The sequence below is a fragment of the Peromyscus maniculatus genome, chromosome 4, assembly GCF_049852395.1.
Source record: "Peromyscus maniculatus bairdii isolate BWxNUB_F1_BW_parent chromosome 4, HU_Pman_BW_mat_3.1, whole genome shotgun sequence".
In the NCBI taxonomy this organism is placed as follows: Eukaryota; Metazoa; Chordata; class Mammalia; order Rodentia; family Cricetidae; genus Peromyscus; species Peromyscus maniculatus.
In genome coordinates, this window is record NC_134855.1 from 149,394,642 (window position 1) to 149,466,730 (window position 72,089).

The following is a 72,089-nucleotide window of genomic DNA, read 5'->3' on the forward strand; positions in this document are numbered from 1 at the left end:
ATGGTTGTCTGTTGGGTATTAACTATTGTGTATCTTCCAGTGATTTTGTGTGGGGTTGGACATGATTCTAATGGAAGTCTTTACTGAAGTCCAAAAGTAAACAATAAGAACTACAAAATCCATAGTGTGATACTGGCCTGAAATATAGAAATAAATATACTAGGTTTTAAATAAATGATTGAATAAGCAAACATGGTGGTCTGAATGACGGTGGCCTTCATAGGCTCATCTATTCAAATACTTGGTTTCCAGTTGGTGGAACTGTTTGGGAAGGTTTAGAAGGTGTAGCCTTTTTGGGAATGATGTGTCACTGGGGGCAGGCTTTGATATTTCAAGAGACTCAAACCATTCCCAATATGTCTCTCTCTCTCTCTCTCTTTCTCTGTCTCTACCTTGCAGATAAAGATGTGAGCTCTCAGCTATTCCTACCACCATACCTTTGCTCCACCATCATGGACTCTGATGAACTGAGATTATAAGCCAATTAAATGCTTTCTTTTATTCGTTGCTTTGGTGATAGTGTTTTTTCACAGCAGGAGTAATAACTAAAAGAGTAAATAAATGTGGAAGCCTATGCAGCTGTCCTACCCAGATGAATTCTCGATAATATGTGTAGATACAAAATCCTCAAAGAGTTGGACTACAACTACCCCTTCTTAGGGGAAGAGTGTTCATTGACACTTTTTTCTGATGAGTACATTAAGGAAAAGAAGTAAAGAGTATCTGTAGAGTGAACAAGCCTGACAAATGCTACCTCAGCTGAATGACCTAGATAATGAGTGAGAGTAGACATCTTGATGATAGTAGAAACAAATAGACGCACTGTGGTGAAAATCTGGTTTCCTCTTGATTTCTTCTCCATCAACACCATGACTCATCAGGATAAAAACAACAATCCCACTGAGGAACATTCTACAAATCACTTAATGATATTCCTCAAAAATGTCACAGTCATTGTCTTAGTTAGGGTTTCTATTGCTGTGAAAAGACGCCATGACCATAGCAACTCCTTATAAAGGAAAACATTTCATTGGGGTGCTTTACTGTTTCAGAAGTTTAGTCCATAATCATCATGGTGTGAGATGGTGGCCTGCAGGTAGACATGGTGCCGGAGAAGTAGCTGAGAATCCTACATCTTGACTCATAGGCAACAGGAAATGGTCTGTTTCACTGGGCAAGGCTTAAGCATATATGAGACCTCAAAGACCGCCTCCACAGTGGCACACTTCCTCCGACAAGACCACACGTATTCCAACAAGGTCACACATCCTAATAATGCCTCTTTTTGGGGAGCGTTTTCTTTCAAACCACCACATTATCTCTGTCAAGAAGTACCTAGAAGACATAATAGAGACAAGGTGACTAAGTGTGACATAGGAGTCCTGAGGCATAAAGAGGACCTGAGTCAAAAGAGGGCAGCAATCTGATGCCTTCCTCTATGGCTCTCCAAGTCTCTCAGTGAATTGGTAGCTCACCAGTTGTCTAGACTGACTGGTCAACGAGCGTCTACAACTCTGCTGAGATTACAGGCACCTGCTGCCATGCCTGCTTTTCGTTTGGCCTGGGGGATCTGAACTCAGATCTCAGGCTTGCACAGGAAGTGCCTTATCAGCTGAACCATCTCCCCAGCCCTATGGAGGTCATTTTTGAAGGTCAACAATCATAAACTTTTGTAGAAAGTGCTGAGTAAGTGGTGAGACTCTACATCAGAATAATCACTGTCAACTTTTATTTTACACTACCAGGAATCAAACCCAATGACTTCTGCATGAGAGGCAAGTGCTCTATCACAGGGGGATGCCCGCAGCTCCACTGTTGTCTGTTTAGCCTGTGCAAAGAAGAGTCCCTCTTGAAAATGGAGACCTGGGTGTCAGCATGTGACTTCCTTTTGTCGCTGAAAGAAAGCTTTGCTTGGGGGAGAGTCGCACCCAGGAGGGAGGTCCCTACCTCCTGGAAACTGTTCTCCGGTGTCCACCAGACACTTGTGCTGTCCCCTGTTCCATCTCCTGCTCCTCTTCTTCAGGGGCAATTGACTTAAGTTCCCTGTAGAAATGGCCCTTCGCTTCTGTGGTTCCTGGAGTTGTTTTGACGATCTGGTAAGATGGGTAATGTAAACCTCTTTAAACAGTGGCAAGCTCACGATTACATTAGAAATGCTAATTCTCAGAGTTCTCATTTTTCCTTAACAACATAGTTCAAGTGATGCTTAAAATAATAAATTTACCATTGTTAAATCATCCTTTAATTGTTACAGAATTTAGAGTATTGTCATTTTTGATCAATACATAAAGCTTTAGTTAATATCCTTTACGTATGTGTGTGCTGCTCTGATAACTTCCTATGGATAAATTACCAGAAGTGAGTGATTTATTATTTTTTGTTGTATATTCAGAGGATGTGAATGATTGTAAGACTCTTGCAGCATATCTCAAACTTGTCTTCAGATAAAGAATAAACCATTTTATACTTTCAATCATCATATGAGACATCAGCTTTTAGTAGTGTGTGCTCTGCCTTAGTCATTTTAATTTTTCTTCTATACCAAGCCATTCTGTATAGGAGGAATTTCCTTATTTTGGGGGCAGAGGGTTAGAACTCCCACAGTCACCCAGCTCCGTGTTGCCTTGAAGCCAAGATATCGCCACCCTGCCCCAGTGTGACACCCACGTTTGTCTAGAACCCAAGTGGAAAGCAGACTTCAGGGATGCCTCCCTGGTAGCTGTGGGGCTCAGAAACTAAGATCCAGTCCCTGAAGCTGTGTGAGCATGGGGTTAACCCTTACAGCATCGGGAGGTCCATGAGCCATGTACACTAAGCCAGCCCTGGGCCACCTCTGCATGTCACCTGAAGCAGTCTACACAGCTCCTTGTTCCAGGTTTGCCTGCATCTTTCCCACAAAGGCTGTGCGTGACCCAGTAATATGATAATAAATTACCTTCTTGCTCTAATCAACCCAAATATGTCAGCATGGTTTGCAGAGAGACCCCTAATGCTTACATAGGCTGTCTCCCTATCCCTCTCTGTCCATCTGCTGGGTGGAAATGTGACACTCCTTTGTTTCAATGGTTGTTACTGAGTGTCAGAATCTCTTCACACGTGCCCTGATTGACTGAATCTTCCTCGTTCCTTCCCTCTCAGTAGGAGATGCTCTTGTTTCCCTACAGAAGATGAGTCAGGGACTCTCAGCAAAGAAAGAGGACGAGAGAGGAAGGTCATGGTGCTTGGGATGAAATGTCACTGCCCTACTTTTTGTCCACTATACCGTCCTTTTCACCCACATCATAGGTGACGTTTTATGTGTAAGTTGCATGTGCTACACTATTTCCTAAAGACTTCCCATGCATGGTTGACCTAAACTACAAAAATCCAAGAGACAGCCCAGAAATGAAGGAGAAAAGTAATCTAAAACAAGGTTATGAACTCACCAGAGGGCACCTCTTTAGGAAGAGGTGGAATTGGGATGATGACCCTGGCTGGCTAATTCCAGAGACATAGCTTATACATTATTTCTATATTGAATCAACATTTCTAAATACTGTAAAACCCTAATTACAATGATCATATACATAGATGTGCAAAATTGTTAATGAAGCCTTACCAACAACTGTCTGTTACAGGGCATGGTTGTTTTAGGGCAGTGGTCCTCAACCTTCCGAATGCTGCAACCCTTTAATACCTCATGTTGTGGTGACCTCCAACAATAAAATTATTTCATTACTACTTCATAACTGTAATGTTGCTACTGTTATGAAGCATCATGTAAATATCTGGTATGCAGGATATCTGATATGTGACCCCCCCAAGGGGTCACAACCTACAGGTTGAGAACCACTGTTGTAAGGTGTCTGTGAGCCTAGCATGTCACAGTCTCTATTTCAGTCAAGTTCAAGGTTTCCTGGAGATTCCTGCCGTAACTTATTAAAATGAGGCAGTGGGGGCAAGCTGAGGAAGGGGCCGTTCATTCGTGGTGGGTTTCATTGACTAACACCGGTGCTGGCTTCTGCTCCATTCCTGCTTCTCAGAGTGCTAATGGCGAGATTCGGTCCCCACAACCCTATTACTGGTGGCAGTGGAATATAATCAGGCAGAACCTGCAGGATAAGTCAAAAGATTAAATTAAGTTGGGATTTGAATCCCCACTAAACAAGAATCAAACAAAGATTAGATTTCTGGACCCCGGTCTCAGAATGGCTTTCAAGGGCTTGTCTCAAACAACAACAAACATAGATCATTATTCACTTCGACCATGACCGAGGCCATGTTAAAGGAAATGCAGGCGGAGAGAGATGAGGGAGCCAAGGACCAACCCACGATGGAGTTGAGTTCTGCATCCCGGGAGTGCTCTGGATTCCCAGAGCTTGTTTCTTTCCTGACCTACTCAGGAGAAGGCTGACATCAAATTCAAACCCAGAAACATGGAAACTATAGGTCTGAGAGATCCACCACTCTACTCTTGGCTTGTCTGCATTCAAGTTCAGATAGCACAAGGCGTGTTTGGGTTTGGAAAAGTCATTAACATTTTTTTTTTAAATAAAGCTTCCATTTGGGTAAGGGTTGTGGGAAGAATTTTGCTTCCTTGGGTTTTTCTTGATCTAATTTCTCTTTTTGTTGATGGTCTTCTGCTCTAAAATAAAAATACATATTGTTGTCAAATTGCCTGCAGTTGACTATTTTCCCATTGTAACAGCAGCTCTTAATTTGGTGATTTCTCTGAACACAAAGATTATTTTTTTTTTTAAAAAAATGTATTTTTCAAAATCTCATATCATTTCTACCCCCACTTCCAACTCCTCTTGTTCCCCCCCACACTCAGCTCTGTCTCTCTCTCTCTCTCACGTTCATGACCACTATTTCTTTAATTATCATTGTTACATATGTACATATATAAATGTATACAAGCAACATTCCGAGTCCATTCAGAGTTGCACATGTGTATGGTTTTAGAGCTGACCACTTATCATCAGTTAGGGGGTTCATCCCTAAGGGAGACTTTCTCTCTCTAAGCAGTCATTAGAGGTCATTGTCTGTAGCTCTTCACCTAAGGATGAGGCCTTCTGAGATTTCCCCCATCCATGTCGGCATGTTAACTGGTGTTGTTATTGTCTGGGTCTTGTTTAGGGGACCACATTGTTGAAATTTCTTGGGTACCACCTCTCTGTCCTATCCAGAGACGCACTCTGCAGCAGACTTCATGGTCTTCTCTTTCTTGAGCCTTTCTGGCCCTCTTCCGAGACGCTCCCTCAGCCGCAGTATTCGAGCCACCATGTCATAAGTGTGGCACTCGGGGCTGGCCCCTTGTAGTCACTTGTGCTCTGCAGTTTGGCCAGCTGTGAATTTCTGTAATGGTCTCTGTCGGCTGCAAAAAGAAGTGTCTTTTAGGAGGATCGAGAGCTTTCTTAACCCAGTGTAATTTCTAGCTGCATGCTAAATACTTATCCTTCCACCCAAGGGCTGATTCTTGACAATAAATCACAATCCGGGTGGTTCCCACAAGAGTCAGACTTTGTAAAGAAAATGGTCAAAATGGACAAAAAAAATATGTAAATGCGTTGTTCAGAATGCATTATTCACAACAGGAAAAACGGAACAATTTAAATTTTCAATAGCCAGGCAAATACGCATTGGTGGTGGTTCTTCCCTTTGGAATGTTTCTTTAGGCTTCTCTGTTTCTCCTGTGGTGGCTTGAGGAGTCACATGCTTCATGGACATATATTCATGCCATGTCAGTGTCTCTTCTCTGGGGATTTCATTCTTCTTGTAGTCCTCAATATGAGGTTGAATTATTTTGCAAGGGTGGGTAAAATAGAGCCATAGTGAGGCAAAGACACCAAGTGTCGACTCAGCCAACATACCGATTTCTCTCTATTAACAAACTTCAGCAGCATAGAGAATCTGCTGACATCTGCTTATCTGTTCTAGAATGTGTGGATCGGTGGTCGTTATAATTGAAAGGACACCTAAAATGTATGGCTCACAGTACATGTTGAGCAGTCCCCTCAAAACATTCTCTGTCACATCATCCTCAAAACAACGAATAAGGCAGATTCACCTCTCAGTTGAGGGTCTGAGAGTTGATATAGAGGGCTGGAAGGCGATCGTCACATGATCAGACTCTCACTGCTCATTAGTGGAGAAGTTTGGGGTTCATACCCTAATGGTTTGATGTTCTCATGTTCCTAATGACTACCTAGTGCTAAATCCATTTTAAAGTAGACAGTCCCATTCTCTGTCCTTATGCCAAGGGCATTGACAATTGACAAGAAAAATTTCTCCCTTTGGTAGAAGTTTGCATCCATTCTATTTGTGGTGATTGTTCTGTGCTTTTGTCTGTTTGGTGTCATCACTATTTTGACTCTTCATTGTGTGTGTCCACTCCTGTGTGTGAGCATGTGTGCATTCCTATGCTGTAGTGTGCACGTGGAACTCAGAGGACAAGCTCAGCTGCCAGTCCTTATCTGCCATCTTGCTTCAGTCAGGGTCTCTTTATTGTTTACTACTGCATATGCCAGACTAGTTGGCCCGACAGCTTCTGGGGATGCTCTTGTCTCAGCCTCCGTCTCTCTGTAGGAGAGCTGGGATTACAGGTGAGCCCCACCACATCCACCTGTAAGTGGATGCTGTATATGGGTCCGAGATCAAGTCTTCATGCTTGCACAGAAGCGTTTTACCCACTGAACCATCTCTGGGTAAAGCCATCTCCAGCCTTCCCTCTGCTCTTCATTTAAGGTACCATCACTTCTCTTCAATCTCAGGGTTAGCAATGGCCAGTCAAGTTTCTGCATCTCTCCTTGGCCCAACAGAAGTGCGCAGGATCCCAGCTAGACCAAAGGATTCCATCTCCCAGCAGGAGCTGGCTCTCCTCCGTGGCCCTGGTTCCTGTGCTGTTTGCTAACTGGTCCTCTAGTTTCCCCTTCTTTGTATGCCGTGTTATACATCCTGCCTGTCAGCTGGCTTCTCCCCCACCCCCTTCTTTCTTTACTCGGGCACAATGGACTTGTGTTGTGAGCATCTCAAGACTTTTCATTGGCTCACCTGCTAAGGGAGATGTATTGAAGGACAAAGATTCCTTCTGCTTAGGGGTTCTTTCTTTGTGCTCCCCAAATTAAAAATAATGGTGAAAGCTGACTTCTGGGTGCTTTTTGTATGTAGTCATTGTGCAAAGTGCCACGTGTGCATTCTTTGCAGATGAGGGAACTGGTGGAGGGAACGAGCAGGCTATAAAGCAGAGATGGATGGTGTCCACAGAACTCCAAACAAACTGAGCCAGGTCCCCAGTGTCTCATCCTCAGGAGAGGTTTAAGTCACTGATGTCTCTGACTCAAAACAAAGCCTGGTCAAAGGATCAGTCATGAGATACTTGTCATCGGCCAAGCATTCTGCTATAGATGTGTTCCTTTAGCGCTTAAGCCTATGCACAGGTATGTATTACAACATCTGCCAGGAACACGCTTTCCTGGGCCTTCTGGTCCCCTCTTTGCCCATCACCACTCCTGTCCTGCCTCGGCTGGAACGAGACTGCTCAGAAAGAGCAATCTGACAAGCTCATCTAAGTGTTCCCTGACTCCAGCCACCGATTATCCCTTAATTTTCCTCCAGGCTCTCCTAAGTGCCAGAAATTATATTCCTGTGGTTTCTTGTGCATTATGTCACCCTGTTAGAATGCAAATTCCCATGACCCTCTTGTTCACCTCAGTATTTCCCGCACATGTAACTGTTTCTGACATAGCGCAGACGCTCACATTTGCTTAACACATAAATAGAAGAATACATTTTTACTAGCTTATAACTCGTATGCACACACCTCTTGATTGCCGCCTGTGTGACAATCATTTGGTGGCTTCTCTGAGTACAGTTCTGTTCTTTCATCTGGAAAATGGGGGCAGATACATCCCTTCCTCTGAGGCAGCTTTTAGACTTCCATGAAGCAGTATGCACGGAGTGCTGAAGGTGTCTCTAATTGGAGACAGGGTTCTGCTGGAGGGGAGGGGAGAAGGGAATCCCCACTTCCGTTTTGTCTTTATTCATCAACGATTTAAACAGCCTCCCCTTCACTCCACTTGTGCGCACAAAAATACAAAATTGTACAGTCATGGATTGCAAAGGAGGATTTAAAAAAATACTAGAAATTTAATAGATTTGGAAACTGGGGAGAATATATAAAATTAGATCTTCAACATCCTGTATTGATGTAAATTTACAATGTTAGGATTCTTTGGCTTGAAGTTGGATTCCATATCAAACAAACTAACGCACAAAAATACACTCATTTCACAGAAACAGCCAGGACAGTCTGGCAGGGCCGATCCGTCAGCTCAGAGACGTTGGCAGCCTGTGTCTCTCCAGCTCCCAGCTCTGCTTCCCTGAGGTGACGTCACACAGAGCTGGTCACTTCTCTTCACACACTTCCTCTCTGACATCAGATTCTCAGCCTTTCAGCTAAAAGTGTCTATGAACTGAGAGCACACGCTCTTCCTTGTCCCCAGCAAGAGTTTCTAGATTGCCTGGCTGGCCTGGCTGGCCTGGCTTTGGCACATGGTCCTTGGCAATCAAAGCAGCCGTAGAAATAAGTGCTTCTGGTGGGCCAGGACTAGAGGATGTGTTGGGGCCGGAAGTCAAGAGTAGATTCCACCATTTGGCCTGAGAGTGGGGGAGAACTAGCTTCTGCGGGAACTAGGGGTTTTATTACCAAAAGGGAAACCGGGGAAGGTGGGCAACAAGAGACGTTCAACTATTCCCTGGGCTTCAGGAGCACGGTGATGATCTGACAGAGGTTCTGGAGGTGAAAGAGAGGAGGGGTGCAGAGATGGCTCAGCTGGCAACGTTCCTGGCACACAAGCCGGGGGACCTCAGCACCTATGGCAGATGGGAATGAAAGCATGCGTCTGCGTTCCTAACACTGGACAGACAGAGACAGGAGGCCGTCTGGAGTCTGATGCCTGGCCAGTCTAGGTGAATCAGTCACTAGCAAGTTCAATGATAGACACTGTGGTCTACAAAGCCTGTGAAGAAGACACTGGACAGCAACCTCTGACCTCCTCATGCATTTGTAAGCATGTGCATATGTGCCTCCAAACACACACACACACACACACACACACACACACACACACACACACACACGTTTATGATTTTTTTTTTAAAGAACTGATAGGGCCATGCAATGACCCCATAGCTTGTGCGAGATTCCTCACCTAGAAACAGGGTGACTAGCCTTTCGTTTTGGTAAAACTGGGAACATTGCAGATACAGTGGGATGAGTCAGAAGCCCTGTGAAGGTGTTGAGGGGACCACAGCTCATTGCTGGTGCTGTCTTCTTTCTATGTCCCATTCATGCCAACAGTCCACCAAGTTTCACTGAGCACTCCAAAGTCCTCAGCTAAGCTAGACACTGACCATTCCCAGATAAAATGCAAAGTATTGATGGCCAAAGGCAAATAATTAGACAGGAATAGAGCAGTCTGAGTCCTGAAGCAGTGGGTCCATTGGATGGTGCAAGAACATTGGGGGAAGGCCTTCTCTTGAGGGTAGGGCTTGTGTGAGAGATTAGCTGTCAGAATATCCCCAGAGAAGGCAACCTCTGATGTCAGTATTGGAACAGAAACTGGAAAAAGACTTACTGTTCCTGATTGCAAGTAAATAAATTTTCCATCCAACAGGATGAAAAAACATGAGTCATGTTTTGTGAAATTGAGAAAGGCACCTGCTTCTCCCCAGGAGTGACTCCTCCTGCCTGTCAGCTTACAATACACATTAAGAATAGAATAGAGACGTGCAGAAGTATAGACAAGCCCAATCGAAGTATGTGTGAACATTTGGGTCTGAGATGACTGGCTGGTGTCCGTCTGTTGATATTTGAGTTCTCCTAGAAGAGGATAAATGTCTCTGAAAGCTTGCTTCCATTGGCCTCTGATGCTGAGACTCTCACCATCCCCACTGAGTGCAGTGCTGGACTGCCCACACCATACAGTCCACTGTGGTCCACTGTGGCTAAGAGCTCCTGTGATAGTGACGTCTCACCAAAAGCAGATGAAGGATGGCTCTTAAGACAAGCCTCAAATATCAATTTATCCTCTAAACAAACATATGAATACACACACACACACACACACACACACACACACAGAGAGAGAGAGAGAGAGAGAGAGAGAGAGAGAGAGAGAGAGAGAGAGAGAGAGAGAGAGAGAGACATACAACACACATGTGGTAAGAACAACCATTCTAAACATCTTCTGTTTCAAAGAGATTGTATATGAAGGAAGGTTTGCATCAGGGAGAAATCCAACGCATTTCGATTCATAAATAGAATTGGTGTGGGAGTTGATTGTTTTCTCTCCTGAGGGATAAACATTTTAATTTAATAACAGTCAGAAAGTGTCTAAGTGTGCTTGAGGGAAAGAAAAATGTGGTATTCCTGGGGGTGGAGCAGATCCTTTTCTCTTGCTGAATAATTGGAAAGAGGCATTTCAGAGCAGTGCTACTCAAAAATACTAACCAAAATATCCCAAGTGTCAAAATCAATAACAAAATAACTGTAGTGGAACATTTGTATGGCTCACACTAATATGTGGCAGGCAGTTTCCATATATCATTTGATCAATTCCTCATGTCAAGAGGGTCTCTGCTTTACAGGTAGGTAAACTGAGGCTAACAGAAGTTGACTAGTTCAAAAGTAAGGTATAGAGAAGACATTCAAGTCTAAGTCTGTATGGTTGACCTTGAAGTTTATTTTAATATTAATCATTTTAATATCAGGCTAACAGAGCAAGCTAGGTAGGCCACAGATTTGTATGAAGACAGGACTTGAAAAGGAAAGAACCAAAATAGAAAAATAAATTTATACAGTATTTATTAAGAGAATACTGCCACAGCTGAGGCAACAGACAGTGAGGTGGCCAAGCCAAGAAAATAAAATTATATGTGTGAAAAAGAAAAGGAAAACATACACACAAAGGGAGTCATCACATAAATAGAATTTGGTCATGTTTGTGCTCATGTGTTGCTGGGCCTCTGGGGAGGAGGCTGGCTATTCTTCATGCACACACATGAAGCAACAGGGCATTGGCCATTTCTGCCTTCATCTTCCTTGCTTTGGCCACAGCTAATGATGCCCTGCTTTGTTAGTTACACTTCTGGTCACTGGGGCAACACACCCGATGGAAGGAGCGGCATTTATTTTGGTCACAAAAGTTTATACCTTCAGGAGAAGGAAGGCATGGGAAGAGCAGGTAGCTTGCAGAGGTAGCTACTCACAGGAGACTGACCCGGAAGCAGCTCAGACAGGAAGCAGAGACCTGGCTCCCATAATTCTTCCTCTGTCAATCATGCTTCTTGCCACAGAGGCTTCACAACCCCCTCCAAGCAGCTCCAGCAGCTTGGCATCCTGTGTTCAAGCTCATGGGCCTGTAAGGGATGTCACACATTAGACCCTAACACCTACAAAGGTGGTTTTCACAAGCCTTTTGGACTCAACCAGTGTATAAAGACCTTAGTCTGCACTCATAATAATAGCTAATGCTTAAAGAATGCTTACTCCAACCTGGATACATCAACTAATTAAATTCCTTAGAGTGTCTCCATGAAGAAAGCACTCTTCTTACTGTCTCTGGTTTGTTTGTTTGTTTTTAAGAAAAGGAAACTGAGGCACAAAGAGGTGTAACTTACTTAGGTAAGTCATCCAGCCTCAGAGGCCAGGTACCTAAGCACCAGGCTATACTGCTAGATCATGATTCTTTTACTATAAAGGACCAGATAGTAAACACCCAGGCTTTGCAGATCATAATGAGTGAGTTACAACTTTTAATTTCCATTGTGTAACTACAACTACCTAGACTATAAAGAAATGGATGAGTAGGACATATCAATAAAACTTTATTTATAAAGTTATTATTTATTTATAAATAAATCACTTATATATTTATTTGTTTGTTTATAAACAGACCTCAGGCTAGACTTACCACAATTGGTCTAGACCAGTTTATAAAGTATATGCTGCATGATCTTCTTGTTTTCTTACATAGATAATCATAGACATAATTGTGTGTGTGTGTGTGTGTGTGTGTGTGTGTGTGTGTGTGTGTGTGTGTGTTTACACCTGTGTGCATTCACATGTAGAGGTCAGAAGTCACCCACCACCAGGTCTCTTTCTCAATCATTCTCCATCTTATTTGTAATGTAGAGTCTCTCATTGAGCTTGGAGCTCATTGACAGGCTGGACTGGCTGGACACTGAGCACTGGAGGAGAGCACAGGCACTCCTGTCTTCTTGAAGCAGGGGGCTCACAGGTTCACACCACCACAATCAGCTTTTTTCTTTCTTTCTTTTTTTTTTTTTTTTTGGTTCTGGACTCAGGTCCTCATCTTATGTAGCAAATACTTTACTCACTGAGTTATCTCCCTGGCCCAATTCTACACATCATAATTGTGAACTTCCATGCACGCTTCCTGGCTTTCTGGCATTCCTTCTCCCCAGCTTGACACGTCTCTGAGTTAGGCTGGAGACAACGTTGACATTCTTGCAGAACGCTGCTGACATTTCTAGGTCTAGACACCATTCCCACCCCATCTCCTTTTTCCTTGTCCTCACCACAACCCTGGTAGGTAAGTATCAGTGTCAAGGTCAGGGAAGTAAAGAAACTTGGTCATATTGCAACAGTGTGAGAGTTGAGCAGAGACGAAAACACGACTCCTAATACCTGGACTAGCCAGCTTTCTGTACCTGTAACATATTCCTCAGCAAGTCAATTTACAAAGGCTTAATAAGAAAAAAAATGTCTTATTTGAACATTTTGGTCCATAGTTGGCCCTTGGATTTGGGGCCTGGAATGAGATAACACATAATGTTGGGGGACACATGCCTGAGGTAAAGCACCCACCTCATGACCAGAGATGAAAGAGAGAAAGAGGAGGCCTGGGATGCCTCTGATGACATGAAAGTCTCCAGATTCTCTGTAGCTCTTAGTAGTCTCACTTCTTGGCAACAGTCCCACACTGTAGACGAGCCAGCACCACAGAGTCCTCTGGGAAACATAGTCAGAGCGATGGCAGACTCTCACCTTCATCACTTGTGATGTTTTCTCACAATATGACTTCTAGATCACGTGTATCTAGATCTGGTGGAGGGAACAATCAAAGGTAATTTTCAGCAAGCACCCTAAGTGATTTTATCTGTACTGAAGGTGAGGAACACAGCAGGATCAGTAGCCACTTCTGTGTGGATTGGAGCTTTGTCTGGAGCCTTTCCAACTCTTGGGGTTATCAGTCTTCCCACTTTTCCCTCTTTATTCATTACCTGAACTCTCAGTTGTTTTCCTCATTAGTCAATAATTCTGGAAGGTCATGGACAATGGTTCAGTTCACTTCTCTGCACCGACTATTCATCATGGAGTTAGGCCTTATGGATATTGGCCAATGAGTGACTATATTAATTCATAGAACTCTTAGCTTTCTGGAATTTAATCTTCATAGCTGCATTTATCTATGTCCAGTACCTGATGGTTTTTCTGCATTCCCTTGTTATTTTTCACTAATTCTCACCTTCTTCTGTTTTCTGTACATTACGGTAGGCCTCAATCCACTCTCTCAGAAAATTCACCTCTATTCTCACTCTTGATTTGAATATAACTCAAGAGACCTGGAGAGCATGACTATTCCATGGGAAAATGACTTTAAAGAAAGTCTCTGAAAATGAACTAATCAATTAATTAATCAATTAATGTATTATTGATTGTCTTGTGACAAAACACCCCAGCAAAGCAATGGAAGGGAGAAAGAATGTGTTTTGGCATACAGCTCCAGAGGGATGTAGTCCATCATGCCAGGGAAGGCACAGCCAGGCAAGGACAGCGTGGCACAGATGGCAGGAGCAAGAAGTTGGCTCATCAGGAGATCCCACACCCAGGGAGCAGAGGGTGAAGAGGAAGCTGAGCCAGGGTCTCTATATATATTTCTTATGAAGCCTCACATCCTGCCCTCAGGACCCACCTCCTCCTGAAAGCCTCCACCTCCTGGAGACTCCACAGCCTTTCCCAACAGCCCCACCATTTGGAAAACAATTGTTCAAGTGTGAGAGCCCAGAGGGGGACGTTTTATATTCAAATTGCAGTATCAAGTAACTACATTTTGGCATCAGTTGGGATGGATCCAAGGTCCTAGACATACTAGGCAAGTGTTCTGCCATTGAACTTCATCCTCCTCTTTCCACTTTTTATTTTAAGACAGAATCTCACTGAGTTGCTATAGTTGGCCTTGAATACACTGTTTAGCTCAGGCAGGGCATGAAGTGTTGATCCTCTTGCCTGAGCCTCCTGAGAGTCTCTGGGGTCACAGATCTCCATCATCAGACTCAGTTTCTATGTCAATGTATTAATGAGGCTTTACTCATACCTGAGATGACCTATTGAGTGGTCAGCTGAGTACTTCCAAAGTTTCAGTTTAGTTGAGGAATTAAGACTCAGGCTCTATTAAATAGAAAACAATATGTATTATTCTATGGTAAATTGCACTGTAATAAGATAGCTGTTTATTTCAGTTTTATAGATTGTGTGGACTTCTATGGGTGAGCAGGTCCAGGGTCAACACGATAGCAGGTCAGATGCTCAGGGAGGGTGTTCATTCCATTTGGTAAATGTTAGTTCAGTCTCTTCATTGTATTGTCACATGGAACCGAGGTTGAGATCCAACCTTTGTGTCTCTTATCAGGGCATTTACAAGGATTCCACCCTGGAGATGTGTTCTTTTCCAAAGGTCTTTCTTCCTGATAGCATAATGAGGGGACTAGGATTGAAATGTGAGTCTTGTGGGCATTGCAACCCTAATGTCTATGAAAATTGGTTCAACAAATAAGTATTTATTTAGCAGTTACCCCTTCTCACCACTATTCAAAGTGTCAGAGATACAAGAGTGAGCAGTTGGGAGCCAATAGAACTTACAGATTCATCCAGAGAGATAAGACAGTGAGCCAAAAAGACAATCTGTGAACAAGATGATTGTTTGCTGTGGGATGGTCTGTATGTCAAATTGCTCTGATTGGTCAATAAATAAAACATTGATTGGCCAGTGGCTAGGCAGGAAGTATAGGTGGGACTAACAGAGAGGAGAAAAGAAAGAACAGGAAGGCAGAAGGAGTCACTGCCAGCTACCGCCATGACAAGCAGTATGTGAAGATGCCGGTAAGCCACGAGCCATGTAGCAAGGTATAGATTTATGGAAATGGATTAATTTAAGCTCTAAGAACAGTTAGCAAGAAGCCTGCCACAGCCGTATAGTTTGTAAGCAATATAAGTCTCTGTGTTTACTTGGTTGGGTCTGAGCGGCTGTGGGACTGGTGGGTGAGAGAGATTTGTCCTGACTGTGGGCAAGGCAGGAAAACTCTAGCTACAATTGTTGACAGTGTAAGGGAGGGAGACAAATTGAAACAGAGTGGCATCATGGGCACCCTGGATGGAATCATCTAGAGAGGGTGTTCAGGAATCTCTGAGGTGCAACCTGAGAGGCAAAAGAGAAAGGCATGAAGTCCGAGGATCGAGTTCTGAGCTGAAAAGACAAAGCAACAACTAAGAAAAATGAAAACACCCCCGAGGAAAACAAGTGGGGAATGTTCTAGAATATCCCTGGGGCATTGTGGTTTGGAGTAGTAAGAGATGGAAATAAGGAGGTTGTCACAACTATGTTCTACTCGACATTAACATGGTGAGGAGTTGGGAGTAAGTCTACATATATATCATGAACCTTGATGGAATGGTGTTGGAAAATTAACAGGCTCTGCTGGGGGTTTTGAGACAAACTTTTCTGCCGTGAAAAGTAGTTCATCAAGGAACAAGAATTGAGAAGACAGTTGCCATTATCCAAGTAAGGAGCTATGCATGGTGATAGCAGAGGAACAGAAAGAGGTCATCTTAGTTTGCTTTCAGTTGTGATAAACACCAACCAAAACTGATCTGGGGAGGAAAGGGTTTATTCCATTTTACAGGTTACAGTCCATCATTGAGGGAAGGCAAGGCAGAGCTGGAGTAAAGACCATGGAGTAACCCTGCTTACTGTCTTGTTTATAAGTCCACATTCGGTTACCCTTCTTATACTTCCCAGGCCCATGTGCTTAGGGAGTGTACTGCCCACAGTGGGTTGAGCCCTCCTCATCAATTAGCCATCAAGAAAGTATCCTAAAGACATGCCCACAGGCCAATAAGGTAGAGGTAATTCCTCCACTGAGATTCCCTCTTCCCGGGTGAATCCTGATTGTGTCAAGTTGACAATAGCAATGAACAAGTATAGAAGTCAACAGGCGAGAGATATTCTGAGAGCAACATGCTGATGAACAGAATGTAGAAAGGAGGCCAAGAGAGAACTCAGAGACGACTCCCAGCACACTCACTCAAGGAGCTGAACAGGAGGTGCTGCCATTTGCCATACTGTGATTGTGTCAGGGTTTTCCAGAGGAACAGAACCATGATAATGACTGGCTTGTCCAATGACGGCCATCTGCCCCATGGAGAGCCTGAGAACCCTATAGTTGCTCACTACACAAGCCTGGAAGCTTTAGGAGTCGAAACCCAGAGAACTGAGGTCTTCAATCCACACTGGAAGGCTGGCTTCTAATGTCAGCGAAGGATGGCCTTTGACAGCAGAGACATACACACTTACCCGAAGGCGGGCAGGCAGAGAATAGTACTTTTTTCTCCTGGGATTTCTTTCTATCTGTGAAGCAGCCACCCACTGTCGGGGAAGGTCTCCCCCTTCAGTTAATACTTCCTGGAAATGCCTTCACAGACACACCTGGAGGCCTGTCTGTTAGCAGGTATCCCATCAAATCAACTTGACAGTTAATGATAGGCACCAGAGTGGGAGACTGTGGAGGCACATTTTAGGGAGGGGTAGAAGACATAAAGTGAGATGGCTGAGCTTGTTAAGCTTCAGATGAAGGAATACCGACACAAACAGAGAAATCAAGTGAACAAAGTTTAATAACAAAAAAAAAATCAGATTGGGATAAAATTTGGAAGTTGCTGATATTGATATTGATCCTGTAACTTATTCAGCTTTGCTAAGTCCGTGTCTTTGTTGCGATGTAGTCTCCTGTAGTCTTCAGGATGTAAGCAAACAGGAACTGCATGGCCATGGACCATGCTGCAAGTCCTACATCGCCTTCATGGTAGCCAGAGACGTGTGTCCCCTTAGACGCATCCATCAGTACATTCAGCCTTTCCCAGGGAACAAAACAGAGGGTCGCCCCATTTACACATGGAGAACACTCGCTTGATGTGCTAAGAGTCCCTAATGAGGACAGCAGCCATCTGGCAAACAACCCACTAGATTGAAACAAAAAAAACCGTCAACACAAGCAAAATATGTAAAGTTGTTGATCACTGACAGACAGCCTGTTGATGGGCATCTATTTAGCTTTCAAAGCAGTCTGGCAGATAGATTAAAAAAATCCATCAGACCTGTAAAGCCTTAACAGGCCAAATTTCCCCGGGGGGCCTTTCTATATGGTACTTATCATTTCCAGAGCTGTGATAGCTCTGATTCTTCCAGGCATCATTACCCTACATAGGACAGCAATACCAATGTGGGAGCCATCTTAAATGCATCACAAGGGGCAGGCGCATGAGGTACAGGCCGGTGTGCATGCTGGTGGTTTCTGGCCTGCGACTTCAAGGGTCTGCTAATTGCCATTGCTTCATTAGAGCTTTTTGGTAATTATCTTCTTGCTGTTATCAAGTCTTTTCCTGCGGACCCACAGAGGGACCCACCAAGCTCCACGTCTATCATTTTCAAGGCTTGTGGGAACCATCCAGAATGTCACCCTGGCTTCTTGTAGCCATCCCATTTCCCTAAGAACACTGATCCTGTGTGGTTTTCCTGCCCAGTGAAACTGTCTCCGTATTCCTAACTGGGCCTTGTGTCCTTGGGAAGAAACAAAAAGAGAAACCAGAGCTGCCCCTCCAGCTCAGCACACACTGAAGTGGGAAGTGAGGCAGATGTGAGCTTCTGAGGGAGCAATTGTTCTGAGGGAGCAACTTGTTCAGCACACAACCTACCTTCATTGAAAATTAAAACAAAACAAAACAAAACAAAACAAAAAAAAACCCTCACCGACAAAGTGGTAATTGGTCATGACCTCAGGAGGGTGGAAGTACAGAATAAAAATAATTTCAAACTGTGAAACTCAGTCAATGAGAGGTAATAGGCCACCGAGACATAGCATTTACCTTCGGTAATGAATGGTGTGTGTGTGTGTGTGTGTGTGTGTGTGTGTGTGTGTGTGTGTGCACATGTGCATACGCTTGCAAGCATGAGTGTGCACAGGGCACTGATTTTTCTCTTCTTTTAACTGGGGGACAGACATGAAGGCATATGTCACCCTGATTCTATCACTTCATGTACTAAACATTCCTAGCATCTTCCTATAGGAATGTATGAATCTACTCTTCGCTTACACTGATGTTTCTCACACTGAAGTCCTACCAGGGAACAGACGCCCACTGTCCCCACAGATTTCTCTAATGGTGAAAACAGTAATTAACCGCCTCCCTCCAAATGCCAGCTTGGTGGCCAGGCCCTAATTTGCATCCTTTCTGCAGAGGTTCTGATGTCTCCTGGAATTTACCGTATTACTAAAGTCACACTTTAAATCATGGATCACCATATCCGTATGTGGCTAAAAAATGCTCACAGCATTGTAATTTTATGCACTAGCAATAAACATGAAAAATGCATTTTCGGGTTGTTTAACATTAAAAATAATGTTTGGAAAAATAAATTTTAGGGGAAATTTAGGGCTGAGGAAGAGGACCATATTCAGTCTTGGAGACTTCGATTCACAAACTGAACAGCAGGTTGGAGAAAGGCCAAAGTAGCAGAGGAGAAAGGTCAGCACTGGGGCCTTTAGTGTCAGGATCTGAGTCCTTCTGCCATCAAGGGCTCCCCCTCATTTTTCTCCAAACAGCTGTAGCTTCTATTTCTAAAGTTGGCTAGAGATTGCTAGGCAATTGACACAATTTCAGAAAAATCACATTGTTTATTTTTTTTCTAGGAATGAAAATAATATGGTACAGGATGGTTTTCCAAGGAGTAGTTTAACCTTAGCTACCAGGGTGACAGCTTTTGAACTTAGCATCACCTGGAGAGTTAATTTGGGGTCTGGAGTCATGGTTGTGACACTTGGCTCTGTTCCTGGACATATGACTTGTGAGTGGCACCCATGGCCAACAAGCACAAACCACCCTGAGGTAGCTGATGAGTCTGTTTGCTTTGTTCTGAATCTCATACCAGCTGTGTGACCTTGGGCTAGCTATCTATAGTTTCTGTTCCTACTTCCTGAGTTTTGAGTTTGAGGTTGAAAATATCTGAAGGCCACATATAAAAGTGTGTGCACAGAATGGTTTAAATAGGTCAGGCCTTAGAGCGCTAGCCACGGGGACCTGGATTTGATTACTAGAATACATGTAAGAAGCCAGGTGCAGTAGTGTGTGTGTGTGTGTGTGTGTGTGTGTGTGTGTGTGTGTGTGTGCTTACTGTCCAGGCATCTTTGCCAAATCTGTGAACTCTAGGTTCAAAGAGAAATTCTGTTTCAAAATATAAGGTGGATAAGAATTAAGAAAGACATTGGCTTCTGGCCTCCATAGGCTCATGCACACATATATGAACATGTATGCATACACACACACACACACACACACACACACACACACACACACACACACGAATACCAAACACATGCAGGCACATGCACATATGCACACACTCAGTCATCACGTACATGACTAGCCTCACACAGCTGTTGGTTCCCAGCTCTGCATGGTTTCTTCTGTTATCCTCCAGGCTTAGAAACCAACAGAGATGATCACAAGGGTGATATCAAGGAACTTCAGGAAGAAAAGGACCTAGAAATGCTCTTGCTTTCTTTGATGCCTATCTACAGAGCCTCAGAATACTCCAAAATACAATGAAATGGCATCATGGCATAAATGTCACCAAGTGGTAGAATGAAATCCTTGATGCATGTGGGGCCAGATCGACAAACACTGGACAATGAACTGCATGTGGAAAGGAAGTGAATGGCAGTTAACACTGTTCTCTTAACCAACCAGGTGAGCTTGAAACAAGAACTTGGGGCTGAGTAAGATCTTAGGATGCTTTACATGCCCCACTGGATCCGCTCGGGTACCCTGGGAGGTCAGTGTACCTTTCTCTGCGCTTCTCCGGTTTTAATGTCCAAATGAGTTGCCGAGAAGTCTTATTAAAATGTAGTTTGATTGACTAGGTGTAGGTTGATGTCTGAGTTTCTGCTTTTCTAACAAGCTCCCAGGTGACAGGGACATGACTGTCCTGGGGCCTGCACTGCAGGTAGTAGGGATCGATGCTGTTGCCCTTCTATTACTGACCCATTTCCCGAAGCAAACTGTGGTTTGAAGTGCTCAGGGTCAGGTAGGTGTAGGCTGTAGGCAGAGGTTAGGGATGACCCACCAGCCTCCCCCAGACCTTCCATCCAGAAGACTTCCAGGAATACTTTTAGGTTTCCTGGATGTGCATAAGTGAAAGGCACCCTCAGGAAGCCTCCCCACCCCCAGCCCTTTATGCCTGTTTCCTCCAGGGGGTCTCTTTTGGTTTATTTCTTAAGTTAACAAGACAGGCCTCTCTGAAGTCATAAACACTGACATCCCCGGATGCAACAGTGGGCGAGATTATTCTCCCTGATTAAGCCTTTGACAGGCTGCATCTTCTCAGCTAACACCATGCCAGGTTTTATTAGTAAATTGGCCCTAGAAGTTTCTCTTTACCTACAGATGTACCAGCTCAGCAATCCTTCCCCAAGATCGGAATGAGCACATTCGGAGAACACTCTGTGTGGAAGCACCAAGAACAATAATTAGACACATTTGCAAACCGTACAGGGATAAGAGTGACGATCTCGTATAGAGACCACTAAGTGGAAATAGGAAACTTAAATAATTGACTGTTAAAATTGTCTAAGAAGGCCACGTTGCTTCCGATAACCAGACACTGTGATTAGGTTACAGCGACAAGACCATTAAGATGAAATGGAGACTCTAGTTCGCAGCTTTTAATAGACCTGAGCCATGTTATAATCAATGATTTCACCACTCCATCTTTCCAGTGTGAATGACACCAGGATTCTGGACACACACTGCCTTGTGGGATGGCACAGTGTGGACCCCAGCCTCCGGTGGAGGTGGTGGACCCCAGCCTCCGGTGGAGGTGGTGGACCCCAGCCTCTGGTGGAGGTGGTGGACCCCAGCCTCCGGTGGAGGTGGTGGACCCCAGCCTCTGGTGGAGGTGGTCCCAGGATGGCTGATGAGCCTCTGCAATCAGCAGTACACATCTGTTTTTCCTTTTTTTTTTTCATGGAAACATGGATGCTGGATGATTTTGCATCTGTTTCTGATGTCATTTAGCAATCAACGTCACCAGGCAACAACATCCTTGAAGTCTATCGCACCTCCGAAGCTGGGGAGGTGACTCAGTTGGTAAAGTGCTTGCAGTACAAGCTTGAGGACCTGAGTTTGAGTCCTAGAACCTACTTTAAAAAGGAGGGCATGATGGTACCTGCCTGGAATCCCAGTGCTGAGGATGCACAGGTAGGCAGGTCCCTGGGGCTGGGGTGGCTAGACTGTCGGGCTAGCAAAACCAGTGAGCTTCATCTAAAAGTGAAAACTGAAATCCCATCTGAAAAAAGCTAAGTGGATGAGGGACTGTGGAGGACACAGAAGCTGTCCTCTGTCTTCCATATGTGCCTGTGGAAACACACAAGGCAACCACTGTATCATACAGAGCAACAACAGGGGCTGTTGTGTGGTGATGCAGCAGTTGTGCTGTTAATATTTAGACATCTGTCTAGTCCTTCAACATTTTTAACATGGGTGAAGTTCCTCACTCCAGTCTGAAAGGCCTCATTCCACCATGCATGCTGTCCATGGAAGTCTCTGGAAAGCGTATATGGGCGTTTACAGGCAGAAGAACTAGTTTGGGTGTTGATGTCCTAAATCTGATAGGAGTCAGTCATACTACCGAAGGTTCTAGGCTTTTTATATGCTGATTTCCCTTATGTACAACGGAGAAAATGATCATTATCATCCTCAGAGATGAGAGTCAAGCCCAGCTTTATCTTAAGGAGTTTTAGGACAAGGGCATTGAACAAAACAGCCACTGGCTGGTTCACTCTGAATACTGGGTGAGGTTTCTCCATGTGAGTCACAGACCAACACATTTCCATCCCCTCTCTCCAGCTAGATTGCTCTGAGAATCCCACACCAACCAAGAGGGAAATCACTTGGCTACACAACATTTCCTGTGTTCATTATGAGACGTAAATTGAGTTAAGTTGGTACATGTAAGTAAAATGGAGTGTTGGAGAGGATGTGGACTCGGAGGTACGGGAGGACAAGAAACAGAGAGGAGGAAGCTGGTAATTAGGCAGTGTTTGCTGTGTGATGACCACAGAAAGAAATGGGCTCTAAGGAAACAGCTGGGCGCAATATGGAGCTCAAAGCTCTCAGCCCTTAGTACGCTTGGTCCCAGTGCCTGGGGATCCTTTCTAAATTATGAACAGAGAAACTGGATATCTACTTGCGAATGGAGGAAACAGTAGCTGGAGGAGCTGCTGAACATTGGAAGAAACAAGTTCTATACTGAGCACAAGGTCCAAGAGAGCTTGAGGGGAAATTGCACACAGCTGTGAAGGTGTGTGTGTGTGTGTGTGTGTGTGTGTGTGTGTGTGTGTGTGTGTGTGTGTGTGTGTGAAGATCCTTACTGAAGCTCTTTTGTATCTAGTTGGCTTTAGAGATGAAATCAATAAATAATTTGCACATCTGCCTTGCCTGATCTAGCCAGACTGATGGTGCTCCGTAAACATGACAAAGCAGAGTCCACACAGTCAACTCGCTGGCAGCTTGAGAGGCCACACTGTCATCTTAGACTAACTGCGACACTAGTGCTTGGTGGAGAAGATTCTGCACTTGGTACCCAGGGCCACCGATATCGCCAACATGGAGAGTGTCAAGTTTTTCTTTTATTAAACATCATGATGCTACTAAGTGTGGCTTACCTCCACCACCACCAACCGTGACAATGACAGCAGCGACCGAGGTCCACAGTGAAGTAATCCTGGGGGCTGCAGCCTTCTGTGTGTCCACAGCTGGTCCCCTCCCCTTTAACTTAGCATTTCAACGCACCTCACAAGAGCTGCACTAGTGATGAGTGTGCTGCTGAAGTTCATATTGTCTCGTTAATCAGGAAGTTCCCAAGTGAAAGCAGGTGGTGACTGGGCCGCCATCCCCTCCTCCTCTTCATCCTCATCCTGGTCCTCCGTCATAGGCTCGCCTTCCTCACCCTCTTCCCATCTTCATTTTCTTATCTTCCTCTTCCTCTTCCCTTTGTCCTCCTCCCCCTCTCCCTCTTCTGTCTTTCCACCTGCTCCCTTTCCTCCTCCTTTCCTGTCCCTCCACCTTCCCCTCCTCTCTCTCCTCTATCTTTTCTCTCTCCCCCTTCTCCTTTCTCTAGCCAGTCTGGAGGGTTGATGGGATACCCATGGCTCTGATACCTGATACTCTTGCCAATGGAGATTCTGCTGAAAACGTCTGAAATAGGGATGAGTTACCGAACTCAAAGCCTCAATACATCTGCTTCTCAGGGCATCATTATGTTAGTGATCCTTTTAACTATCTTCTTTCATGCTAAACTCTGAGGAGGGGGGTGGAAGGAAACATCAAGCCTTATATTAAAAACACATTCCAAACAGAATCCCAGGGCATGAGGTCAGGACTTGGGTTTGTGTGAGTTAAAAGGGGGGGGGGGTTGTGCCAGAGATGGGGTCTTCAGGACACATCAGAAACAATGAAAGGTTGAGGATAGGTGGCCTGTAGGAGTATTAGATACTGGCTCATTCTAAGGTGAGCTGGTATGTTTTTTTCATTCTTTCTCCCCAGTATCAAAGACATTTTAAATTTTATAGACAGAATCACTATGGGTTTGAGGCCAGCCTGGGTGACAAACTAAACTAAAAAACTAAACTAAAATAAAACAGCACGGGCCCCTGCTAAGTCTTCCCATGGCCTCCCATCTCGATACTTTTCAGAAAACAACTTGACATAACGTAGTGCCTCTCTCTTCCTCTCCAGTTTCACATGGTGCTGTGGGGCTCTTGCGGTGGGTGGGATGGGGTAGGAAGATGGGGATGCAGTTACATTTCACAACACAGATGCTGCCTCTCGAAACTTCCTGATCCCTCTCAGGTTTTTTCCAATAATGATGGAAAGGCTGAGAAGAATAACAGTTAACATTTACAGAATGCTCACTCAGCACTTTTCTGGAAAAATCCTATTGTATTCTAACAGCAAGCCTCTTAGGAAGCTACTATCAAAACCACCATTTAATACCCAAGAGGAAGGAGGATCTGGCCAATCCCTGTGCCTGACTTAGGGCTGAAGCCATATTCTATGGAACACCATCACCCTATGACCGACCCTCCCTACCCTGGATGTCTCCCCAGCAGGTAGCCTATCCGTGGATGAGGGCGTAATTAGATAGTGATGATCATGACTGTGTGTTGCTTCTGTTTAAGGCTTAAGATTCACCTGCACTGTCATATTCTCTTATCCCAAACAGAGAAGGCAAACAAAATATGACTCAGTAGAAACTCAGAATGTATAGGGATAGAAAGCCAGGTGTCCTGGTTTCCCAGACAGAAGCTGGCAGACCAGTGACCTCCACCCAGGTAAAGTGGTATTTTCTGCTCCCCTCTTTCTTGGCATTACTCTTTGGGAGTTATCTCTCCTCATGATGAAGACCTAGGCAGTGTGTGAGCAGAACTGGGTCCAAGTCTCTATTTGTTCTGCATCTGTCTGAGCAGAACAAACAGGGTAACGCGCACAGGCTCCTGGCTGTGGAGAACCTCTTGACTGACGAGGGCCTCTTAGGGGTTTCTGAAACTTTTCAGCCCTTTCTCCCCTGCCCCCATCACTTAGCACAACCTCTTATCAGACACCTGCTACAAATAGAGGTGAGAAGCTGCAGAGCAATCTGGAGAGAAAGGGGAAAACGCTGACGAGATCAGATCTTACGCCAAATTCTAACTTTTGAAAAGTGGTTCTCATCATTTCTCGCCACCCATTTTAAACTGCCTCACGCAGCAACTTTCCTCAGCAGGAACTCTCTAGAATGCTGGGGTGTGGAATGCAACACAAGGTCTCTGAGGACATGGGATCACAGATCCATGAGCTTCCCAAACCTCCATAGCCAATGTCCACTAACGCCCTCCCCCAACACCCCAGACGAGGGTACGGAAGACTAGCCTTGTAGAATTGCACACCTCCAGCTGACATCCTCCACTGGTGTCCTCTTCTTCCACCTGTGACTTTGGGCTTTGAGTGGCTCACAGATCTCAAAACACAAAATTCCCATCTGCCTCTGATGCTTGCTTCTTCTCCCTTATGACTTCCAGGCTCCATCTTGCCTTGAACTTGCAACATGGCTGAGGACGACCTACAATTTCTGATCCTCCTGCCTCCACTTCTTGAGTGCTGGGATGACAGGCCGGTGTCACCGTATTTTGTTTCTATGGTGCAGGGAATCAACTCCAAGGCTTTGTACATGTTGGGCAAGCATGCTACCAACTGAGCTCCAGCCCCAGGCCCTCAGGGATTTCTTGACTGGTAATGGTTGTTGATCCTTTTATACCAGAGTGCTTCCTTCCACCCTGGTGCTATTGATATTTGGGTGTATGGATTGATGTAGTGGTTTTAATAGGAATGGCCCCCATAGGCATATATATATATATGAATACTTGGTCATTAGGGAGTGGTGCTACTTGACAGGGATTAGGAGATGTGGCCTTGTTGGAGGAACTGTGTCACCAGGAATGGGCTTGGGGGCTTTGAATGCACAAGCCAGGCATAGTGTCTCTCTCTCTTCCTGCTGCCTGCAGATCCAGACATAGAACTCTCAGCTCCTTCCCAGCACCATGCCTGCCAGCATGTAGCCATGCTTTCCACCATGATGATAATGGACTAAACCCCTGAAACCGTAAGGAAGCTCCAGTTAAATGTTTTTCTTTATTAGAGTGGCTAAGGTCATGGTGCCTCTTCACAGCAATGAAACAGTGACTAAGACAGTTGGTCAGAGATTTACAGAACACAAAAAATATTTAACAGCAATGACACCCCCTGGCTTCTCCCCACTGGGTGACTGTACCCCTTATACCTCCCCCACACACTAGTTACATGTTCAAACTGCTCCAGCAGCTTCCCTTATTAACGACAGAGGAGTGGGCTGCTCACGCAAGAGGCTGAGATCTCCACACCCACCACCTGCTCTCCTATGCCCCTCCTCGATGCCCGCCTCTTTCTGCCCAGCTTCTCCTGCCTCAGTTTGGTGGCACACTGCTCCCCCTGAGGAGCTGTTGCTCTTTCTGTTTCCTTCCTGGGGAAACATCTTTCTCTAGACACCCACCTGGTTTTCTCTTTCTCAACTGTGTAAAGCTCACAGTCACATGAAATTGTGTGTTTCATACCATGAAAATATGCTTCAAAATGGTGTTTGATGGCTGAGGGGCATGTGTGTGAAAGTACTCTTAGGTAAGAGAGAATAATGAAAAATACAACGACCTCCATTTAGCTCAAAGGAGCATCAGATGGACACACACACACACACACACACACACACACACACACACACACACCACATACACTACACACGTTATATATACACTCACACCACAAATACACATCCACAACATTCACACACACATACAAACTACAACACATATATACCACACACACTACACTGCACACATCACACACACACACGCCATAAATATATTGCTAGCAATAAACAGAAAACTGAACCAGAAGGACAAACACACAAATTCTAACTGTCGACTTTGATGTTTGATCGCCTCGTGTTTTCTAGACTTTCTGTTATGAAGATAAGTTATGATTATTATCAAAGAAAAGCAACAAATGCTGCTTTGGAGGAGAACGGTGTCAGAATCTCAACATTTCTCAGATTCAAAGGCCAACTAAGTGGCACAGAACTAACTCGGGTATGCCCTGGCTGGACAATGAAAATAATCTACTTAAATGCTGAGAGAGAGCTGAATTAAGTGACCTGGAATGTGTACATTTATGGGGACCTTGGCAATCACAGAATATGACATCCTGATCTTTAATAAGGTAGGAGCTCCAGAGAAATCAACTAACCCACAGCCACACAGCTAAACAGTGGCAGAGGTGGGATTGTTCAATTATTTTTTCATCAAACATTTATTAAGCTTCTGTGATATGCTGGGTGCTGGGGGTGTCGTGGTGAAGACAAATATGATCCTGGCTCCCGCGCACAGAAGGAGAGGGGGTACAGACCCATGTGCAGACACTGGAGACCTGCTCCTCCCGACGTGGAGGGCGCTACACACACACACACACACACACACACACACACACACACACACACGCAAGCGCGCACACACACACACACTCCTGGATTGCAGTGTGGCTGCTGGGCTGAGAGACTCCAGGTGTCACTCACTGGAATTACACAAAGCATGTAAAACAGCCCGTTAATAGTCCTCATATTGATTTGTGTGTCAACTTGGTATAGCTTTGGATATACAACTGTCCCTCAATATTTGGATAATAATTTGTACCAGGACCCCTCAAGGATGCCAAGAATCCAAGAAGTCTCAGGTCAGGTTAGTGCAAAAGCTTGTGTCTGTAACTCTAGCATTTGGGAAGCTGAGGCAGGAAGAGCACCACACATTTGGGAACTTTCTGAGCTACATAGGGACACCCTGTCTCAACCTAAATCCAAAACAAGTGTACAGAATTTCTTTATATGGAAGAGTATGACGTTTGCCTAAAAGCTTGCATATCCTCCTCCATAACTTCTTAACTATGAGTATAGGTGTGTATACATAAGTGTGTCTTTGTGGGTATGTGTGCACAGTGCTCACAGAGGCCAGAAGAGGCTGCCAGACCCCCTGGGAGCTGGACTTACAGGTGGTTGTGAATAGCTCAGCATGGGTGCTGGGAACCAAATCAGGGTCCCCTGAAGAATCAACATTCAACTGAGTCACTGAGCCAGCTCGCAAATACTCACTTGTGTATTGTAAATCTCCCTTAGCTTTGTATCAAGCACTATGTAAATGATGTATTAATAGTGATTGTGCCATAATGGTTATGGAATAATGAAAGGAAAAAGTCTGTATATGTCCAGTAAAAATGTAAACTTCCCCTAAATATTTTCAATCTTCTGTTAGTTGAAGCAAGATATGAAGAATCCATAGATAAACAGGTTGGTTAAGTAGATATGGTATTTAAAATTAACCACTCCTGGTTCCTTTCACTTTTGAGTACTTTTATTTTAGTTTTTTATTGTGTCAGCTTTTATTCTGACCAGGAAAACAGAGAGCTCAGGCTTCATTTGGGGCTATGTTCTAACCCATATGGTTCACACCTAAACCATCATGTCTGCCAATCAGGCATCCTTTCTAAAAGATCCTGCAACCTCCTAGAGCAGTCACCAGCTGAAGGACAAGGGTTCAAATCCATGAGCCCGTAGGAGACATACAGTCGGCTATTGGAGATGCCAAGTCACTCACATGATTTGCATTTTATCTCCACCAGATAGGCTGCTCATACCTGGTGATGCCCACTCAACAGAATGTCAGGAGTAAGAGGGGCAGGTGAAGAGCACTGCTTAGACCTGGTGATGGAAAAGGTCTGCGGAAAGATGGAGCATGGAAGACATCAGCCAAGAACAGGCTGAGAATTGAGGGAAGCGTAGAAACAAGACAAATCCAAGCGTCTAGAGAAGGTCCTAGTTTTCTTTTGTTGCTGTGATAAAACACTTGGACCGAATGCACCTTAGGGACGAAAGGATTTATTTGGCTTACACTTCCAGACCACAGTTATCATTGAGGGAAGTCGGGACAGGAACTCAAGGCAGGAACCTAAAGCTAGCTAAGCTTTCTTATACAGCCTAGGACCACCTTCCCAGGGAATGGTACCACAGCCTCTTCCACCTACAGTCCGATCTGGGAAGTCCCTTAAAGGAGACTGCCTTCTCATATGACTCCAAGCTGCATTCAGTTGACAGTCAAAGCTAACTGAACAGTTACTATGTACAAAGTCAGACTCATTCATACTTTCTTTTCTATTAAACAGCGTGTTGGAGTCCTCCCCCTCCCCCAGTGGTTCTAATGGGAAACTCTGTGAGCTCCTCAGTTCTAGGCCTGGCATGGGAAGGGTGGAACTCAATGACACCAGCTTCACTAACGTTGTCTCTTCTCTTCTAATAGCCTATTATGCTGTAAGCTCATTTCAGAGAAGGATAAATTCTGCCTGGAAGAGAGAAAAATAATGATGCTGAATTAGCTAGATGGATGGCAAGAGTAATCCGGGTGATATTCTTAAATTTGGCCTGGGAAGGGCGATTCAACACGGGTTACAGTGTCTCTGATTATGCAATTTATTCTCTGCCACGAGAATGGATGTGCTCTCTGAAACACTTCTGCAAGAGCCTCTTAACGAGAAACAATAGAAATTTTAAGACAGATTAAGGTTGATTGTGGCAGAAGATTATATTGTGAGCAGACTGTCCTCAGAGGGGTCTGCTTAACTGTTGACAAGCTGGAGGAAGGAACCATAAGGATATTTGACGTGAAAAATGTGAATTTGCTCTCTGAGTGTTTACTAGCGTTCACAAGTAGCAGGAAATGAGCCGTGAAATGTATTGTCAAACATTCAGTGCTCAAAATATAATACATTACTTGAAGTTGGGCTCTTTGCTTTGGGAGAGCCTCATTCTCAATTTGTCCACCACGAGGATGGATGAACCGGCCTTTTATCCTGCCCTTCCCTAGTCATAATGGGCAGATGCAGCTCAAAAGCCATTTACAGCTCCCTTCCTGAACTCCCTGGGTGATAGAGGCATGGAAAACTCAAAGCTTGCCTCTCTGCAATTAGATCTGGTCACATGACTTGATTTCTCCCAATGAGATCCAGGCTTTAGTCTCCTGCCCAGACTCCAGACAGAAAATGCCCTGTCATTCTCCGCCCACCCCCAGTCTGGTGTCTGACCTCTCCAGACAAGACTGAAATTCTGCCCTGAGAAGAACACGTTTGCACAGGGGCGGGTATTGGAGTTACATTTCTCATTGTAATAAAATTGCCGTGAAAAGCAAGTGGGGAGATGAGGGAATTGTTTTGGCCCATGGTTGGAGGGGAAACAGCCCGTTGGGGTGAGGAAGGCCGGACAGAAGGAGCTTGCTCACATCTGGGAGGATCAGAAGCAGAGGGCAAGTGGGAAGCAAGGCCAGGATATAAACCCCCATGCTCTCCCCGTGGCAACCTACTTCCTTCCAGAAAGGCCCCATCTTTAAAGGTTCTACCATCTCCCCAAACAGCAGCCTCAGTTGACTGGCAGCAGAAGCCTGACAGGGACATTTCACATTCCAATTAGTCAGTCTCCAATTACACCAGCTTCTTAGATCTCAATGCCACCATCCTCCTTTGTGCCCTGCCTAGTCACCGGAACCTCCCTACAATCCTGAAGTTAAAGGCTTAGACCAACAGTGACCTCCAAGTCTGCACCACCACTTATTTTGGATGTCTCTCTTTTCAGAAGTGCAGTGGTCACCTTGTAGCCCTGAGGTCTACAGTTTGAATGCCAACTGTCCTCCATGGCGCACTGGTGGTACCGTTTGGAGAAGTTGTAGAAACTTCGGGAGGGGGAGTATTCCTGGAGGAGGTGGGACACAGGAAGCAGGCCACCCCAGCCCCATTTACTGTTCACTCTCTGATTCCTGAGTGTAGGATGCAATGTGACCAGCCATCCTCCTGTTCTGCCGCCACGGATGAACCGTATCCCTCTGGAGCCCGAAGCCAAACCCCTTCTCCCTTGAGGAACTTTCGAGGGGGCTTTTATCACAGCAAAGAGAAAGTAACTAAGAGGGGCTACACACAGGAAGCAGGATAGAATTTTGGAAGAATTAACATGACTTAAAAATCTCACATCTGCATACGGGAGAGAGTTGTGTAGCTTGGTCTGTTTGAGGGGCCCATGGCAGTGGGATCAGGATCTGTGCCTGGTGCATGAGCTGCCTTTTGGGAGCCCATTGTCTATGGTGGGATGCCTTGCTCAGCCTTGATGCAGGGACGAGGAGGGGCTTGGCCCTGCCTCAACTGAATGTACCAGGCTTTGCTGACTCCCCATGGGAGGCCTTATCCTTGCAGAGGAGAAGATGGGGGGTAGGGGGAGAGGGGGAGTGGGAGGAGAGATGAGAGGGGGATCTGTGGTTGGTACGTAAAATGAATAAAAAAATTTCCTAAAAAATAATATTAAAAAAAATCTCACATGAAATACTGGGCTTCACACACGAGTCAGACTGTTCTTGACCGGCCCCAGTTGACACATCTGTGTAGGATCTCTTCCCACTGCTGTTTCACCTTTGGGGATCTTTTTCCTTTGATCCTCTTACTTTTTTGTAGTCTTTGCTTTTAAGAGTTAGCTTTCTCTCTCCGGGTTGGTGATTTAGCTCAGTGGTAGAGTGCTTGCCTAGCAAACTCAAGGCCCTGGGTTCGGTTCTCAGCTCTGGAAAAAAAAAAGACAAAATAACAAAAATGAGTTAGCTTTCTCTGGCCACCTCCAAATGTGCTCTGTGCTCCAGATAATATTTACTAGAAGAACAAAAGGAAGAAACAAGAGACTAAAACTAAAACATACAAAATTTTCTGTTTTAAATTTGGCTTTTGTAAGCCATTTTTGTTTATAGACGCTAACATATTTTACCTCTTTTCTTTTCTTCCTTCCTTTTTATTCACTCAGCCATGAATCCATCCATCTACCTGTCCATCCATCCATCCATAGATCCATGGGTCCATCCATCCATCCATCCATCCATCCATCCATCCATCCATCCATCCATCCATTTGTCCAAGAACCCACTCACTCACATAATTATTATTTATGGGACACCTACTATCTGCTTTGCACAGGTTAAGTTCTTGGGATCTATGTCACACAGTCAGAACAGAGTTTATTCCTTGGCTAAGATTACATCCTAGAGCAGACATGGGAAGACAGAAAAATCAGTCAACGTCAGTCATAGTTGTGACACATTATTTTATTTTAAAAAGCAGCCTCAGGGAATAAACAAGGCCAGCACCTCCCTTATAGATATAATGGTTAAGCCTCTCTTAGAGAAGGTAACAGTTCTATACAATGAGTAAATAAAGGCACTAGACACTGGGGCTAAAGGAAGAAGAGCTGAGGCAAAGAGAACATGTAAACATGGCACTCATGTTTGGACATGTCTAGCCACAGAGAGAAGGCCGGTGGGACCAGAGTGGAACAAAGGAGTGACGGGCAGAGGGAGGTGATTTTAGAGGGAGCCCACCACCAAGTACTCCTTCTTTCTTCTCATACCGCCATTATTATTCTTAAGGGAAAGTAGAAATTGCTAGCCATGGATGTGCCCACAGATAAGCATAGAAATCATAATTGAATTTCTCTAGCTCCTCGTCGATTGCTGGGCTCCTGGGGTAGCCATAAATACTTTGCAGACTCAAGCTACTGTTCTGTATTCAGCCTATAAAACCCTTCCAGGCTTGATCTTGTCACCTATCCCTGCATTCTGGTGCCCAGTACTGTATCTGGCAAGGAGCTGCTGGGTACCGCCCCCTTCTCATGAGGTCCAGCGGAGAAACAATTCACAGACCAAACGTCACTGGTTCTTCAGAGAGTGAGGCAAAGCCGGGCATGTGTTCATAACAACAAACAGTATTAAGTACATGAGCATTTCGGAAAGAACTGACACACGTGGGCGGGGCAATGGCTCCGTCAGTAAAGCCCAAGTGGGCGGACCTAAGTGTGTCTGCAACGCCCAAGTGTTGCAGTTTGCTTTCTGTTGATGTGATCCGTAACAGGACTGAGAGCAATTTGAGGGAAAAAGGCTTATCTCATGTTACAGGTTACAGTCCCTTCCTGAAGGGCGTCTGAGCAAGAGCTGAAGGCAGGAGCCTGAAGCAGGGATCATAAGGAATGCTGCTCATTGCCTTTCTCGGTGCCTTACTCTCGGCTGCATTTCTCATACAACTCAGGACTAGCTGTCCAGGGGTGGCACTGCCCACCTGGGGCTGGCCCTCTTACACCAATCAGGGACATGTCTCCCAGACTTGCCTATAGACCAAAATGCAGGTTCCGTCTTTACAGATGACTCACTCTAGTTTGTGTTAATCATCACAGGTGCCAATTCAAACTCTTAACTAAGTTTAGCAAAACCCATGATTAGATTGAATTAGATTGGCTACATGGGAATGGATTGCTGAGGAAGGGTGTGTGTGTGTGTGTGTGTGTGTGTGTGTGTGTGGTGTGTGTGTACCAGTAGGCAGAGGCCAGAGGTCAACCTCAGGTGTCATACATCAAGAGGCAGGAGACCTGTCTTTCCAGGAAGGCTCTCTTACTGGCTGGGGCTTGCTGACTGGGGAGACTGGTTGCCTCGCCAACCACAGGGACTCCATCCACTGTTTCTGGCACCCACACATTGGGGCTATACGCATGCACCACCACAGACTTTTGGTAGGGGGCGCTCTGAGGACAGAGCTCAGTTCCTCAAGCTTGAGAGACAAGGATGGATCCAGCTTCCTGCTCCTGAGACTTTGAGACATGGAAACCCTTCCACCGACTGCCTCTTCAGAGCTCGACACGGTGCTTGTCTCTCTCTGTTCCTCATCTGGCAAACGTCAACGCCAACAGAACACACATCTGCACCATACACACCGACACTGTAGAACGTTCTTGAATGCATTACATGCATTCCAGATATTCCATATGCATTATACGTACTTTCTTTATGTGTACACCGGTTACTCACAATCCATATTATACATTTCTAGCCTCACAAGAGATTTGTCTCCTACACAAGACATGTAGAAAGGGTGTCACCTTGATTCTGCTGGCAATTCTGGTCACTGTTTACAGCCCCATATCTTAAATGCCACAGGTATATAAACGATTTGTTAATGGTGTTGTAGGTATCCACAGCCTCCAGCCCCTTCATTATAATGACATCTCATTCATTGAGTAACTTACCTGTCCATTGAACCCTGGACGCAGCGTCTGCCCTGCTGCTGCCCTGTGTGGATGGAGGAGGCTGCGAGGGGGCAGGACAAAGCTGAGGCACAGTAAAGCAGGAACATATCGACTGACACACCCCTACTTTTCCTTAGTGAGGCTTGTTCACACTCTTGTTATACTCCTGGAGAATTCAGAAGGCAAGTGGTGAACAGCTAAGATGGGGTGTGGTCCCTCTGATGCAGGAGATTTCCAGGGATACGTAAGTTCACTTGATGTTTCTAAGAACCCCTTTCACAGAAGCATAAGAAAGTTTCAGAGAAGTCAAGTCATTTTCTGAGAGTCACACAGCCTCACAGGTTTCAGAGCAGAGGAGACAAGCCCAGCTTTTTATTAAAGGTCCTGATGCAAGGTCCTAGCCAACAAGTTCTCATTACAGCCTTCCCAGCGCCATTTGTTTAAGTGAAATACACGTCACATTCCCAACTTCCCAAATTCATAGCAAATCTGCTGGCTTAATAACATATTCTGGGACCTCAGGCAGTATCATTTCATAATAGATTTTTGGCCTCTAGGAATTGTCCAGTCCTACCTGCTTCATCTGGATCTCAAAGGCCGGGAGAGAAGGGATGATCCAGGCCACCTGTCATCCTTTCTTAAAGAGATGCCTGTCTCAAAAGGAAGCTGCAGATAGAGAACGAGCCATTGGCCTGCATGTGGCCCAACCCTAGGGCTTCCCAAGCAGGCTGACTGCTGCTGTGGGACATGAGAGGACACACGGGAAGACTGCAGAAAGGACGCTGTGTGCTGTCCTCCAGACTCCTGTTCTTCCCCACAAGGCCGCTGGTGTGAGGCGTGGCGTGCTCTGGATTTCCCTGCTCCCACACTGCTCACTGCCTTTCTTCTATTGTCGGACAAGCACCCAGGTCCGACAATAGACTTGGGCTGAAGTTGAGGAAACACGAGAAGGAGGAACAAGGACCAGAAACCGTGGCGGCTGAACTCTTTGAGGGTAAAAGTGGCAACCAGTGCAATTTTAAACACCTTTTAAAAACTCCATGTCAACTGGATATCAGGAATGAATTTTAAATCTATCACCCTGCCCAGGGCCGCCAATAGCAAAGACTCCCTCGGGGCCCAAGCAGTTTAGCCTACAGTGTTCCCAGAGCTAAGAAAATCAAGTGTCGAAATCCATGTCTTCACCTTCCCTAAAAATGGAAGGATACGTAAGCCAGTTTCTATTTTTGGTCAAGGCACCGAAGTCAGCCGAATGTGAGCTCTGGGATCGTAATGTAACATCTCTTCCAACAAAATGCCCTCCCATTGTTTCTGAATGTACAGGAGTGCCGGTATATTAATAATATTGAGAACCCCTTGTTGGAGAATTATGTCTTCCAAAGAATATTTGGGAAAGTCTGGCTCTAGTATTTAGGGATAGAATTTGTCAAGATGACTTTCGACAGTGAAGTAAGTCCCACTTCTTTGGTGTAAATTGAAGGTATTCGGGGAGGGGAGGGATTGGGGTGGGGATGGGAGGTGGATGTTGACTTCTTCCTTAGGCAAGGATCAGGTACTGACTGCTTCCTGTCTGTTGTCATTAAGGATGGTGGAAAGGATCCCTGGGTCACTTCTGATCTTTAGTCCAGGGAAACACATGGACATAGATCAGCTTATTCGGTTGTCCTGCACAGTCTTATTCCCAGCGGTTCAGATGTGTGCAGCTGAAGGTGGGGAGGGGCCCCACTGTCCATTCTTAACTACCTTTCCTACGTGAAACCCATGGCACTCTACCCATATCTCCCCCACCACTGAGCATGCTGGGTATGGCTCCATGGGACCCTCCTGTTCTCTGTGTTTTTACCCCACTGGGTTAGCCTCCATCCTGTGTGCACTGTCCCCAGGTGTGGCGATGTGCACGAAGAAGATGGTGCCCACAGGTAGTGAAGCCACCCTCACTGCAGCAGTGGGGTCCCCACATTGATCCTTCCCAGGCAGTGCTTTTTATTGCTGCACAAACGTTAACTTGAAGAAAGCCACCTGCTGCAGACTCACCCTCTCACTCATGTGTTCGAAGTCAGAATCTCTGTCACTCAGTGGGAGCCTGAGGCATTAGAGGTGCTGGGAGAAAGCAAGATTTGTTAACTGAAGAGCACACATGCCAGACACAGCCAGAGAGTCCAAAACAGAATCTGAAATGGACTGGGTGCTGCTGGGGTGGAACCAGTGGAAGCAGGTTGTAGGACTTGTCCTGTGGATGGAGATTCCAAGTGGGAGACACTCCAGGGTACAGAGTGAGCATCACCACACTACACAGAGGCTGAGGTTTGGCTATGGTTACATGGGAAGGGTCTTGCCTCAGTGCTCACTGGCCAATCTATTCCGTATCAAAAATTTTAAAAATTCTTTATCTTACCTATTGGTGAAATTATTAAGGCCACTCCACATAGTTAAAAGGGAGGTTTATTTTGTGGGGTAACTCACAAATGAGGGGATAGGTAACAGGGTCTGGGAAAGGTGTAGTGCAGTCCGGTGGTGTTCTCTGGAGAACTCTGCTCGGTCTACCTCCAGCGTCCAGGGTCCAGGAACCGAGAGAACTGGCCCATCCCGATCTCAGGTCTTCAGGGTCCTCTCTCGGACCCGCCTTGTAGGCTTGACAACTACCGAAGCCTCAGTGGGGGTTGGAACTTCCAGATCAAAGCTGGAATGGCTACCCACTACACTTACCAGAAGCCTGGTTGCATCCTGTAGAAGAATAAAAAGCTCAAAGCTGCTTTGAAATCGACAGCAGTGATTGCAGTTCTCATTCAGCGGTACTGCCGTGCTGGCTGTCTTGAGTTATTCACATGGCCACACCCTGGTGCAGGGCCACTCCAAATTGAGTTGTCTGTGCCCCCAAAATGCACAAGGTGAAGTTCGCAGGTTTTCAGAGATTCTCACTCTGCTTCTGGCGAGTCTAAATCTGTTCTCAGCTTCCTATTTATCATGTTGGTTTTGAACAAGAAGTTGGATTTTAGCCTAGTGATAGTGACACACACCTTTAGTCCCCGCATTTAGGAGGCAGAAGCAGGTGGATCTCTGTGAGTTTGAGGCTAGCCTGGTTTACAGAGAGAATTCCAAGATAGCCAAGGCTACACAGAGAAACTCTGTCTCAATAAACCAAGGGGGGAACAAAGCAGAAAGAAAAAAGTTTGATTTTTGTCTCTCATAACAAGAAGTTTGAAAATAGACATTTACTGGCCCTGACTGGTTCATACAAAATGTCTGGGGTTGGGTCAGACTCTTTGGTTTTCCTTTTCTTTCTTCATGTTTTTTTTTTTTTTTTTTTTTTTTTAGAAAGGGTCTCATGTAACCCAGGCTGGACTTGAACTCACTATTTCTGATCCCCTTGCCCCTACTTCCTGAGTTATGGGTTACAGACCTGTGATTACATACCTTATATGTATGCCAGGCAAGCCCTCTGCCAACTGAGCCATACTTACCTTCAGCTCTCGGATCAGAGTCTTTGAGACAACCTTCTGCTTCTGATCTTGATTCTGAGATAGAGCTGTCCTCCTGGCAGCCCTCCTTCTTGACGGGCTGGCAGGATAGAGAGGGGCCTTTTCTTATTGCGTGAGTAAGAAACACTCTGCTTCACATCAGTTGGATATCCCGCTGTTTTTCCCTTGTTGCCACTGACAGACAGACTTGATCACAAGTGTACATGTCCCTTGGCATAGCCAAGAAGAATTCTGCACCCACCCACCCACACCGAGCGCCTTCACTGTGCCCTGGGATGGCAGTGCTTATTTTGCGGTAGTGTCTCTCATTGTCTTGAAAGTCAGGGGAAATGTGTGACTCAGCCTAAAAGCAAAACAAACAGAGCAGTGATAAGAGAGAGGCGGGCAAGCCCGGAACTGCAAGGTGGGTTTGAACATCTTTGCACAGGCTGGCCCCTGGCCCTCGTTCTGATGTCAGCTTTTATCTTTCTTGTAGTTCAATGCCATCTTGTCACACTAGACTGATTCCTGTCCATACTTGCTTGCTCCTAAGATACAGTTTTCTCTCTGACATTACGGTGACCTGGAGCACGCTTCCTGAACTGTGAAGTGATTGACATGCCAACATTCATTCTCAACTCAAATATCACTTCCTCTTGGAAGCCCTCTGGGACTGTGACATGCATATTTGCCTACCTTCAACTAACTCATTTTTCGTCCACTTCGGACTCACTTTTTCAGAGAGCTTTTCCCAGTCTAAAAGTATCTTGCTTTTTTTTTCCTTTTCTTTTTGCTTTGGCTCTACATGTCCTACTGGACCCTGGGACTGAGAGCCTGAGGAACAGTGTCTGTCTTTGTGCACTTAGCTGAGTTCCTAAGGGCAGGAGGAAGGGAGGGGGCAGGTGGCATTAGAGAGGTACCTGGAGGGGCTGGCTCAGGGGTGGTTTGGCCAGTAAAGTGCTGGCCATGCAAGCAGGAGGACCCAAGTTCAGGTCTTTAGCATCTGCGTTAAATCTGGGTGTGGTGGCGTTGGCCTAAAGAACTAGCATTGAGGGGAAGGAGAGAAGCGAGGGGCAGGTCCCTGAAGCTGCTGGCAGCCAGTCCAGCCAATCAGTGAGCTTCAGGTATGGAGAAACCTCAAAAATAAGGTCAAAGACCCTAATGTTGACTTTTGGCCTACACCCACTCACATATACCTGCCATGCACATATACACACAGACACACACACACACACACACACACACACACACACACATGCACACGCACACGCACACGCACACCATGCCTTGATTCAAAGGAAGAAGACATCTTATTGAAAAGAACGTACTCATGAAAATACTGCAGATCCATAAGCCATAACCATGTGGCAGAGTTCACATGCTGACCCCACTTCTCTGCTCTGTGTGTACTACTGGGGGGGGGGGCGTGCACAGTGGACTCTCCTGTGCAGTCGTGGGTGGAACACTCCCATTATGTCAAGTCTTCGTACAGTCACCTGAGCTGTTCTTGGCAGCTGTTTTACGCATTCATGACTGTGGACAGAATGACAAAGCCATTTATATGTCAAGGAAAAAAAATCACCCGGTGATCTTCTGTGTATTGTCTTCCGAGAGAACCCATAGTTCTCAACACCTGCCAAACAAGAGCCCCTGCCAAGAAGATGTAGACACAAAAGGTTTGAAAGAAATCATGGAAGCAGAGATTAGAATGAAGTCTCTTCCTGATTGCCAGGACTGTGCAGGCCTGCTTCGGGCCACTCTGCACTTCTCTTCCACAAAGACAATGCAGAGACCGAGTAAAGCTGCTGGGATTCAGAGCAACACAAATAAAATGACTGCAGTGTTACCCGTGGAATGGTGACCTCACAGAATGCTACCTTGCCAACCACGGAGCCTTGGAACCTTACCCATAAGCCAAGAGAGGTCCTGATAGTGTCACCACCCAAGCAGTTGTCCCTTCGTGCATCCCTTTGACTGAAGAATATGTCCTCTGTGTCCCTGCCAACCAGCCAGAGGCAACGGAACACGCCCCCATTTGGGTGCAAATGCAGAGACCACTAGCCAGCCATCTCTGTAAGCTTGCAGCCAATGCCTCAGCAACCAGGAAGGGATTCATGCTTACACCTTCCTTTTTTAAAGTGGTCAGTGGCAAGTGAGTGGCTGTGTGTCCACATGTGACAAGCCTGCAGTGATGGAGCCAAGCAAGATGGTTACATGTCTTGACTTCGTTTATCTGTGTAAATCAGCTCTCATCCAAACGTGTGTTACGACAGAATGCTCCAAAACCATAGTTTTGAGAAATAAAAATGGAGATCACACATGAAAGGTGAGTTTACATTAAAGGAGAAATCTCAGAAGAAAATTCAAACCAAATCCCAAGCCACTAAGATTTCCAGGATAGAGAATTCAAAGGCAAGTATAAGAAGATCTATTTGGCAATGCACTAAAGAGACTGAGGCAGGGGAATTGCCAGTTCCATGGCAGCCTGAGCTGAAAAAAAAATGAGACTTATAAAACAAAATGAAACAAAATAAAATAAAACAAAAAAGGGGGGGCCCTGGAGAAGGTATTAAGGAAAACAGTGTTGCTTTTTCTCAAAACAAAACAAAATACCTCACTGAGAGGAACATGAATTAAGTTTAGCTGGTAATTTTCCCATGTGCCACCCAGTCCGCAGCCCCTCAGACCCAACTAAACACACAGAAGTTTATATTAATTACAAACTGTATGGCCATTAGCTCAGGCTTATTACTGACTAGCTCTTACATTTAAATTAACCCATAATTCTTATCTATGTTTAGCCATGAGGCTTGGTACCTTTTCTCAGTTCTGCCTTGTCATCTTGCTTCCTCTGTGTCTGTCTGGCGACTCCTAACTCAGCCTTCCTCTTCCCAGAATTCTCTTTGTCTGCTTATCCCGCCTATACTTCCTGTCTGACTACTGGGCAACGAGCATTTTATTTATCAACCAATCAGAGCAACACACATTTACAGCATACAGAACGAAATTCCACAGCAAGCAAGAAAAGAAAAGTCACTCAAATGGGCTTGTGAGAGATTTCATATTGGAACCAGGTGGCTAATGCTGTTCCCAGCAGAGGCTGGAGATGGTTAGGGAAAGGGAAGGTCAGAATAGACTTCTTCACACATCAGGAAACACTCAGGATTTTGTGGATCTGAACTTCAACTGCTTAAAAAACCTCTAGAGCTGAAAGAGTAATTTCTCCACTTCCAAGGATCTCTACAAGATTTTTTTTTTAGCCAAGGAGGGAAAAGGGTGAAATGTTTATTTTTACCAACTGAAGATTCTTCTGGTGATCTGATGATGTATGGGAAATCTTTTGTGTGCTTTCTCTTTCCCTCAAAAGACAAAAAGAGAGCAAGAGCCGTTCTCCCGATAATTGCTGGGATAGAGGGGGTGATGTAGGAGGTGAGGTGTAAAAGGAATGGAGACCACTCTATTTTTTCATGGCCACCTGTCCTCAAATCCCATTTTTCTTCTCAATAAAAACTCCAGTCAGGTTGTATTTTGATACCTGCCACTCGACACTCATCAAGTGACAAGACTGCTAGGCCAATATGTTCAGCCAGGAATACGCATTCTGAAGAATGTTCCAGAACGGCAGTGATCTCCCGTACACACTGGAGTCAAGCTCAGAGCTTTGCCTGCTATCGCCATGTCCGTATCCACCAGTCTACTTGCATTATTTCATGTGGCAAAGTCAATATGAGAATTAATAATAGCTTTCTGATCTACAAATAAAAGCACGCCACTTTACATTTTTGGCAGTGAGCTGGCATTTTGTCATTTAATCATTTCAGATCATTACACTGCAATACGGAATGTAATGACATGACACTCCTAAATGACAAACACTTGGTCTCTCCTGCTTGGGAAGGAATAATGTAATAGGAAGCAAATTATATCCTTAAAGGTTGCCCGTGTTCCACTCCCACCATTAGGTTGGAGACACTGAGCAGATACAAGGTGACCAAAAGGAGACTCTCCCCTCCAGATGTCCTGGGTGGGACAGAGACAGAGAGATTGTCATAAGGGGACAGAACTTTCCCAATGCTGTGAATGTCCTTTCCTCTCTAGAGCTCCACAAGAAAGGGCTGTGTTTAGGATTCCTTCTTGCTTTGAAAAGCAAACATCAAGAGATGGAGGTGAGGAGGGAGGAGGTGGCTGCTGCTTTTAAAGTATATCTCTATAGTTAGTTTTGGAAAAGATCGTATAGGAAGATGGCAGTCATAGAGTGCTTGCTATTCAAGTATGTGCATCTGAGTTTGATACCTAGAACCCGTGTGAAAATCGTGTGCTTTGTAATCGCAGCCCTGGAGAGTTGGAGACTGACTGAACTCTGGGGGCTTTCTGTCCAGGCAGCCTGGACAGAGTGTCCAGTTAGAGACCTTGTCTCCAAAACAAGGTAGATGGTCCCTATGTAGTGACACACACTGAGGTTGATCTGTGGCCTCTACACACACACACACACACACACACACACACACACACACACACACACACACGGGGAGGGGGGTGTTTCTGTCCATGCTTTTGCATTGCTCAGATTTCACTGGCATGCTAACAGAGTAAAGCAACTGTTCTTCAGTGGCCTTCCTACTCGGTGACTCTTGATTTGAAGACTCCCTTGAGGCTGCAGTCCAAGTCCCCCATGTCTGAAGTGTCTTCAGGGTGCCTGGAATTCCTTATGCCCAGTACAAATCTCACATGCCTCGTGAGAACCCACTTACAGTCATTCTCTGGAACAAGGGTACCGCCAGCCATCCATGCCAGAAGCCTTATGAGGTTGTCTGACTGATTCCTTCCCTTACACTTCCTCCAGACCTTTTTGATGCGACAGGTGACATATTGACTGTTGATTCAGCAAGGGCTTTGAACCTACCAGGAGGTGCTGTCATGGCCACCCAGTCACCCCACCTTCTAATTTACCTCTGTGATGGTTCATCTTATTTTTCAGCTTGAGAAGGTGTAGGATCACCATGGAAACAAACCTCTAGGCCTGTCTGGGAGGGATTATCATCTAGATTGGGCTGGGGTGGGAAGACTCACCCTAGATGTGGGGGGTGCAATTTAAACAGCTGGGCACCTGGGTTTAATAAAGAGGGGGCTAAGCTCTGGCGCTCCTCTTTCTCTGCTTCCTGACCACAAGTCCTGTTCCCATTGCTGTACCTGTGTGACAGAAACTAGCCCGCTGAACTGCGAGGCAAAACAAACACGTCCTTCCTTAAATTGCCTTTTGCCCAATATTCTAAAAATTATTTTCAATTGTGTGGTACCTGAGCCAAAGCTCTCCCCTCCAAGCACCTGAGCCAGAGCCCTCCCCTCCAAGCACCTGGGCCAGAGCCCTCCCCACAAAGCCATATGTCCATTTCCTGCATGGCTGCCAGTACCCTCTGCCAGGTTCGGACTCAATCTTCTCCACTGCTTTGCAGCTCTGTCTTAGTAACTCCTCTCGTCCCCGTGACAAAATGCCTGGCAGAGGAGGGAAAGATTTATTTGGTTCACAGTTTGAAAGGGAACAATCCATCACGGTGCTAACAACATGGAAATGGCATAGGACCATGGACCAGGAAGCCGGGCGCTTGGGCTGGAAGCAGAGTAGGCAGAGCTGTCAACTGTCCAGTGTCCACCTGCACACATCTGCCTCCTCCAGCTGGGCATCACCTCCAAAAGGTCTCAAAGGGTCCCCAAACAGCTGGGGACCAAGTCTTGAAACACATGCGTCTGTGGGAGACACTTCACATTCACACTCCTCCCCCAGAATACCCATCCACAGATGGGCCCGCGCAACCGCGCAGACCTGACAAGGGTCTCCTTGGGTCCAGACTCCTGGCCTCACTGTTTGCCTCAGACTCAGTTGCTCCTCTTATTCCCCTTATTCAACATGCTACTCTGAGTACCTGAAATATGTATCTCACCTCAGTTTACCTACCTTACTTGTGACCATCTTCTGGGTCTTGGTTCCAGTGTCGTCCCCAGGAGACATGATGCATGTACCACATTGTCGCCCTCCCAGAACTGTGAACGGGACCTCAGCCAGTTTCTACACATTCACCAGGTACTTGCTTGGTCAACGTCTCCTTTCCTCCAGTCTCCGTGGTCCACAATGGCAGATCCATAGTGATGTTTGCTCATTTTCTACTTCCAATATTAGCACAGAATCTAGTATATAGTTGCCACTCATGTAGTCAGTCAACAAACCAAACAGTTTGTGAGGTTAAGAGGTCAGCAGAGGTCAAGACTTTGCCAAGACCATTTGGGGGCTGCCTTTGCTGTGGAGTTTTGTAACTCAATCTGCTGTTAGAAAACAGGGTTTGCAGAAAAATTCTAAACTAGAGTGGTTCCCCCACCAAGCAGGGACATAAAGGCATGACAAGCCTCCCATATGCCTATTGATCCCAAGGCAAAAACTTCCCCTTGGAAATGGGGGTAGCTAAGACTGGGAGCTATTGCCATGTGTGTGCAATGGGGAGACAGGACGGGGAGAGCATGGAAGAAGGAGACAGTTCTCTTATGGGGTGGGGTGTTGAATGAGGAAGCAGAGTTTCACTATATAGCCCTAGATGGTCTGAACTCACTATGTAGACCATGTGAGCCTCAAACTCATAGAAATCTACCTGCCTCTGCCTCTTGAGTACTGGGATTAAAGGCATTCAACTCTTGAATCATGTGACTTAGTGAAAAATCCTTTACTGTGCGTTATTGTGATCATTTGGGACAATGGCCATCAACTGCGGGTAGTTGGCAATGACTTTGACTACTGGAGGGTAGTTGGCAAACTGAGGACGTGTTTTGGTTGTCATGGTCTGGTGGAGGGTGTTACCAGTACCTCATAGGCGAAAGTAGGTTGGCGTTAGGCATCTTGCAATGTGTAAACTGGTCTCATGAAAGACTTACATGGTTCAGAAAGTCACTGGCACCCAAGATGGGGAGTGAGCTGTGTAGGGGCATCCATGCAACTCATTCTCGGGGAGCCATGGAGCCTCTGTGGCAGAGGGGTCCCCAGCAGGAGTTTCCTACTGGTGTTCTGATCTTCATCGGTAGCAGACTTTCTGATAGGTGGGAGACACATCAGAGGAAGGCAGGAAGTGGGAGAGTGTTCGGTAGTTATTAACCCAGCTGTGGATAATGCACATCTTTGAGGTTGAGCCCAGTAAGGATTTCAAGAGCCTGCAAGACATAGGTTAAAGAAAAAGAGGGGAGACTGAGTGGCTACGACCCCCACTGCAATTCCCCTTTAAGCACAGCCTTGTAAATACCGATGATAGACTCCAACAGAACTTACTGGAAATTTCCCAAAAAAGCCTTGGAAAATAGACATGTGTGAGTGGTGGTAAGAAATTTACTGAAATGAACTGTCTGTGAACGAAGAATATGTGAGCAAAATAGATGTTTTATCTGTCATTTTATTCATAGAGAGATCCATTAAGCTTCTCCATTTCATGCCGCTCCTGTTTGGGGAAAGCATTTTAAGCTAAATCTTCATTTTCCTTTGGAAAAAAAAATCAGTATGGAAAATAGGCAACTTGACACCCTCCTATTCTCTATCTCAAGGAGATTTTTTTTTTTAAATCTCAGAAGTGACTTCTGAAAAACATTCAAGTGCGTGTTGCAGGGAAGATGGAATTGCAGTTAGATAAGAATTTAGGGGTACTTTTGACCTTTCCACGCAAGAAGAGTTGGTCACTGAACATCTGGATTCAGAGCAAGACAGGAAGTCCTGTGATGGACCAGTATGAATTGATACCTCTCATCATTTTATTGAGTGACTTTGATCTTCCACGCTCTGTGCCTGATGTACAGGAGGTAACAAATTTGAGTCTCGGACAATCTGTGCTCTCTAAGATCTTCACTCTGTTTTTGAAGTAGGAACATTTACACATAGTTAAATTATAGCACTATTAATTAAATTTTCTATCTCAATGCAATCAAATTACTTCTTTTGGCAGAAATGCGTGTGTTTAAAACGTAGCCACAGGTTGATTTTCAGAGGAAAACACTTAAAAGCTCCTGAGTGGTATCTCTGGGGTTACGCACAGACATTCAAAGGTTGAGTAACCTTATGGAGTGAACAAGAAAATAAGGAAACCGTATTCACTGTGTCATTAATGTGGCTTCTCTTGGGACCTGCCTTCCCTTCAGCTAGTGAATGAAGAACTCTGAACTGCTCTGGCCATCTAAGTGACTGCCATTCTGTTCTCACCATGAGGGAGACTCTGTTCTAAGCACTGGGAGGTCCTAGAGCTCTCTTGTCCGGGCATGGAAGAGTGAACTGTGTGCTGCCTTCCCACATCTGCATCCTGTGATGTCAGCATCCTGAAACTGGACTTGTGGCGGGGGGGGGGGGGGGGGGGGGGCGCGGGGGGGGGCGGTGTTTACACCATGGAAAGAGGAGGCTACACACCACAGCCTTTCCTACCCGTTCCTCTCCTAAAACAAAGCGTCCTCTACTGTGGGTTGTGACCTTTGAGGTGTCAAACTTGATGTGGAGAGGGGGTGTCAGGAAAAATTTGAAAGCAGTAAAAGGTTTCTGAGTGTACAATGACCAAAAATGACTTGAGAATCAAATGTGCCGCACACTTGTGTGTTTCTGCCTCTGTTCACTGTGTCACAGCATTGTGACTTCACTGGTGCTTCGGCCCTGAACATGTAAGTGTGTACTGCCACATACGTGGCCGGTAATTTCTCAGCTCAGACCTGACAATACTTACGTTTTCAAATGAAGTGGTTTTGTTGTAATTTTCTGGTGGACACGACGCTTTCTGCTCTGATGGAAACAATGAAGACTTTCAGTATTGTCCTGCTGTCCTTCCCCGGCACGAGTCAGTCTAGCATATGTCCGGGTTGTGTCCTGTTAGACAGTCCAAAAACATCCATCCCATTCCTGTGCACCTATTTTTATCTTTATTATGCAGTAAAATTATATGCACACCAAAGAATTGTTTGAAAATAAATTCCTTTTTGATTCATTTTCAGTAAATGTTTGGTGCAAACACCTATTTTATATATTTATATAGACTGGGTCATGCAACAAATTTCTCAGTGCAATGGGGTCTGAGGTGGAAAAGGTTCTAGAAGGTGGTGATTAAATGCTTCCCAGTGAAGCACTAGGCAGCATCTCTGTACCTACTGAAACTTGCATTTCAGAGCATCTCATATCTGGACAGAGAAAAACATGATCAACAAGCAGGAAGTGCTAAGTACTATGAACAAGAATAGAGCAGACATGTGGCCAGTGAGTGATGGGACTGGATGTCCTGTGGAGGTGGCAGCCTCACAGCCAAGGAAGGTAGAGGTCTGAAAAACTTGGAGGCTACTGAAATGGGCCAGACATCCTTGTCTTCTCAGAAAATTGTGTTGCACAGTGCTCTGAGAGTCAATTTGCTCTCAAAGAAATCCTGGATGTTTAAGGACCTCTAAGTTGTAATGTTGTCTGTCCCTTAAATTCCTCAGACACAATGTGTGGGGAACAGCACTAGACAGGAGGCACATGGGAAGCTTGACTTCAGTTTCAGGCCGACCTGAGTTCAACCTCTACCTCTGCGGCTTCCCACTTGATGGTCATTGTGTCTCCTAGCGCATTTAAGATGCACAATGCTCATCACCAACCGAGTGGTAATTGTAGTTTGTTTCCATGGTTTTCAAGATCAATCACATGCAAAGTGTCCAGGCACAGTCAGTGCTCTAGAGAGTGTTGCAACTTTCCTGTGTTGTCAGTCATTTATCTGAGCATTATGGGAAAGACAAGAACACTCCCTCAAAGCCTCCTCTTCCTTCCTGGTCTTGTCATGAGTCTGGGCACGAGATCAGTACCACTCCTGGATGTAACTAACATGTGCCCCTTTTGACTTGGGCCTCCACAATGTTCCACGTCTTCTTGGTTCCTTGGAAGGTGTGCTACTTACCTTTCTGTTGTTATGGTAAATACCATGATGAAGGCAACTTATAGAACCAAGTGTTTATTTTGACTTATGATTCCAGAGGGACAGAGTGCATTCTTGGCAGGGAAGGCATAGCATGGCAGTGAACACAGAAATGTGGGTTATCATTTCACCCCCATAAAAGAAGCAGAAAGGGTGTGGGGTTGGAGCACAGGAAGCGGGACCAGGCATACTCCCCCCAATAAAGCTGTGCCTCCTCTATGTTCCATCTCCTCCCCAAACAGCACCACTGACACCAAACACATGAACCTATGAGGGATACGTCACATAAAAACTAACACACATGACAAGCCCTGAGTCACCTGGAAGAAGAGTTACCATGAGCAATGGCATCCCCTGATTTAGTGTGACCATGAAATGAACTCATGAATGAAGCCACTGGGCTTGGAGATAGTCATTTATTTAGATGCTCTGGGAGAGTTGAACTCTAGGTAATTCAGTCATCTCTAGCCCTCATGTCATTCACCTGGGCTTCCTCAGCAGTTGTGGCTGAATACCGTTTACTGTGTTCTCTGATTTCTCTTATTTTTCTCATACTAGCTACCCAGAAGTCCCAACTACCAGAGAACAGGAATCACAGCCAATACAGTAAGAATAAGCTCTTGTGAGTTTCAAACTTCTGACCCCTAAGTGTCTAAAACCCTCAATAAGACTAGGTATAAATAACTAGTTAGCATCATGACTAGTTCACCAGGAATCATGGATGAAGCCCATCACCTCATCATCTGGCTTATTCCAGATTCTCTAGCTTTGTGATGGGAGGAAGAGGGGGTCAGAAGAACTATAGACTGCTTAGGAACCCCGGGAAGAGGCTTGTGCCCCATTTGAGTGACTCTGTATATTCTCAGAATTAGACTTATGAGTTGAACCAGAGTGAATTGATGTGGAAAATTCTTCAGGTGCTAAGTGATGGTGGTACAGGCAACTTTTGATTAGTCTACCTTTGCGTGATGATGCAGTCTGGTTTTTTGTTTGTTTTGTGTGAGAGATGAGATCTCATGGATTGCAGGCTAGCCCAGAACTTGTTATGGATGACCTTGAACTTCTGATCATCTTGCTTCTACCTCTGGAGTGTTGGAATTACAGGTGTGCACCCCCATGTGCTATTTATGTGGTGAAGGGGATCAAACCTAGGGCATCATGAATGTCAGGTGGTGACCCCTCCAACGGAGCTGCAGCCCCAGATGAGGAGGCTGAGGTGTTTGTTTTCTATTTTATTTCCCTTTAGAATTCCCTCATCTGATCGCGTGTAGCTGTTGGCCGCCATCATGGACTGGACGTGTCTAAGCTAAAATTCTCCTCCGCATTTTTATCCTCCATGCCTCAAGACTTCGATGCACAACTAGGAATGAACAGAGGAACATGGGCTGAGGTTGTTTCTTCCTGACGGCTACAAGGTGCTACCCAAATTAATTTGCTGTCAGAAAAATAACATTTCTTTCACACTTGGTTTGGGAGTCAACCAGGCGAACCATCCATTTCACCTTCAGATTTAACCCCACCTCTAGAAGCTAGTGAGGTCCTGAGTAGGTGAAAACTGCTGGCCTCCTTGTTCTGCCTCAGGTTCAGTTTGGTGGGCTTCTCACAGTATACAGCCAGGCATCATTTTCAAGGCTGAAGGAAGAACAGGCTTTTTTCAGGGAGGTTGTGTCCTGTGACAAGTGGTTTCATCTGGCCCTGAGTTGGGGGCTTGTAGCCACCTTCTCACACCCACTACTCAGTGTCTGACGGGACTCCTGCTCTTTGATTTAATGGCTGTCCTCTGGCTGGACTTTATCTGCCCCACATTGACTCTCTCCCTTAGGCATGGCTGAGACAGAGAGTAATTGTCCACTGTGAGTAATTCTTATGGGAGAGAGAGGGGTGAGGGAAGGGGGAGAGAAACAGGAGGTGGGTGTGTTTATGTGTCTGTTTCCAAATCCTCCCCACTTTGAGTGAAATGGTTCATGCGATAGAAAAAAAAAAGTCACCTCTCTAGTTGGCATCACTCTGTGTAATAAGAAAAATATTATAAGAAATAATTATACTGCATAAAATAAAACTTACCCCTTATTTTCACAGGCAGAATAATGCTTTCTTCTGGAGTTCTCTGTGACCCAGAACTCGGTACATTTCTTCACTTCAATTTGTGCTGCATCCAGAGGCTCTGCCTCTGTCATCGTCAGTGTTCTACTGCTGTGAAGAGACACCATGACCACGGCAACTCTTATAAAAGAAAGCATTTGGTTGGGACTTTCTTACAGTTTCAGAGGTTTAGTTCATTATTGTCATGGCAGGAAGCATGACGGCATGCAGGCAGACATGGTGCTGGAGAGGTAGCTGAGAGTTCTACATCTTGATCCGAAGGCTTCAGGAAGAGATAGACACTGAGCCTGGCTTGAGCATTTGAAACCTCAAAGCCCTCCCCCAGTGACACACTTCCTCCAACAAAGCCACACCTACTCCCATAAGGACACACCTCCTAACGGTGCCACTCTCTGGTGACCACGCATTCCAATCTATGAGTCTATGGAAGCCAGTCTCATTCAAACTGCCACAGCCTCTTACAGATACAAGGAGATGGCAGGCTCTCTTCCACAGAACTAATCCTCCACCCTCCCCATTTTCACTTGTGTTTGTGGAGGATAGCAGTAATTAATTCTTTATCTATCAAATAAATTAGATCCTTCTGTCTGTTGCAACCACGTGCTTTGAAAGCTCCTGGAATAACAGCACGTACAGAACTGCTCACCCTCCAGTAGGTAAGTAAATTGTTTCACCTCCTGATGAATCAGGCACATTTGCAAAGATAGGTTCTGATTTTGATGCTCGTCATCCTCCACTGACACACACATGTACATCGTCCACAGAGATGATAGCCCAGTACTAAACAAAGACTATGTTTAACCTGGATTCGGTCAGTATCTTAGAATAAACAGACGTGAGGAAGGCTTTGAGTTCTTTAGCGTCTCCTTGTTGCCTTCATTCAAGGTTCTGCTGCTGTGACAAACACCATGCACAAACCAACTCGGGAAGGAAAGGAGAACCACAGTCCATCACTGAAGGAACTCAGCGCAGGAACCTGGAGGTTCCTGGAGGTAGGAGCTGATGCAGAAGCCATGGAGGAGCACTGCTCACTGGCTTGCTGCCCATGGCTTACTCAGTCTGCTTTCTTATACAACCTGGAACCACCAGCCCAAGGAAGGCAACACCCACAGTGAGCTGGTTTCTCCTCATCAATCATTACTTGAGAAAGTGCCTCAAAGACACGCTAATAGGCCAATCTGATGGAGGCAACTCCCTCCCTCTTCCCAGGTGACTCTGGTTTGTGTCATGGTGACAAAAACTGACCAGCACACCTCTGCTAATCGTAGCTTTCCACCAGCACACCTCTGTTAACCAGAGCTTTCCAACTTTTCTACTGGGGATGAAAATGTATCAGGCTCATTGTGTAGTATGCAGATTTATCATTTATCTCTAGTCAGATGAGAGAGAGAGAGAGAGAGAGAGAGAGAGAGAGAGAGAGAGAGAGAGAGAGAATATAAACTTTTCATTTATAAACAAGGAAACTTATGTGTAGATGTGGGCTGGGCATATTGATAGTGTTAACATTCTCTGCCACAACTTTAGGACTGGTTCTGATGTGGTGGGATGTCTCAGAAAGAACACCACACACACACACACACACACACACACCAAACCACTGCTGTCCACACTCCTGAGGCCTGAGGTGGATGTTTATTATTCTTTGTGGTCTTGAGTAGTACATAGCCAGGTCGTTAATCATGATCCGTTGACTATGACCTGAACGTGGTTCTGTGACCTATTGACCTGTGACCTATTGTGAGTGTGGTACTGTGGACAGATTCTCAAGACAGGTAAACTGTGTCCTATTTCCAAAATCAGGAAGTTTGGATGACAAGAGTGATGGCCCTTACTCTATGTTGTCAAACTTGCTCGTGTAGACTCTAGGTTGACCCGAGCCCTAAGCCCTGTGATCCAGACATTCCCACTGTGCCTCTGTGGCTTGGTGAAGAGCTTCACACACATATGGCTGAGACTTGGTGCTTCACGATGCCCACACAAGTATTTGGTTGTACAAAGGAAGAAAAGACTAGAAGAAAGGCGACAAACCCTGCCTAGCATGGCATGGAAGAGAGTCTGTGTTGGTATCTGCTTCCAGCACTAGGGGTTTTGTATTCACCCAGGCCTGGTGTCCTCTTTGTTTGCTATTGACCTCCAAAAATGACTATCGAAGTCCACACGAGTTCTTCTGTCAATGGAGTCCGTTGCTCTGCTATTCTGAAGATTCCTTTAATATTTTGATCACCATTTCAGTGTGCTAAATGCTCTGAATGAAAGTAGTTAATCAGGCAAATAAATGTGGGACTAAAATGAGTTCAGAATCAGCAGCTCGGACACCTGTGAAGCCAGCACACTCCATCAATCTAGGTAGTAATTAGATGCTAATAGGTGGCGACTATACAGTGTGTATGCGGAGGGCCTGGTTAGTCCCTCCCCCAAATGTAAATCGCTTCTCTGGGGTTGGGGGTTGCTGATTACAAAACCAATTCATGCTTGTGTAAAAAACATACAGACATCTATGGAGTAGATGAATAAGATTTTGACCCATAAATTCCCTTCACTACCCCATCTGAAAAGAATGAGCATAAGAAAGTCATAGACTCCATCCTCGGCTTTTTATTAATGTGCACTGCCAGGACATAGAGTGGCATTAAATAAATCTGTTCTTCCCATTTAAAGTATATCTTTAATATTGTAAATATGCCCCTTGCATAATGATATATAATTTATACATATGCAAATATGTGTACAACCATATGTATGTGCACACAGATACACTTCTAGATAAACAAACAGAGATATGCACACATCTTCAATTGATACTCTTGTTTTGCCTTCAATTTTTCTGTTACAAACTTAGCCCTGATACCCATCCTTATATAATATACATCATTATATAATTGCTTGATTACTCCCTTAGGAAAAGCTTCTGGGAATAGAATCACAAGGCTGCATTTTATTAATTTATATATTTAATATTTAAAGGGGTAACACATAAAAATGGTTTCCACACAGAGACAATATATAGAAAACACACAGTGTCCCGCATATAGGAAGCACTCACAGAAGGGTGGTTGGAAACACAAAGGAGTGATTGTCCGAATGCTCAGGACCCCTCATTCTCTTCATCGTAAATGAACTTGAGGAAGGTTCATTTACAGACAGGAAGGTTCACTAGAAGCGTGAGTTAAGCTGGATCTCCTACGTTATAGCTCCTCCTGTTCAGCTGCTGCCACAGTGCCCAGGCACCCGGGTCTGACCCCAACAGAAGGGTCTACCAGGCACCATGCAGAGTTTGTCTCCAGTGCCAGGGGAACAGCGAGGGACACATTCCCCCAGTGAGAGGCCCCATGTCTTGCATCTCTACATGGGGTGTGAACTAAAAGTTTGGAGTAGACTTGATTCCTCCAGCAAACACTCCAATGAGGCACTTCAGGAACAAAGATGTTACACGTGCCACATGATCCTGGACTCGGTGCCCTCTACCCTGCCTGTTCTGAGCCAAAGAGACACAGCTCTTGCCTCGTGTAGAAGGACAGGGGCTTTTCTCTCTTTCTCCCTCACCCCTTACTTCATTCTGCATCCCTGCTCTCAGTGGCCACAGGACCCCTGTAGAGCAGCTACATCTGGCCTCTGTCCCACCACAGTGTACAGTTCTGTGTCCTGGTGGAATAGGGCCAATGGAGATTGCCTACCAGAAAGGCTATTCCAGCTGTGGGCTCAAGCGCAGAGAGCTTGCAGACCAGCCTGCTCTTCCCAGACAAAGGGTCCTTTCTCTCCAGTCCTTAAAGAAGGTACAGGAGACTCTGGTTCAGAGCTTGTGGGAGACTGGCGTTTAGAAAAGTACATATTCTAACGCCCTAAAGCTGCAGTGCATCTGGTGTCTGCAGACAAAGGGGCCCTAGCACAAAGGTACTTCCTAATATCCCAGTTCCCCAGAGTAATTCCAGGCATCGTTTGTCCTCAGCCGCTCATGGAGGCCGAGTATGAATGTCAGTGGGAGATGTGGGATGGAATGATGAGAGAGATGATGTCAGGGTCCCAGTGGCTGGAGTGACTGGAATCGTTCTTTGTCTGTCCCTGGTTCCTAATTTAAAGGCACTGCACAGTGGGTAGCCATGAGGGACCTGTGGGACTTGAGGCCAGCGCCTCCAGTATATTTGACTTCTTCTTCTTCTTCTTCTTCTTCTTCTTCTTCTTCTTCTTCTTCTTCTTCTTCTTCTTCTTCTTCTTCTTCTTCTTCTTCTTCTCCTTCTTCTTCTTTTTAAAAAAATCTTATTGGCTGCTATGGTGCAGAGGTGCTTACAGGAGAGTGTTAGGGTACAAATAGCTGTCGTGCCCCTTGTAAAGTAACAGAGGGGTCGTCGTAATTATTATTATTATTACTCTTCCACTATTGGTCAAAAGGTAAAACTATGTCCATGACTCTTTGATCCATGTTGTGTATGAATGTTCATAAGTGCATGTATGTGCACATTCATGTGGCTGTGTGTATGTGGGTATGATTATACTTGTGTGGGAGAGCATGTGTGTGATATGTACAATCAATCATACAACTGCATGGATGTGGGTGCACATGTGTGTTAGTGCTCATATGACTGCAGATACGTGAGTATTATTGTACCAGTGTATGAGTATATGTGTGAATTGTATATGTGCATATGGTTGCATGTTTGTGGATGTGGGTGCACATATGTGATTGTTGTATATGGCTATATTCATGTGAGTGTACATGTGTGTTAGGTTGTATGTTTTATATGTTCACATGGCTGCTTGCATGTGTGTATGTGTGGTTGTGTGTGTGCATGTTCATATGGCTGCATATACAGGACAAGATCTTCCCAATTTGTCTAGACTAGCTAGTTGTCAAGCCTCAGGGATCTGCCTGACTCCACTTCCCTGTGCTGGGATTACAAGCCCACCACTGGGTTGGCTATTTTTTTTTAAACCGGAGTAATAGGAATCCAAAGACAAGGATTTTACTGACTGGGCTGTTTCCCAGACCCTAGTTTTGAAAATCATCCATCCATCCATCCATCCATCCATCCATCCATCCATCCATCCATCCATCCATCACCATCTAGAGCACAGTGCTGCAAGGATGCAGTGAACGGCACATGGTAAGAACAGGTAAGGGTGGAGGACAGGGAGCCGACTCCATGGTGGAGAAGACCACTGTCCCATCCACCTTGAGCACAGCAGTTTCTTTGCCTCGGTTGCTCTAAGGGCACTATTGCTGTGCACTATGCACTGGCCGTTCAGGAGGAGGAACATACCCTCATCTCACACAGGATGGAGAGACCTAGAGAGACCAACACCTGTCCCAGGTCCCTCAGCAACCATGGTTGCCATGGAGTCTCACTGAGATGACTTCTGGCTCGCTGCTGTTGATACTTCCTGTGTCGTGTTTGGTGAAGTCCTCAAAGCAGAGCACGAAACCTCAGGCCACATCTGCTTTGGACTCTTCCTGGATGTCTCTGGGATGTGAGCTCCTGAATCACGTCACTCTGCAGCCCGGTTGGGAAGAGCAGCTTATCCTGAGCAGACAAATGAATGAGTCTGTCTCACCTGACTCTGGTGTGCTTCCCGGCTCCAGCCCCGGGAGAGCTCACCCAGTCCCCTCCCATCAATCTAGCTGAATTACAAGTTTAAACCAAACTGACATTCTAGAAGCAATAATTGGCTTAATATTCTCAAGGAGCAGAAGACGGTAATTTCCTCGGGGACCACAAAAGCATAACCCAGTTCTGAGGTTCCAGAAAAGGATGGCTGGGATGGGCTTGAAGTCTGTACGCAAACAGAGTCATTGCTGTCCCCATGGTCTCCGCGCCCCACCCCCCGCCACCCCCACCCTTGGAAGCATAACTTCCCACTGTTATTTTAGCTGACATCCCCTTTGTAACTTTAAGCAGTGTTCTTTAAACATTTCTAAACTTTTGCAATTCCTCCCCACCACCATGCTATGAATTTGCTTGTCACTGTAAGCCGTACACAAAGAGAGAGACACACAGCAAGCACAAAGATATCAGGAAGTGGTGTTCCTAGCAACAGTAATCATCTGAAAGATCCCAGAACATCCTCTCTATTCATACAGCATTTCGTGTTTTGAATAGTGCTGACAGGTGAAGTGGATTCATGGTATTTAATACAAAAAAAAATATTGCTGGGGATTGGTGCCGCACAAAAGCGCAAATATCCATACTATTCACAGGCAGCTGAATTCACTGTTTTATATCTATCTAGATTATTTAGCCAGGGACAATTGCGAAAGCAAATACTCACCTGCTTGCCGAATGACTAATCCGGGGTGTATTATGGAAAGTCTGAGTCCCTAGACTTCCTCTGGGCAACTGGGACACCGCTCTAAATCAAATCCGGCCTGCTCTGTGCGTGGCAGCTTTGTGCAGGGTTTGAATGATAAAGAGACATCCTGCTTGCCAGGTCCCCGGGCAGATGTGTCCAGTTAAAATAAAACAAGTCAGTGCTGCTGGCGAAGTCGGCCACCCCAAGGAGTGCTATCTGGTTATTGCCTTGAGTCCATCAGGAACTCTATCGCTCTTCCTGCTCTTTGTGAGCAGTGGTCCAAACGAATTTATCCCAGAGGGTTTAAATAAAGGAACAAAAAATCAAAACAAAAACAGAGGGGTCTGTGGGGGTGTGCTAGAGAGTCAGAGAAACACAGATGGGCAGAAAGACAGAAAGACAGAAGAGGGGCAGGAGAGAAAGTCCACGGCTCCCTAGAAGAGTCCATAGGAATGGAGCGGAGTGTGACCCGTGTGGAGTCTAATTCTATAAAGAGCTAAAGTTCAGCCTCAGCCTGTAAAGGCACTTGCTCCCCAGTCTGGTCCCGGGATTCACACAGTAGGAGGGGAGAACCAACTCCAGCAAGATGCACTTTGACTTTTGTGCATGCACTGCGGGCCGTGTATGCCCCACAAATAAGTAAATAAGTGCAAAAACTCGTGTTATTATTTTTAAAAAGGACTGGAGTACTTAAAAGCCATACAACTGTGCACTCCATGTGAATCCATTAGGGTTTATCATTGCTGTTCTTTTGTTGTTATCAAACCCACATTCTACGAACCTAACACTCGAATCTGCGTTGGGCAGAAGGTGCCAGGGAGAGAGAATTTCCAGTCTTGGCTTTAGAAGTGAGCTGATGAGGGATCAGGAGAGAAAGTCCTGAGAAGTTTCCCACAGCTGCACACCCTGAATTTTGATCTTTAAGGTCTTCATCTTCACAGTCACATGGAGAATGAGGAGTGGGTGCATTCCAGTGTCATAGCATATAGGTCTGGTTTTTCATTTAGCTGTGTGATTGAGGACAATTTTTAAAACCGCTCCAGTCACATTTGCCCTGTAAACCAACTGGACACTTCAAAACATTGGAGGGTACCCATAAGCCATAGGAGGTGTCTGTCAGAGATATGCAAATGAGGGCTGGAGAGATGACTCAGTGGTTAAGGCCCTTGCCTAACAAGCCAAAAGATCCGAGTTCAGATCCACAGAACCCACATAAATGCTGGGTACTCATGGCAGCCTATCTGTGAGTCCAGCCTCTGAAGGCAGAGACGGATCACCATGGCAAGACAGTTATGCAGCTAAGCTCTGGGTTTGACCTGGAGACCTTGCCTCAAGAAGAATAATATGGACAGTGTGTACATATGTGGAAAGAAGAAAAAGAAAGCAAAGCCATGTGAAAGAAAACTCCAATAGCCTGCACTTTCCACCCCTGAGTGCTGCTACTGGAGTGGAGTTGGTACACACGGGTCACAGAAATTTTATTGTACTTGAGGCCGTAAGGTGCATCTGCTAGGACCTGGGGAGATGACTTGGTCAGCAAACGGCTTGCCTTGCGAATATGAGGACCCGAAGTCCATCCCCAGGACTCAAGTAAATAAGAGCTTAGTGTGGAAATACGTGCTTACAATTCCAAGACTGGAGAGGCAGAGACAGGAGGATCGCAAGCCTACCAGACCTGGCAAGCTCTAGGCCATGAGAGACTCTGGATCAAAAACAAAGGTGGATGATGTTTCTGCAGAAAGACACAGGAAGTTATCCTCCCCATACATGCACATACATGCATCACATCCAACACATATGCACACACACACAAATACACACAAAATAAGAGGCGTGTACTCTAGCATCAAGAACTCCCAGAAATTCTCAAAGGTGTCTCCAAGGTGATGTGTGTGTGTGTGGGGGGGAGGTGTGCTCTGTGTGTAATACTGAGAGATTAGAAAAATTCAAACACATGTCCACAGGGAAATGGCTAAAACCACACTGCTGTATTCATACAGTGGATAGAAGCAGAGATTGTAGTGATCAAAATGTTGACATCTCTAAGACACAGACACACAGACCTGAGCACCTGAAATAAGAGGGGAGATGTCATGACATTTATAGCACGCTTATTAAGGGTACAATGCAAACATATTCTTCAGAGCACATATAACACACTCTTAGGTGGGTTTAAAATAATGTTCTCAGTTAGCAGATTGTGAGCTAAAAGAGTAAGGAACATGGAGAGAGCCTGGCCAACACCCCAGAAGCTCCTCTCGCACCGTTAGTACACAGAAGGATTTGGAATTGTACAAGGAAATTCCTTTTTTAGCAAATATCATAATTTTTTATTTTTATTATGTCTATTTACTTATTTGTATGTGTGTGTGTTCACATGCACACAATTGCACACACATGTGCGAGTGCCAGACTATTTGACCCAAGAGTGTCCAGAGATTCTCCTGTCTCCACTTTCATTTCCTCACAGAAGCACTGGCTAATGGATGTGTGTTCGCCCACCTGGCTTCAGTTGGCTTCTGGAGACTCAAATTCAGGTCTTCTCCCTTGCACAGCAATTGCTTTACCTAGGAAGCCATAGCCCAGCCTGAGTTCTAGATTCCTTTACATCCAGTTCACTTTCTAAATGCTAGGCATGCTCCTAGTTCCACAGAGGGGAGGTGATAAAAAGGGGGAATGGTAGGATTTATGAGTTGCTTCATTCTCAGACAGTCTTAGAGTGCAGCTGCACAAACACCAACCTGTAAGGTAGGTGAGAAAGGACAGTAGAAGGTAAAGGGAACAGTCAGAGAGAAGCCTGAGGTCCCAAGCCACGGGAGAGTAACAAGACACGGTACCTCGTAGACAGAGACAATGAAATTCCATGGGTTTAAAAAATAGCCCATGTGAGTATAAAACCATGCCCTGTTTACTCTACTAGTAAATGCCTGATACACAGAGAGATGTGGAGATGGATGAGACATGACCATGGTCCCTACAAAGTCTGCCTATCAAAAGTGCATGAACTAGGAAGGAGATAATTAAATCAACTCTCTGAGAAAGAACTAGTTAAAAGCCAGCGTCTTCGGCTGACTCAGAGCTCATCCATTGGAGGGACCAAGTGAAGGAGTCTGCAGAGGGGGAGCATGGAAGACTGAGAGAAGAGAACTCCCGATTTAGAGTTCTGATAGCACGTGGTAGAAAGCCACTCAGTCAAGCAGACAGTGGAACCTGTGTCTTCCATGCTGTTCTTCAGCTGCTGTTCACATGCGTTTACTACATCCCAAGTACTGGGGGAAGCAGCAGTTAAAATCAGTGATGGCTTCATCCTCTGGCAGCCTATGGTGGACCTGAGAGTCCTAGCACAAATCTGGGCTCCCTGATCCAGGACACAGTGATGGGATTTGGCAGTCAGCAAGAAACCTATGACCTGACGTGAAAACAAGGGACTCCTCACTTTGAGAAACTCTTAACTATGTTTAGCATTTCTATCCATTTAATTCCATCCATAAATACAGTAGGATTAGCTTCAGCAGCAAATGCGGTAGAATTATCTGTATTGGTAACTTTTTGTACAGCCTTAAAATCTGCACATTTGTACAGAACATGAAGACCTTTAAAGACATCCTAAGGTTGTGTTCATGTGCGTGCGTGCGTGCGTGCATGCATGTGTGTGTGTGTGTGTGTGTGTGTGTGTGTGTGTGTGTGTGTGTGTGTGTAAAAGTTGCTCAGTGGTAAAGAGTGCTTGTTGCTCTTGAAGAGGACCCAGGTTTGAATTCCAGCACCCACATGGTGGCTCAGGAATATCTGTAACTCCAGTTCCAAGGGATCAATGCCCTCTTCTGACCTCCATGAGCACCCTGCACACACATACACTTACATACAAGCAGGCAAAAACATTCAAACACATAAAGTAAGAAATAAATACACCTTTAAAAAATGTGATAAGAAGACTTAAAACACCATGTGTACTCATCCCCATTCAAAAGTATAGTAGTTATTAGACATCCCACAAGATCTTGTTATTTAGTGTTGTAAAGAAACTGTTTATTGCTAAGTTCCTTTAAAATGTTTTGATAACTGATTGTATTTAAATCTAAATTCTCTGTAATCTTACATATTTTGTCCCCTGTGTGGATAATGTTGTACTGGATGTCCTGAACTACCACAGGGTCCGGTAGAATGAATGTTAAGAATTCTTGCATGACTTAATAAGTGAAATGGAATCAGCTGGCGGTTATGGCATTGGTGGGGAGGCAAGCAGCCCGAAGAGAGCCTGGTAGGGCAGGGAGAAGAAGAGCCCTCCGAAAAAGTAGGCCTTGAGCTGTAGTGGGTAGCCGTTCGGAACTTTGACCTGGAAGTACTACCCCCATGGAGGCTTCGGTAACTGTCACGCCTACAAGGCAGAGCCAAGAGAGGACCCTGAAGACCTGAGATCCAGATGGGCTGGCTCTCTTGGTTCCTGGATCCTGGATGCTGGAGGTAGACCAAGCAGAGTTCTCCAGAGAACACCGCTGGACTGTTTGACCTCTCCCAGACCCTGCTGCCTATCCCTTCACTTGTAAGTTACCCCACAAAATAAACCTCCCTTTTAACTACGTGGAGTTGCCTTAATATTTAAACCAATATTGAGCTGTGTTATAAAGGTATATAACTTGTAACCATCAGAGAGCACATAAAAGAATGCTCCAGAAGAAGCCAATTACATGTGTAAGCATGCCCAGAGATGGGCAGGCCTTAGGGTACCATGGATGGGGTTATAGCACTAGGGTTGAGGTGCTAGTACTGTGCAGATGGGAGGCAGACAGATGTGAGATGAGGGGAGAGAGGTGGGCAGGAGTCAGAATTGGAGAGTATGTGCAGATTCAGGGATCGCAGGTGGTGGTGTGTGGCCCAAAGCCAGTTCCCCTGTCCAAGAGAGGGAAGGTGAGATTGCACAGGCCTCCAGGACCCGGGCACCATAGGACTGGAATAGTTTGTGATACCAAGGACACACCTTGTCCTGACATGTTCAGACTCCCAACCACTTGCCCTTACAGAGCCCACCTGTGAGCTAATATGCCAGTAAAGATTCTCCGGCCAAAGAATTGTAGATGGCCAGCATTGAGTATCTGCGGCTTCCAACTCCCCAGATTCAACTTACCATGACTAGAAAATACTGTGGGAAATTGCAGGACAGACTTTCCTTTCTTGCCATTCTGTCCTAAATAACACAATATAAGTGCTTATATAGAGTTTACATTCTATTCACTATTATAAGGAATTTAGAGGTTATTTAAACTATATGACAGTGGGTGTTAATTATATGTAAATGCTATACTGTCTTGTACAAAGAATTTGAGCTTCTGATTGGTTGTGGTATCCAAGGGGTGGTGGTGGTTCTGGAACCCATCCCCCAGAGATACTAAAGGACGGGAGTGTGCACACATATGCACACTTGGCATTTTTTTTTTTGTTCTCAGGCTATCATTATGCATGGTAGTTATGTCTTATAAAGTGGTTATCAACTTGAATTAGGAATTCTGGTCTTAGGGTGAGACAGATTAGTAGGTTCCTGGGAGCCCAGAGTCACAGCCTTTCATCAACAGATGACTCCAGGGCTTGGCTTTGGTGTGCTTCTTTATAGACACCTTTTTCAGGATATGTTACTGCTAGGTTAGTAGTGCATAATCGAGCAAGTACCCTGCCCCTCATAATCTGTGGCCTATAATAAACTGCCAAATGGGGCACTTGCTTGAAGTGTGAGAGCTGAAGCAAAGAGCCTGAGAAGTGCCTTGATCAGCCTCAGTCAGAAACACTTGCTCCCAAAAGGCTACAAAACACACTCATGCCTGGAGGTTTAAAAAGGTATGAGTGATCAATGATGTCATGCAGTTGATGGAGAGGCTGCCTAGCATGTAGCAGGCCCCTGGGTTCCACCCCTGGTGTGGTGACTCACACCTGTGACCCTCACAACTTGGGAGGTGGAGGCAGAAGGACCAGAAGATCAAGGTCATCCTTGACTACATAGGGAGATCAAGGGGCCAGCCTGGGATACATGGGACCTTGTCTTAAACTATAAGTCCATAAATAAAATCCCAGTAGTAGAGAATTAGCCAACATGGACTTTGTGAAGGAGGACCAATGGTCCAGGCTTCCTCTCTGAAGACAGGCAAGCCTGAAGTACAGAAGATGAGACAGCAGCCCCAGAGCAGACTTCCTCCTCTCAAGCAATCCAGGAGACTTCCCGTACATCTGGACTTCCTGTCCATTGGGACTTCTTGTCCACTGGGACTTCCGACAGATCAAAAGCCCCATGACAATCTCCTACACGGTTGAGTCCTGTGAAGGAGTCACAGAGAAGCCCCAGAGAAATGCCTATGTGGTATTGAACGTAGTAGCTTGGCACTGTAGCCTGTCAGGTTGTCATATAAAATGGATCACCACTGATGACCTCTGAGAGAGGGTGAGACACAGGCCAGAAACCATTCAAACTATTCAGGTGGGAATATCCCGCTAGGTGAGGCCTGCGACATCACTTTTCAAATCCATGTTTACTGTGGTGTCTCAAAGAGCCCCACACCCCAAACTCTTGTCTCCTCTCCAAGGCCGTTTGTCTCTTCATCCAGTCCTGTCCCTCCGAGGTGCAGATGCCACTTCAGTGAGAAAAACTTTGCTCATAGAGGTGTGGTGTGCTTCTCTTTGGCATCTCATGCTATTTCCCTTTCCTTAGGATGTGGATGGAGGAAATTCAAGAAAACAGATGCACTGTGGGATCACTGGGGGATTCTTGTTGTAAGAAGCAGAGTGCCTGGCTTACAGTAACTTGAAAATAGCTTATGTTTTTAAATCATCTTTCCTAATAAGAACTCTGGAGACGCTTGCTTGCCAGGTTGGTTCGAGAAGGGGGTCAGCAAACTCTGGCTCGTGGGTCAAATCCACCCCCCAAACCATTTTTTTCTCTCACCTGAAAATTAAGTAAGCTTGCTAAGAAAACAGCAGCAGAGGTGGCCCACAAAGCTTAAATATTTAAGTGTCTAGCCCTTTACAAGACAAGCTCTCTGACCCCTGATTCAGGATTCGATCAGGTTCATCAGCCTCCATCTTCTTGCCCTCCCCAGCTACCGGCACTGTCTTTCCTGCTGGACCACAGCCCAGCTCCACACAGCATACCTGACTGAAAAGGATAAAGATCTCTCTCTCTCTCGATCTCTCTCTCTCTCTCTCTCTCTCTCTCTCTCTCTCTCTCTCTCTCTCTCTCTCTCTCTCTCTCTCTCTCTCTCCTGAATGGGGTGTCTTTCTCAGAAGTCTGTAGAAGACACTTTGGTTCCCTCAGTCTGAGACTCTACTAAACGGAAGTCAAACAGAGAGAGAAGCTGGGAGAAGCCTGTCTAGTGTCTTCTTACGCCCTGTGGGAGGACACTTGTGCTGTGGGCTTGGATTGGATGTTGAGCTTCCTTCTGCTGAGATGTGCTTACCAAAACAGGCAGTCCTCTGAGCTCTTCACCACAGCACTTTAACATGTAAGGCTTGAGACTCAACATACACGAGCGCGCGCGCACACACACACACACACACACACACACACACACACGCGCGTGCACACACACACATGCACGCATACTCTCCAGTGAAAGACTAGGCTGTGCTGATGGTATTAGCTATAAAATGCAGACCATTAGGAAACCGATGAAATGCCTGGTGTTTAAATCTAAGCTTTTAGAACTGTTTTATATTATTATCTCTGACATCTACTGGAGAACATATGGAAAAATTAATTATTCAATATGCACATATATGAGGTTTTAATAATAACAGAAAGGTATGAGATTGTCAAAGTGGATAGGGAGAGAGGAAGAGTGTGCAAGGGCTTTATACTCATTTCTAAACACACACACGGGAGCCACATACTGAATACACCTACACATATGTGTGTAATGTCCTATGTGCTGTATGTTTATGTATGCACATCCACAGAGCAGTGATACCCAACATGTTTCAAGCCCTTTTAAGGGACATTGGGACACTGTGAGGATCAGGATCAACTAAGCATGTTAGGGACTCCTAATCTCTTTCTGTGGAAAGCTTGCTCCTCTTGGATGGTCCTGGATAAGATGTCAATGACTCATTCTCACCACAGAGAGTATGGGACTGGGAAGATGGGAACATTTCTTCTTTGGAACATCTCCCATTCATTATCAGTAGAACTTTTATAAAAATCAAAATTCTTATAGTGGTGACTTTAAATGAGAGACTTAAAAGAAAAAAAAAAAACACCTTTCCCCTTTGACTTTCTTCTCAGACCACAAGAGGGTGATTGGAAATGGAAAGGTTCATATTGGATCAGAAGGTCTAGTGTTGGGGCGGGAATATTCAGTAAGGGCTTACCTGCCTTAAAAAGTCACCAAATTCCCTCTCGTGGTTTGGGACAGCACAGGTGTGCCTTTCTCTCTGGAGCTACGGAGGTTTAGAGTCTGTAGGAATGAGGGAAATGGGTAACTGGTGGCTTTTGCTTGGAGTCTTGTCACTAGAGACCCACATACACACACACCTTCTCTATGAAGCGTATTCATAGTGGGTTTCTGAGAACCTCTCACTAGCCTTGGTGTTCTGGTTTTTTTCTGACTTGCCTCCATAAATGACTCCATTACTTGAGCAGTAAGCATCTCTACAGAGGAAGATGTGTGTGGAGGTCCCTAATAGGGCATGTCAGCATAAAAGCCTCATTATACAGAAGCAGGCCCAGGTCTATCTATTTCGCATGGCACGCCCTCCTTGATTTATTAGGATTAGTGGCAAAACCTGAGTCCTGTACACCGAGTTCCTTTTGAAACCAATGCATTTTTATCATGGGAGATGCCAGGAAAAAGAGTTCCTGGGGTTGTAGGTGATGCTCCCAAGAGGAGCCATGTAGTTTATCAAAGCTGAAGGATGTTGGGAGTCAGTACAAAATCGTGAGACGATACAGCTATAGAAGTTCAGAAACATTCTTGCCTTGGCATGGGCCCTGACAGTCAGGATGTCTGCGAACAGTTTGCAGCTTTCATTTGCAAGGGGAATAATGAAGATAATTGAATCAGGAATGAGCTACACCCAGTTCAATTTCATATTGGAAGTACGTGTTGTCCTGTAAAGCACCTGTGTGCCGAGCCTTGCCAACTCTTGTTTAATAATTAAAGTGGGGACCCATTTATCTACTAGCTGGGACAGGCTGGCATGAGGGTGTTTATTGATCTGGCATGTCGTTGCAAAGAGCACACTCCTTCTGTTCGCCCTGCACACCTGTCAAAAAATCACAGCTCTTGTCACCCAAGTGTGAGGCTGTTGGGAATGGCAGTGAGGGTGACTCTGGGAGACAGCTCCCCCAGGAAGGAAGGCAGAGGCCCTGGAGAGCACGGAAGACTAGCACTGATGCCTCATTGGGTGTTTGCACTGCTCCTGGTGACACCTTTGGAAGCTCTGTTTGCTTAGCTGCTGGATCTTCAGAATGACCCGTGAATAATAGATGAGCCATTTGCCTTGTCTTAGGTGTGGGATGCCTCGTTGTCTTGTAAAACAAGAACTATGGCGGATGCTTCTTATTTCCCATCAGTACCCTGTTTTCTCCACACTCTTGCTGAAAACATAACAGTGTATTTTACTCTGTTCTTGTCCAATGAGAAGATTACAAAATGTCACCTTAATAACTAAGATTTCTGGGTTAAGCGCGAGAGCTGCCTGGCTATAAGTGCTGGTGGACAGTTACCTAAATAATTCAGCAAGATCTTACGGCTTCATAAAATGGACGGCCGCATCTCTGGAGTCTCCATCTCCTTCTGTGGGTCATCAGGAATGTATAAATAAGGACCATATTGGATTTCAAGTGATAAAAATCTGCTCGACGCTGCTGAACCAAAACAGAGGGGATTTATATTTGAAATACTTGGGGCTTCACTGGCTGTATAACAGAAAGCAACTGTATCTTTGGGAAGGGCTAGGGCCAGGACTGTAACGCCTGTGAGACCGTGTTCTGAATCTCATCTCTGCTCCTCTCAGGGTCTCTGCAATAAAGCACCGCGAATGCAATGGGTTTTATATAACCCTTTGTTTCTGTGGCTCAGAACCGTTAATTCCCACCAGTTAAAGGAAGAGATTGGCTCTTTGCTGGAATAATTCACAGCCAGATTCCAAAGTTTGGAATTTTAATAACCATTGGCATAGATAGATATCATTTCTGTTTCCAATTTAATGCAAACTTAGCATTCACCTTTTAGGGAGCTCCCCAAAACCACTTCCCTGAGAATTCTGGAAGGAAAAGTAGTCACCAGCAGGCATGGGTGTGTGCAGGGGTACAGGTGGGCATACTGTATTGCTAAAGAGCCAGACAGGAGGCACAAGTTTGCTCAGGCCTTGTAAGCCACGTAGTCTCCGTCACATACAATCAACTCTGGCTTTGCACAAATGTCCCCACAGACAACACACAAATGGATTAGCTTTGGTCTATTCCAATAAACTTTCCGAGCTGGATTTGGAATTTCATATAGCATTCACATGTCAATAAGTATTCTTTTGAAATTTTCTCCAACTACTTAAAAATATTAAACAAAAATGTTCATGGTCTGTACAAGCTAGATGATGATCTGGAATCAGTCCAAGGGGTCAGAGTTTGATGACCCCTCCTCTAACAGCATAATTCTGATGACAGTGATGTGACCAATAATCATCCAAAGCAGCATGCTGTCTAAGAAATGGTCATCAAGCATGGGGAAGTTCTGTGATGTGTTAGTTAAAAAACAATGCACTGTGCCTTCTATACCAGAACATTCTTCTTCCCTTTAAAGACTGAGATTTTTAAGTGGATGTGGATGTCCCTGTGTTCTATACACACATGTGTTGTGGGTGTTGTTGGCTCCTGCCAGGGCAGCAGCCAGCCTGGACCACCGAGGAGGCTGTGCCATCCATCACCTGTCACCAGGGGCCTGTCCACTGTCAGCCATGCAACATGTGCACCCCTTAAAAGTGTCCCCCAGGCACAGCTCGCTCTCTCACCTCGCTTGCCTCCCTTGTCTTTCTCCGCCCCGCCCGTTCTCTCTCTGCCTGCCTGCCTCTCTCCCGTCCCCACCCGGAGACAGCCTTCCTCTCTTTCACCCTCTCCAATAAACCTCTTGCACTAACTCTGCTGCGTGTGGCTTGTTTGCTTCGTGACACACCTTGGCGGGGTCTGACGAGATGTACCCACTTCGCCATCCCCCCCTTTTGTTTATTCTTTCAGGTGTCCTCAGAAGCCAGAAGAGAAGCGTTCCAGGCAGTTGTGAGCCATCCGGTGTAGGTGCAGGGTAAGAGCATTAAGTGCTCTTAGCCACTGAGCCATCTTGGTACATGCATCCATGGTACAGAATATTCTTGATGACGGCCCCTTACCATGTTTGAGAGTTTCCCCATCCCTATCCATCACCCAAATGCTTTCCAATTGTCAACAAGGATTCACTTACTGTTTCTGCTCCAAAAATGTGTCTCAGCTTTCTCCAGTGTTAAGGAAGAACACCACTCTAGCCACCTCATTTGCTCTCCAGCATCAGCATGGCATCCCAGTCTGGGCTTCTTCCCACCTAGTGTACACTGCTCCGAGAGGTTGCCTTTATAGAGGTTTTTGGGGTTCACTACAAAGCTCTGCAGCACTTTTTAAAGAATAGCCATGGTTTCTAGATGAACATTATTTAAGATGGGTTTGAGACCCCTTCTGGGCTCACTTTGGAAATTCAGACTGCCAATCCTGGGTTGATAAAATTATAATAGCCACGCTGCCATGCTTAGGCTGATGGAGCCTTTTCTCAAGTACATGTGCCTTAGGGATGATACGTTCCTCTTAAAATTTATATTTAAGGAAAATAATTTGCATTGCATGTGTTAACATTAGACTGTTTGCTTTTATAAGTAAAATACAAAATAAAAACATCTATCAGAAGAACCAGAATGTTAGACAATGTTATAAACAGGACAGGTATACTGAGCCCAGGGGCATCTGAATGTGATCTCAGCACTCATGATACTCAGGCAGAAAGATCACAACTTTAGGGCAAGTCTGGGCTACTTAGCAAGACTTGTCTCCAAAGGCTTTAAAAAGAGCAATAATATGCTAGGCAGTGGTAGTGCACACTTTTAATCCTAGAATTTAGAGGCAGGAGGATCTCCAGGAGTTTGAGGCCAGACTGGTCTACAGAGCTAGTTCCAGGACAGCCCAGGCTACATGGAGAAACCCTGTCTTGAGGGAAAAAAAACATGGTGGTGGAGCACCAATAATGACAATAACGGCACAGGAGGGAGAAATAAACTTCATGTCAACTCTATTAATTGACAATTTTCAACTGTTGAAATACTGGTGTTTTCAACTGAGTCAATATAATTTGGAATAAATTACATGTAATTTAACAGCATCTGATCAATTCTTTCCATTTACTGTAGATTGCCTTGTTCAGTTTCCCAATTTATAAACCAGGCAAGAGGGCTGCTGATGGTACCCAAGCTAGGGAATCAGAGAGGGGGGCTTAGACAGAGACAGAGAGAAACAGAGATACAGAGAAACAGAGACAGAGAAACACAGAGACAGAGAGAAACAGATACAGAGACACAGAGACAGAGACCCAGAGACAGAGAGAGAGTGTCTAGAAGTCTAGAGAAGGGACCTTGGCCTGCTCCTACTCACCCAATGTGTTTGAGGGAATGGTGAGGCTTTAAAAGTCTGTGAGGATTTAAAGTCTATGCTTATGGGTCTGAGTTGGGTAGAGATCAGAAGACTGACCAACAGGAGGGTGGCAGATGCTCCAGTAGCTGTCATTCACAGATGCTGTTCTCAGAGCTAGGACTCTATTGCTGTATGTGTCTCTATATGAACCCCAAACAATGGTGCAATAGTCACAATATTTAACACTGCACACGTCAGTCAGACCCCGTTATCAGAAGACAGTGAAGGGTCCTTTAATAAACATGAATGTCAAATGCTATTCTGTCCAAAATGAGCTATTTTATGAAAACGGGCAAGGAGCAAGGGTTTTAACAGAAGGAAGTGAGACCCAGACAAGTAGGTAGGCTTAACTCTACGGTTTATTCTTCTGGTCTTTTGGTACCTGTCGGCTGTTGTGAGTCCTGGAGCATCTGTGCCTATCAGAGGAGTTTTGCCAGTTATTGGAAAGGAAAAAGCATGACCAAAGCCAAGGTCAGAACATTGTCCTAAGTACTGGCTTTCAGAGGAGCTGTCCAGTAATTCCTTGCCACCCTACTCCAGGCCCCTGCAGGCTGGCGTTTGGTGTCATGAGTTTAACCCTTTCAGCTTGGAGAAGGCATCTCTTGAGCCCATTTTTTTCAGACCAAAGAAACTCAACAACCATCTGCAATGGCTCTTCCCATCTCTTATGGCTCCGGGGAGACGTGTCTCCCACACTTGGTACCCAGCTGGAGTACCGTCTTGTCAGTTTGTGAAATCCTTAGGAGGATGGCCTTGCTGATGGAGACCAGTAACTAGGGCTGGACTTCTGAAGTATAGCCACCCTTGGTCAATTTCTCCATGCCTCCTGGTCCACCGAGATGTGAAAAGTCATGTTTCAAGACACCCAGCCAGAGACAGAGCCACAGCAGCAGGCATGCCGTCAACAGCAGGCCTGCCGTCCCTGAAACTGTGAGCCCTGAGTTAGGTGTTCTATCACAGCAAAAGAAGAGTGATGAATTCACCATCTATCTGCCTTGGCAATCTTCCCTCTCAGTCATGAGTGACACTGCTTGAGCCTTCTTGCTCCTGCCAACAGAGCAGAAAGCCCTGTCTACTGCTTGTCTGGTGCATGAGATGGGATAAATGAAATCTGGAGTCCTTCATGTTCTTCAGCTCTAAGTTTCTCAAGCATTGAGCATCTTCAAGCAGCCTTCAAGAATCAGTGGTTCTTGATTGAAAAGCGACAGAAAGGTTTCTGCTGTGGGAAAGAGTGATGTTCAAATCCACTCCACCATCCTGGTGAACAATACCTCCTCCAGAGAGGAAGAACAAGGTGAGATAAATTCCATGGGACAAAAGAAGAGGCTGGGAATTACTGAACTCACTAACGTAACACTCATACCTGGTGTCACAGTAAAGCATGTTGAGGTTGTTAACTTTGGTGGCTTGCTACATAAATGGTGACTATTTATTAAGTCAGGCTTCTCATGAAGAATTGGCAAAGTTGAGATGAGAGAAAAGAAGCTGGGGGAATGAGAAGGGACATTGGGGATGAGGGTCCCAGGCAACAGAGGCAACAGCTGCTTTTGGATATATATCTGAAGGGGGGGATTATACAGAAGGGGTGAGCACTTCCAAATGAGCTAAGAGTCTCTGCAGCTTTCCATTGCCTGAATACATTCTAAATGTTTGGGTAAGGTGATGAATCTTTCTATATACAGCCTTGAAGCACGATCTTAATTAATCTTATCAATAAAAACCAAGAGTCAGATATCAAGCTGAAAGATCAGAGATACAAAGGAGCAGCCATGGTCACTTTTTACCTCTCTGAATCTCCAGACCAAAAGGGGGCTGATATCCTGTCTCCACCCACTTTATATTCCTGTCTCCATCCGGGAGTGCTGGATTAAAGGTGTGAGCCTCCCAAGTGCTGTGATCAAATGTGTGAGCCACCACCACCTAGTCTCTAGGTTAATTAGCAGCTAGCTCCGCCCTCTGATCTCCAGGCAAGACTTGTCAGAACACAAACTAAATATCACACAACACAGCCTTCCAAATCTGTGACTATTGCAACCACCTGGGGATCTTTTAAAAGCACACCATACCTGGGTTCACTGTGTGTCAGCCCCTGAGATGAGGGTCTGAATGTCTGTATCTTACTCCATGACATGAGCTGGGAATCTCTGATGTCATCCTCTGGCTCCAGCTTCTTCTCCAGGCTCATTTCCTACCATATTCCTTTTTATTCAGACTCTTTGACCCACTGTGGTTTTTTGTTTTTGTTTTGTTTTCCCTGATAGGAAGTTTATAATTCTATCTCAACTTCTAAGTTCCATCCTTCCCAGTTTCTATACTTCTTTGCGACTGAAGCCTGCTCATTAGAACCCAAAGACTCTCTGTATTAATTTCCTAGGGCTACTATGACAACGTACTATACTCTAGGTGGCTGAACACAATAGTGTTACATCTCACAGTATTCCTGTCTGAAAGTTCAAAATCAAGATGTTGGCATGGGCCATGGCCTCTCTGAAGGCTCTAGGCAAGTAACTGTCCCATGTCATTCTCCCAGCTGATGGTGACACTCCTGGATATTCGGGGCTTATAACTGCCCCTATAGTCACTTCCCGCAGTGTTACCCAAGGCTCTCCCTAGGTGTCTCCACATCATGTGCCCTTTAAGTGTCTTGTCTCTCGTCTTTGAAAAAGGACACAGGACATGCTTGATTTGGAATGACTTCAGCGACATCATTTTATTTCAATTACATCTACAAAGACATCTATAAATACTGGGTGGTTAGGGCTTTAATGTAGTCAAGTTTTACACACAGTCTATCCATAGTACCCCCTAAGTCAATTTCTATGGACATTATCATCTGGGTCTATCTTGACACATTTAAAATGATCGTGTTTATTAGATTTTTGTGTGCTGGTCAGCTCCCTTCCTGGATGCCAACAGGAACCTCCATGTTCTGTAATGCCAGGGTTGGCAATTGTTGAATGCTTGCTTGGGTACTGGGGATGTAGTGTAGTTGGCAGAATGCTCATCTAGCGTACAGAAAGCTCTGGGCTTAGTCCTCAGCACCGTGAGAGCCGGGCATGGTAGTGCAAGCATGTAATCTCAGAGAAGCAAGAAATGAAGGTCACCATTGGCTGCTCAGCGAGGTTGAGGCCAGCTGAGGATACACGAGTTCCCGTCTTGAATCATAAGTGATAAATATAAAACCCAACACTTGAAGGAGCAAACTGCACTAGGGATTAAAGAATGGAAAGAATATGGAGACAAACTCACTGTGAGGAAGCCTATCTTCAGCAGGAAGTTTCTCAGGTAATGAGTTTCCTATTGTGGATGGAGTTCATGCCAAGGTTGGGTAATAGGAGAGTGAGTAAGGAACAGCCTGTGGATCAGAACGTCAGTTCAAGATTACATGGATGACCTCTGAGAGTGCTTTTGAAATTCTATAGATCTGTGAGAGAGCAGAGCCTGTTCCTTAGAAGCAGTTATATGGTGGAAACTTCAGGTGGGTAGAAGGCAGAAGGTGGGCAGAGTTCCGATGGGGTGACAT

At 45.4% G+C, this 72,089-nt stretch overlaps 1 long non-coding RNA gene across 1 annotated transcript; it reads right to left on the minus strand.

Annotated features, from left to right (window-relative positions):
• Nucleotides 1-36,526: 36,526 nt before the first annotated feature.
• Nucleotides 36,527-39,543, minus strand: LOC121829173 (uncharacterized). The gene is made up of 3 exons (XR_006071966.2): nt 38,887-39,543; nt 37,562-37,922; nt 36,527-36,824 (listed from the first exon to the last, which is right to left on the minus strand). It is a non-coding gene; the product is annotated as an uncharacterized LOC121829173 (long non-coding RNA).
• Nucleotides 39,544-72,089: the final 32,546 nt, after the last annotated feature.